The 72,089-nt window shown below is 40.4% G+C and overlaps 6 protein-coding genes and 2 long non-coding RNA genes across 9 annotated transcripts; 1 reads left to right on the forward strand and 7 right to left on the reverse strand.

Moving 5' to 3' along the window:
* Positions 1-2,821: 2,821 nt before the first annotated feature.
* Positions 2,822-3,297, reverse strand: LOC145450316 (gem-associated protein 7-like). Its single transcript, XM_080328829.1, has 2 exons — positions 3,162-3,297; positions 2,822-3,048 (listed from the first exon to the last, which is right to left on the reverse strand). Exons 1-2 carry the CDS (start codon positions 3,253-3,255, stop codon positions 2,876-2,878), a joined length of 267 nt encoding a protein of 88 aa, XP_080184955.1. The 5' UTR covers positions 3,256-3,297; the 3' UTR covers positions 2,822-2,875.
* On the reverse strand, positions 2,822-6,580 carry LOC145450314 (RNA-binding protein 39-like). 2 transcript variants are annotated; one of them, XM_080328827.1, is made up of 3 exons: positions 6,233-6,580; positions 5,285-5,356; positions 2,822-5,212 (listed from the first exon to the last, which is right to left on the reverse strand). In XM_080328827.1, the coding sequence occupies exon 3, from the start codon at positions 5,180-5,182 to the stop codon at positions 3,593-3,595; it is 1,590 nt and encodes a 529-aa protein (XP_080184953.1). In that variant the 5' UTR covers positions 5,183-5,212; positions 5,285-5,356; positions 6,233-6,580; the 3' UTR covers positions 2,822-3,592. The 2 variants fall into 2 exon arrangements, with proteins under 2 accessions (XP_080184953.1, XP_080184954.1); XM_080328828.1 differs by having other exon boundaries at positions 5,285-6,580.
* A 2,835-nt stretch (positions 6,581-9,415) lies between these two features.
* Positions 9,416-26,945, reverse strand: LOC145451164 (E3 ubiquitin-protein ligase TRIM9-like). The gene is made up of 11 exons (XM_080329662.1): positions 26,286-26,945; positions 23,479-24,300; positions 23,109-23,204; positions 22,924-23,046; positions 20,047-20,157; positions 19,822-19,975; positions 18,275-18,414; positions 15,506-15,644; positions 14,041-14,165; positions 12,903-13,084; positions 9,416-10,117 (listed from the first exon to the last, which is right to left on the reverse strand). The coding sequence occupies exons 1-11, from the start codon at positions 26,394-26,396 to the stop codon at positions 9,472-9,474; spliced, it is 2,649 nt and encodes an 882-aa protein (XP_080185788.1). The 5' UTR covers positions 26,397-26,945; the 3' UTR covers positions 9,416-9,471.
* Positions 26,946-28,372: 1,427 nt separating this feature from the next.
* Positions 28,373-34,770, reverse strand: LOC145451171 (regulator of microtubule dynamics protein 3-like). Its single transcript, XM_080329669.1, has 8 exons — positions 34,629-34,770; positions 34,361-34,504; positions 34,217-34,291; positions 33,321-33,483; positions 32,927-33,090; positions 32,337-32,488; positions 32,108-32,262; positions 28,373-28,916 (listed from the first exon to the last, which is right to left on the reverse strand). Exons 1-8 carry the CDS (start codon positions 34,727-34,729, stop codon positions 28,788-28,790), a joined length of 1,083 nt encoding a protein of 360 aa, XP_080185795.1. The 5' UTR covers positions 34,730-34,770; the 3' UTR covers positions 28,373-28,787.
* A 32-nt stretch (positions 34,771-34,802) lies between these two features.
* Positions 34,803-37,121, reverse strand: LOC145451169 (protein odr-4 homolog). Its single transcript, XM_080329667.1, has one exon. It carries the CDS (start codon positions 37,118-37,120, stop codon positions 35,813-35,815), a length of 1,308 nt encoding a protein of 435 aa, XP_080185793.1. The 5' UTR covers position 37,121; the 3' UTR covers positions 34,803-35,812.
* A 65-nt stretch (positions 37,122-37,186) lies between these two features.
* Positions 37,187-39,116, reverse strand: LOC145451177 (protein SYS1 homolog). Its single transcript, XM_080329678.1, has one exon. The coding sequence runs from the start codon at positions 38,627-38,629 to the stop codon at positions 38,066-38,068; it is 564 nt and encodes a 187-aa protein (XP_080185804.1). The 5' UTR covers positions 38,630-39,116; the 3' UTR covers positions 37,187-38,065.
* A 27,979-nt stretch (positions 39,117-67,095) lies between these two features.
* On the forward strand, positions 67,096-68,258 carry LOC145450898 (uncharacterized). The gene is made up of 2 exons (XR_013918628.1): positions 67,096-67,864; positions 68,073-68,258. It is a non-coding gene; the product is annotated as an uncharacterized LOC145450898 (long non-coding RNA).
* Positions 68,259-68,280: 22 nt separating this feature from the next.
* LOC145450897 (uncharacterized) lies at positions 68,281-69,781 on the reverse strand. Its single transcript, XR_013918627.1, has 2 exons — positions 69,682-69,781; positions 68,281-68,393 (listed from the first exon to the last, which is right to left on the reverse strand). It is a non-coding gene; the product is annotated as an uncharacterized LOC145450897 (long non-coding RNA).
* Positions 69,782-72,089: the final 2,308 nt, after the last annotated feature.

Genomic DNA, 72,089 nt, shown 5'->3' on the forward strand with positions numbered 1-72,089 from the left:
TCAATTATAAATTATTTGAAGCACATCAAATAGCATCCTCATTCACAAATATGTTTCCATGAAAAAACACTAGATTTGCCGAATTTCGAAAAAAATAAACTAGAACACTAGATCAATTCAAGATACACTAGATCTACTGTAAAAACACTAGGAGAGGCAACACTGTCTGCAATCATCCCCAAAATGCTCTCCAATCATGCGCAATGGTGTGCATTATTAAGTTTTCTAACCAATCAATCAAAACGGATAGAATTGATAGCCAGTGAGGCTTAATGTTCAGTACATACATTTATTAACTGTCTTTATCTGTCTAAATTAACATGAGTATATTATAACTCCGGGGGCCTCGGTTTCACCCAATTGAGTTGAGCTTGATACTGAACAGTAAACACTGAATCCACCCGCCGTTTTTCCCCGACTTGGATTGGGTGGTGAATTGAAAATGACTCGAGTTAAAACCAGAGGTGGTCAGTAACGAAGTACTTCTACTTTTTCGAAGTACTCAAGTAGTTTTCGTGTACTTCTGATACTTACTCAAGTAGATATTTTTTCGCTACTTCTACTTCGTAATATTTTGTGAACTACTTACTTACTTTCCTCTAGTTTCAGTTTGTCAAGTAGAAGTAGTTTAATCCCCCAATAAGAAAGATAACGCAAGGAATTTCGGGGCTGTTTTCACGTAGTAGCCTACTCACGTTTATTTTTCATAAAAGTCATGTAATATTACCCAGAATTTTCGTTGCGCTTCGCGCAAAGTAGATCTGGAGTGTCAAATATGTTCTAAGGAAAGGATTGCTGAATATAATTTAGCTACCGGGTTGCGTGGTTCCCTTCACACCGCATTGTCACCTATATCAAATATTTCATCACAGTAAGCATGGCCCCCTTAGCGTTAGAACCTACCGTTTCGCAATCTAGCAATTGCCTATTATACCTATAGCAGCCCATGACGTGTCCTTATCTGGAAAAGTGGACTTTGGCCTTTTTAATGTTAGACCTGTTTTAGCAGACCACCGTTGAACCTTTATGGACAAAAGATATGAACTATATTTTCATCTTTTTAGTAGTAGTATTTGTATTTTTCTTTCAATTACGAGTATTATACGTTGAGTTCTAATTATAGTTTCAGTTCTTTTGTCTGAGGCATTTTCACGATCTGTCATATTTTTAATTATCGTACACTAAAGCCGTATCCAACAGAACTTCTCCGTATTGCTCTTCGACTGAACTAGGGGCCTTAATTATAATATGTGGGAGGGCGCCATGTCATGATATTCTCTAAAACGTGGTGTTCGAGCAAACAAAGGATTAGTATCGCATTTCCATATCAATACTATCATTTACATCCCATGATGTGGACGACAGCTTATTCTGTTAAAAATTGACGCCTCCTGGGATGCACCAATCTCTCTATACCAGGGACGGGCAACATACGGCCCGCGGACAGTTTTCTGTCTTACATGATAATGTGGCCCGCGGCCCCAGTCTTTCGAGATTCCCGACTGCTTGCTTACATGCATCAAATTTTAGTGACTGTATGTTATTATACACATATATGCGCAGCGAGCGAGGGTGGAGCTTACGCGTAAGTTCGTCGACGCGAGAAGACTTTCATTATCTGCATTTACGATGTACTCAACCCTAATGTCATTTGTGGTAATCATGGTGCTTGTCGACTACAATGGACATTTACACCAGGCCGATATTTCTTATTTTTGATTCCGTAACCGTAGTCTTGTAGGACGGCACACTTCTAGCCTTTTGTAAGACACCGCTTATGCCAGGGGTCACCAACTCAAAACGGGTCGCGGGTCACTTTCAAATTCCGAGCTCGCGGGCCGCATGAATTCACTATCGAAATAAAATAGGCCGCACAGTTGAACATGCACGCTATCTCGTCGCCTACTAAACCTTAGTCCTAATGAATTGATATTTGATAAATTTGGGGTACCGGGATTATCGAACGCAGTAAAATCTTCATTAGGGATTGCACAGTATGTTGATTGGTCAGAGAGAAGCAGACATGGCGGCGCCGGTATGACAATGCTGTTCTCAAATCCACACTGTCTTCGTCATTATTTGCGAGAAATGGCTTTAGAATTACATTGCCATCGTTAAAATACATTCATTAAATACGATTTATTCCTTGTATATCTGGGTAAATGGGCGAATAATGTATCAATCCTGCAATCCGGCCCGCCAAGTACTTAATTTTCCTATTTCCGGCCCGCCGACTTGAGAAGTTGCCCGCCCCTGCTCTACACCTTCTGCGTAGTTCCATCTACAGCATTTGACAGTCCATGCGAACGGATTACGATCGTATTCACCACTACTTACTCGAGTAGATTAAAATTCTACTTCGTGTGGTTTTTCCTTGCTCACGACAGAAGTACTTCTACTCGTACTTCAGTAGCTTTTTTGACCATCTCTGGTTGAAACTATAGAAGTCATAGTGACTTCTATGCAACCCTGATCAATGCACCATAATGACACTTGAAGGAAAATTGGGTTGCACGATCATTTATTTGATGGTGTCAGTCATGAAATTTCTCCGCCGTTGGGACTTTGAAATAACGTTTATCGTGCTGCCTGTGAATTATAATAACCTAAAAAAGCCATAAGCGCCAACGTCGCCTACGTGACTAAAAATCTTTGCATTGATGCACTTGGATTATTGGCCAGTCATATGCTGCCAGAGCGAACCCCAGAGAATAGAGGACACCTCGCAAAATATTCTACCGACTAAAAATTCCTTCAGATATTGCAGCCTCCGCAGGAGCTAATATAACCTCATAAACAACTTCACCAATTACGGCAGCAGTGATAGAGTCGGGGAGTTCTGTAATGCAAGAAATAGTCGGAAGAACAAATAACTCTAGACATGGACAGAACAAGATACCACGTCCGCAGTCCGTAATATTACTTCATTCTGAACACCACTCGGCGTTTGCAGCTGTCCGACGTGAAACTGCAGAAGCTTGTTGTCACATGCCTTCAACACTCCGTCCATGGGCGCGGTTTGCACAAGTTCAAATGAGATTTGCTTGTCTATGGCAAAACATGGCAACATAATTACCAACAGCGTTGAAACCGATATTCATTTATTATTCAGTACACCAAAAATTTCTTGCCCAGAGCATGCCACAGGTTCTCTGTCATACCTGTCATAACCAGTAGAGATTTTAGAAATCTTTCGCGGAGATAAGCGCTGTCAATTTGCTCTTGCGAGTCCCCTCGGTCGGTTTTCATTGACATGTTAACAGGAAGAGTATATTCATAACTATATCGACAACCTGTGTTTCACAGATACGTCACAGAATTATTCTAAATCACAATATCATCTGTGCTTCCGACATTGAAATTAAAAAGTGACTGGACATCATAAGACTGTCATAGAACAACAATAGTTTCCGAACACATAAAAATGATACATTGAAAAATGGTCCGACCAAACCGCAAAGACAAGCTGTCGCGCATTTCCGTTAACTCGTTGCCACAGACAAACTTTTGAGCATGCGTTCATCCTGCAAAAGCAGAGATCATTAAAATCGAGACGGGAATCTCATAGAATATTCATTTATTCGAAACCACGTCAGGCTCTCGGTTGAAGTGGCGTGTTGGTAGTGGCTGCATCTGGAAAAAGAGCGTGGTAGTTAACCAAAGGAACGTAGGCGGCAGTGATCATTTTCCCGGCGAAGTATCTTCCGTGCAGGGCGGCCACAGACTTCACGGCAGAGTCCAGTGTCGCGCATTTCACGTACACATTCCCGTCTGAGTTTTTGTCCACATAAACGTGCATCACGGCACCGTATTTACTGCATTCCTCGATGACATCAGAGCGTATCTCCATATCCCATTCTGGATCAGTCTCAGACTGCGCGTCAAACATATTCGATAACTGAAAACAGGTGGTTGCAACTGATGGTGAAGCCACAGCTCCTGGATATCCATTCTCCCCGATATTCGCAGAACCTCTTAATCCCAAACCCATAGCTTGTCCGACTGTTAATGCTTGCTGCGTAGCAGACGGCACGTTCATTCCGGTCCCTTCAGCGAGTTTAGCCATCAGTTGGAGTCTACCTGTTGTGCCAAGATCAATCCCTGTGCGTTCTACCGCATCATTATCCAAGTACGATGGTCCTGCTTGACCAGCCGCTAGGGCCATCGCAGCTTGCTGCTCTGCTTTATCCGTGATATTAGTCACGTTCATTGGTTTACCCGCGATTTCAAAACCGTTAAGCTGGTCGAGAGCACGCTTAGCACATTCCGCTTCGAGAAAAGTTATGAAACCGTACCCTTGCGAAATTCCAGTGCTGGGGTCCTTCACGAGCTGAACTTGATCAATAGTGCCGAAAGGTGAGAATATTCCTTTCAGCATGTCCTCCGTAATATTCTGATGTAAAGACCCGACGTACAACTTCATAGGTCCTACATTCCCCTTTTGCACGGCCGGTTGTGCATTATTTTGCACGACTTTATTCTTCTCCGCCTGCGAAGGCTGCACGATGATAGGAACGCCGAGAATCTTCTGCCCGCTCAGCCCCAACGCGAGAGGCACCGATTCCATGTCTTTAAACTCAACGTAAGCGATGCCTTTCGATCGTTTCGAATGCTTGTCTGCGATTAATTTCACGTCCCGTACGGTTCCTACTGCGGAAAAGAAGTCTTCGAGATCTCTCGGGCGAATTCTCTGAGATAGCTGCATGCAGAAGACTGTTCTGGCGTCACGATCGTCTGGACTTGGTGATCTCTCTGGCACGTTCAAAGGCGGAAGCCCGGATAATCCAAGCGGGGGTGCGACAGCTATTCTAGCTGGTGGACTTTTTTGTTTCTCCTTTGAACGCGAACGACGTTTTCTCTCCTTAGATCGGCTTCTACGCTCCCTAGATCTTCGCCTCTCTCTTCTGTCTCTACTCCTAGAACGAGAACGATGTTTTCTGGACCTACTTCGTTTTCTCGATCGGCTACGTTTCCGAGAGTGACTGTGTCTCGGAGAACGGCTGCGTCGGGATCGGCTACGTTTCCGAGATCTGCTCCGTTTTCTTGACCTGCTGCGATCTCTTTTTCGGCCGTCACGTTTCCTACTGGACCTATGATCAGATTTATCACCGTTCTCCGCGTTGTCCTTTTTGAAGGGCGCTTCCAGCATTGCTTCGACATCGATATCGTCAGCCATGGTCATTGATCGCACAAATCAGTAATGGTATGTGGTCTATTCAAAATGAACTTATTATGATTTCAAGAAGACAAAAAAGTGTTACGGATTAATTGAAAGCTATGAAACCTTGTTTTACACGAAGACGTTGAATTTTAAAAAGAGTAGGATCCAGAGTCATTCTTGCCACATTACCCGGATCTGTGTAGTAGAAAAACAGCAGGATTAGACGAATCAGTCCATACTACAGTATGATGCTGCTTAAATCTACTTGCACCACAATACTACCACATGTCATTCGGAAATCGCACATCAAGTGATCAAACCCTATATCCCAGTGAGTAGGCCTGGAGTTAATTTCAAAGTACAAATTTTATGCTGATACCGAAAATATAATAAACAAATGGGTCAGGGGATTATAGAGCCACAGCCAGCTCAAAATCGCATGTAGCATTGTATTATAATTCATCATCAAAGTAACTTTCCTATGAAACGAACGTGCTGCAGCGTAACAATATGATTAACAATCATTCAACGACATGAATAGATCACGAACATCTTAAGAAAGGGACATTATTGCGGTACTAGTTGACAACTACTCCTCAAGTCCCAATGCATAACAAAATGATGTGAAGGGCCAATAAAGGTTCAAATTATAAGTAAAATTGATGATTATTCCATCCATGTTGTCAGTAGTACTTTCAATCTTCATAATAATGATGATTGATGAGAATGGGTTCTGTGAGATATGGAAATACGGCACTAATAATAACTATAATCAGAACATCAATACTGGTATTGTTAAAACTTCCTGATCATGTTATCAGACCAGAATACTTTAGAATTCTTCATAAAAAACAACTACACAGCTCAGCAGCTATATGTGTCACTAATGCCTGAATAGATCAATAAATCAAGCATTAAATGATTTTTTTTTACTTCTAATGAGTCACTTCACCAACCACCATTGCTATTCGACAGTGAATTGCTTCACATTCGCATAGTTTCAAGATTCTGACACCTAGGCTACAGCAATTCAAAACACTGGCGGCAGTGAGTCTCATTCGATGGACTTACCGTTGACAATATATCGCAGTCGTACACAGAGAGACAACTAGAAATTGTTGTGAAACCCTTTCATGGAGAAGGCCTGCAATACAGACTGTACAAGTGACCACAAAATGGAATATAAAGTGACAACGCTAAAGGCTTCGCGACATCATCGCTATTGCTAACACTTGATATGATAATAAACCTAGTAATCCCGCAACGGCAAGTGAAAACATGAACGTGTGATCGCCAACAACACTACGATACTAGTTTTGCAACGCTACTGTGCCAAACAACGGAGGAGAAGATCTTTATATATCTAATTGGCATAGCGTAACAAAGCGCTAAGACAGATATCCGGACGCCTGGAAAGCGCACACCACGCGTCATAGATACGACTGCGCCGAGACTAGCCTTGCTTTCTTCTTTTGCGCAAAGCAATAAAATCGACTCAGGCCAATCAAAACTGGGATAGCCTACTCATTTTTTCAAAAGGGGGATATTTTTATAAAATCATGAATTGCGATGGATGTGCGCAATCGGAGCATATTGCAACGATTCGGGCTTAATTATGTTCCTGGGAGTAGAAGTATAGCTAACCAAAGTATGAAAGGTTTAGCTGGCTGGCTACTTAACCTGGAATCCTATGTATCCTGGTGAGATCTTCTTAATCACAGATATTACACAAGATATACGAATATATTTCAGGCATTGATACCAGTAGGTTTAGTAAATGAGTCTAGCTGATTCTCTCGAATCATGGTTTTATAATAAACGCAAATTACTCTAGGATGTGATACATTCATGGTTGGATGATCATCACTGCAGTATAAACCAGTCTAATACTGATATAAGAAATCGTACGCTGAGAAACATGAGGAAAGACAGATTTTGTGAGCCATAGTTCTCAGATATCCGTAATCGTAGGCTAATAATGGTCAGATGACATATATATATATTTCCATTTCTACCCTCTTTTAATAGGATTTTTCCTCCTTTTTCAGGAAATCGTAAATGCCCTCCGAGGACGCCTAAATGTCCTCCTTTTTTGGAAAATTCGACCTCCTTCATAGCTTCGACAGCCAGGCCAATGGTCACGCACTTGGACACACACAATGGACACGCACAACTAAAAAAACGGCATAAATGATGTGAAATCTGCAACACGGGTGTTCGGGCATGTCTTTCGGGAAAGGGACTGGAAAAATTACCTTTTTTTAAAAATTTAGTCAACATCACAGCAGTATTATTATAAAGTGACTCATTCGGAAGTCCGGTCGGAAATATGAACTATTTTTCTTTGCAACACAACATGATTTTCCGTAAAAATCATAGAATCGGCATAGTTTCTAGTCCGGCAATAAAACTTTCGTAATTTTTAAAAAGTGTCGTCCTTTCCGGGACTCAAAATATAGTAAACTACATATCTATTCCTATAACATCATCATAGATTACTATATACGGGGTTATATAGTGATTAAAGTGATCAATAATATTGCGAAGTTGTTGAACTGTTGCTGAATTGTGTGATTTTCAAGCTTCCCGATCTACGCTACGCGGCTGTGTATATCGAATAATATTCCTGCATTTAACCGACTTTCATTTGTAAATTAGATATTCAACGAACACATTCATAAGCACCGCTATACTTCAATCTTTTTGAAGCTAACACTTTAATATAATACTTAATGGAGTTGGCCCACTGCCCTACTCATTCGTCAGCCAGCTATAAGAGAGTCGTCGAGCATGTCCCCATTACAGTCGAAATACAAGCAATTTTACCGAATGAATATTAGAATAGCGACCTGACATATCGACCTCGCTTTCCGTCACATACCTCATGTCGCGTATCCTTTCATATTATCTTCTTGTACTTTTCCTTCAGTGTGTCTATGCCTCCTCTTTACATCGACTAGGTTCTGGTGAATGTCCGATTTCAAAGAGTGATCCAGTCGTTTCGATACCTCATCCTATCTTTTCATTGCATATTAGTGTTGTGGTGTTTTGAAAAGGTGAACTTGTTAATAAACTGATATATTTCTTCTTCAAATAGACTCGGTAAAAAATCGGTACTATTTTTAAGTCTAGTTGAGTTGAATCAGTGATTACGTTGAGTCGCCGGTCAGTTCTGGGATTGATGCAACCGAGATAAATTCGTCACGCATTATAAATATGGTAACTCTTAACCATAATTATGGCCTGGGTTCAAGATGATAAGGAGTTAGGCTACTTTTTTGGCACATCGATTTCAACTATACCTCGTTCTGACATGTTTACACATTTCTATGATATTTCTGAATCCCATCTTCGATGTACAAGACAGTGTTTGATTGATGTCGTCGTACCTTTTTTCTAATTGCAATAGCACCAACGGGTTTCAGTCCAACTATAGGATCCATAAGCGTTGGAGGCTGTATTGAGGCTGCTGATCACTGAGGAAGCTGGGGAATCATTTAAACATACGGTCGGACAGGTGTAAATGACGAATGACCACGAGTAGTAAACAACAACAACAACATATCGAGGTCTTGTCGCTTGTGGTTAAGGCTGGGCAAAATCGAGTAGTACCTGAGGGATTCGATTTTGAATCATGTAATATGCTTCCAGTCGAGTATCACTTATTATGACGTCATAACCGATTTTAAGACATTTAAGTTCAAATATCTACCGTTTATGCCATCTCAAAAATAGAATGCCTGCCATCCATCTCAGAAGAGATACTTTGGTATTTTTCCCCAGTACCGATTTCATTCCACTTGGTGACAATGTTGTGGGATTATCATGACTTCGGATATGTGTTACGCCCAGTAATCTTCGTTGCTTTGCACTATATGTTTCGTATTCTACGATACCGCCAATCACGGTTTGAAGGCTTCAACAGTGAAAATTAATATCAAAACTATAATTCTCGTTGATAAATATACTTTCAGTGGTGAGAAGCGTATATGATTTCAGTAATCGAAAAAATCGTCTTTTACAACTCGACTCGAATCATTAAAATTTATACTTGATTACAATTCGAGTACTCGAATCACTGTGCCCAGCCCGACCTACTTGTGGTGTTTGACCAATAAAAATACTAACATAGCGAATAATACTGAAACGTCCTGGCCAAATAGCTGTATGCATGAGACTCAATATCTTAACCCCTGGCTCATGATCAATAACACACTGCCACTCACTCCGTGAAGCCTGATTTCAAATTGACAATAATTTTTAAAAAAGTTTATTTTCCACTGGGTGACATGATCAGTCATAGACCTCGTTCACGAATTAATTTGTTCCGGCCATACTCTTATCTCCGGCGCCTCGCCGACACATTCCGACGCCCCTTCTCGTCTGCCACCGGCCAAGTCTTCCATTCGCGGAGATACTTTGGGCTTGGGTTGTAGCGGCGGCTTGGAGGCTAATGACCCACGGGCTTGCCGATCGTCCATCACCATCGCGCTATGCCTTTTGTTCAACGTATGCGGAAGGTGTTGAACCGGCGGTTTGTTAACCACCAGTTTTGGTGGGAGAGAATGGTAGAGCCTCTCACCGGGCTGCGCCTTCAAATCGAAGCTGCTTTGACTTCGCATTTTCACAGTGCTTGGCCTTAAAAACTTTTCCTGACCAGGCCTACCTTCGTCCTGTTGCCTGCGTAGCGTATTTGCGGGTGAGTTCGACTCTGCAGGCTTGCCGTGAAACGCAGGCCTCAAGCCAGTCCATAAAGTGAGCTGAACGTTTTTGTTCAGGCTAACGGCAGGGTGGATTAATCGCGATTTGGCAGACGACGACTGTCTCGACGAATCAGAGGTGGCGATTGATACAGGCTCGCCACGTTGCTTTTGATTCACGAAGTAAGTGACTGTTTGGCTTTGGAAATTGAGCAGCACTCCGAGTCGCGAGCCAACTTGTACGCCGCTCTCTAACCTGAAATTAAACAGGCTGGTATAAGTTCGGAACACAGGTGGTCAAAGTTGTGATTGATGATGCTCAAGTATAACTCGAGATAATGCTTGAAATTCCTAATCAATTGCGAGTAGACGCTGTGACTCTCAGTTTACAACTATTTTTTTAAATAGAGGGAAAATGAAATATCTGTAAATTTCTGAAGAAATGAATGCCAAGAAGTAGATTACGACGGATCGACAATCTTTACGAATTTTATGTCTTAGATTGGTCGAGTGGTCACTGGTCATTCGAACCGATTCACGCACGAAATATTTTCTGAAGTCGAACCCGAACCGGGCTTAGCCGAACCCAAAAAGCCAGGTCCAACCTTCGCTTATGATCTCTGGAATCGCTTTAGATAGAATTACTAACGGCAGCAGCTACTTCTGACGAGGGAGTGGACATGTTCAGTATTTATTTCGACATAAAATTCTATTTTTTACTTGACCATCCAGAAACCCGGGCAATTTATACGGAAATTAGATTTAAATGAGTTTAATGGGAATAAATTCATTAGAAATCACCAGGAATTCTAATTTATTTTGCGGAATCACATATTCAAACATATTTATTCAATATCAATATTTACCATTAGGAAATAGCACCACGGACCACATTAGAAAAACTAGCGGACCACAGGTTGGGGTACCCAACCCTTGCAATAGTAGTGCAGTAGTAGAAATACAGTATTAGATTTGTATAGTAGACGAGACCTATCTACATGTAGTATATCAGAAATAGAAAACGAAAGGTTTGAATATTTTACAAATACGCAGCTTTGATATGCTGGTTATACTGAGAAGCGATTGTATCGAAACAGCAACCGGTAACGTTAATCCTAACCCCTTGACCTTATCTGGAAAATTGAAATATAAGGCAGACTGGATCACTTAATATAATGATGTGACGTACCGGATCCATGGTGACGTAGTGAACACAAGTACGTCACAATGTCCTATCACTCGCCCGAGATCTGACCGGCGGAGTGCTGGTGTTATATATTTAAAACAGTGAAGGCCCAATGTTTTGAACAATTTCTGCATGTTTCCATCATGCTTGAATAAATCTTGCGGTGATCGAGCTGTGTATAATAGGATTACACACCCCTTTCGGATCGAAATATGTCAAGGATCGAGGCTTAGGTGCGACCGCGCCCATTTTAAATGCAGCCAGATTGCTTCAAACTCAATATTGAATCGAGTCGTATAGTTTTCGTATTACGCGTAACTTCAACAATGGATGGCAACCGACAGTAATTATCGGTCAATGAGCAATGAACATGATGTGCCTTTGTTAAAAAATCGAATAATAAAGGCGTCCAATTGTAAGAATGCTACTACAGTTGCAATAGAAACTTGAGTGTGCTTCCAACTATTTAGCACGAACTGCAAGCGTCCGCGACAAGCTTGTGACAGGATGAATTGATATCACGCGGGGATAATGGGAAACCCATGCGGTAGAGAGGAGTATTGGGAAAATTTCCAACAGATAACAAATGAAGACAGCGTTTGATAATAAGCGATTAACATGAATTTGGTGTCGAAAGCGTTTCAAAACCTCCGCGGCCGCGACTAGACGTTTTGACGACATGGCGGGTTCGTGAGTTTGTTCATTGCCAATTTATTGTCATATTCACGATCACGGAAAAAGCCAAAGACAAAATATTATCGCGAATTTAGATTTTCACGTGACTTCTAAGTAAGTCGTTTCCATGAATGCCAGCGTTGCCAACTTTGTTTTACCATAAACTGACACACTAGCTGAGTGGAAGTGAAGATTACGGCAACATGACGTGTTCGAATAATTTCCCACTGAAACTTACATCCGCGGAAAGACTATACAACAACTTACATGCTGATTAAAGGGAACGTGCTTAAACACTATATTAGTAGCGTTAGCGTTAGTAGTTTCATGAGCAATCATTGGTCTCGACTCGACACAATGAGCCGATTACTCGAATTCGAACCGAGTATTACCCAGGGATATCCCTGGTATTACCTCTAGTGATTCGTGTCGAGTATAGTAAGATCCGAGATTTTCGGGTACTGACATTATTACCTTAGAAAACTTTGATCGGTGGTATCATAGCATGCAAAACATGTATAGCACAAAGCTATGCACGTTAGCATAGAAGCGTTACGGCATTTCTGTGAAACAGTGACGAGCATTGTGTCAAAGCGCAATGAAATTGATGAGGTCGAAAAATTCCAAATTATCTTTAATGTATGGTGTATACTGTATAGGCTACATCATATTATGTTTGTGGTCACAAAAAGGTGCGTATTCGGACTTTTCAAATAATCCAAGCTGTCATGCAGTCGTAATGCACGATATGCCTTGACTCAACTCGAAGCCTATAACACTAGATTTAGAATCGAATAACTCGGATTGTAGTACGGCCCGCCTTCGTGCAAGGATTTCGCCTTATCGCTATATCAATACGCCATTCAAAAGCCTAGAACGAAAGTGGGCCGTGCTACAATTCGGCAGATCACGAGTATTGGGCTGATGTGAATGACCGTAGTATAGTCGAAGCACCATGAATACCATAAACAACAGCGCACGTCACAAGCTTAGCGATAGATGTATAGTGGGAGCTTTCAAGCCGTGTGCAAAGAAATGTTTCGGCGGATATCACTATTAGGTGTGATAGCACAAGCACATATCAAGTTTAAATACGATAATACCGGATAGACGAGATTAGGTGCAAACAAAATAAAATCGCACTAAGCTAACGCGAAGCGGTATCAAGGAGAAAGCGTACCTGGACGAGTGGACGTTGTTGTGCAGAAACCACGTCCGATTGGCGTCTACGTACATCGACCACGCGTGCGCGTCCTTGCCCAGTATGAAATCAGTGTCGACTTTTGAAGTGGCGACGCCCACGGCGATGTCTGGGTCTGATCCTTCGTAGCGGTCAACGGAGTATTCCCAGTAATGGATACCCTATTGAGAATCGCGGAACGTGATAACCGAACGGCACAGTATAGGCTATGGTAGTCCGTTCTATAAGCGTTAGGGATCCGTGAAATCAAATCAACCACCACCATGTGTGGTGACCAAACCAAATGTAAATTGTTTTAAGTCAAAATTTTGTGTCTGTCATATGCAGAGTGCCATATAGATGTACTCGCCGAGTGGTGACCAAGATGTATGATATTTGGTGACTTCAATTTTATCTATCAATGATTTCATCATTTCAAAACAACAAAAGATTGCGATACAACACAAAAAGATAGAAAGGAGTCGAAACGATTTAGAGTATAGTCTTTCAATCAAACACCCACCTTGGCAGAGAGCATGTGTAAACAAAAATCACGTATACAGTTATATAGAGAATTCAAAGTAACAGAAAATAACGTAAAAAAGACACGCGATCAAAATGAAGCGGATCGTGTAGCTAACTAGGTGAATATATAAGTCAGATCGTGCTACAGTAATGTCAAGAGCAGACTCGTAGTATTCATATGCTCTGAACCATAGCTGCTATATTGTATAGAAATTCGCTTTTCTTGGACATCTGTCATTTTGCGAAATTAATCATTCTGCTTCATTCTTGTCACGTGGTTCCGCCGTTCATCCTTGTACTAGAGCTAGAATCTTTGTGCTCATTTTTTCTCATAAGCATAGGCATAGATATTAGATATATGTGCGGATTATTACTTGAAATTATGTTCCAGTAAAAATATGTAAGGGAGTCAGTGATAGGGATCGACCTATATTCCAATTTAAAACAGATAGCTGTGTCAATATCTTTGTACAGAGGTGAATGAATTGCTAATCATAGAAACATATGCTACATACTTTTACGAAATTGTGTTGCAGGCCGGATGTTCCAGACCTCTACGTCAACCTACCCGTACACATATACGCGGTACTCGCGTAGAATACAGTTCACAAACCTTGGAAAAGCAAGTGTTGGAGATGCATATTTTCAGGTCCGTGCTTTTGCAATCGATCGTGCAACAGTCCTGCGATAACTTGATATCCGGATGCGAAAGCGAAGGGTCCATCCGGAAGATGGCGACTGAAAGCAAGAAGACTAATGACGCTACAAATATGTGCAATTTTCGAAAGCATATGAGTATAATATATTTAGTTACCGTGGTTGAAGGGCTATATTTGACTACAGTTCATAAGAGATACATACATATTTCGAAACTATACGTTCTCCCCTTCATAATCAATGTTGTAAAAGCAAGTTGATATGACTGAAAAATATTCTGATAGAATTGGAACTAACCCCTTGACCTTGAGGAAGTTGTGCAAGTAGAAAAAGTTTAAGATGCTGTAATACGACTAATCGAGGTTTCAAGGTTGCAACGGTGGGAAGAAAGTGCTGGAACTATGATTGTCGTTGATATATATCTCTTGTTACAATTATTACTCGATTCAGTTTGAGTTCTTGAATCATTTTGCCCAGCCCTACTGATCACTAGGGCGGTTTTTCTTGACATGTCGAAAGTTGTCAAAATTTTGTCAAAATTGTAGCGTTAGGTCAAAATTTGTCAAAATTTTTCATGGAGTCAAAAATTTTTGACGCTTCATCATTTTTTATCGTCGATTTTGCACTGTCGGTGAACTTATAATTTGATATTTTAATTTTACCGCTGGTAGCCTATTTTATAGGCCTACCGTTGTAAACGGCTAATCGTTTGCTCATTGTGAATCATGAACGGTGAAATAAAACAAATAATAGGTAGACATGGTGTTATGGTCAACGTACCGCAGTATCCTAACTGAAGAAAGACTTCTTGTGCATTGCATCATTCTTATATTAAGAAGCGCATGATGAAAATTTGTGATGTAGACAAAATTGTCAGAGTGAACAACACGGTTTGTCACCAGGACCAGCAGTGTACGCACAACTTGAGTGTTGTCAGCCAACAACTGCTGCTGTTGAACGTCATTGGCAAGCTTCTTAGTAAGGACGTGCACTTTCTACCCAAGAACGTTGGAAAGTATCTCTCGTACTACAAAATATTTTAATTATTTCTACCATAATACATATTGTAACCACTGGAATTCTTCATAGGGCCAGATTTCGTAAAAATATTGTTTTTTCATGTAAAAAGTTGCTTGTTTCTAAGCTAAAAACGCTTTTTCAGACCAAACTACTTCGTTAGGACAGTCAGATCCAACCAGAAATGAAGATAAGTGGTACAATTTTAACAGTATGTGGGAAAACACCTAATTTGCATACGTTAGGTCAAGATTTGGTCAAAATTCAGTTTTTTTAGGTCAAAAAAAGTCAAAATTTGGATTTTTCAGGTCAAAATTTCATTTTTTTCAGGTAAAAAAAAACGCCCTACTGATCACCTATGTTACGTCAGGTGACTAGTCCAGCAATTACAGCACACCGCCTACCTTCCGATGTCTGCAGTTGAACAACGTCACTGCACGGACTCCTCCCGACCTTATTGTAAGCACTGACCCGCGCTCTGTACACGCTATCAAAATGTAAGCCGTCAATTGTACAGGCAGTTTGTTTGCCGTGATAGACGTCCTGTAAAAGAATAGTAATAATTGATTTATAGGCGTGACGTGTACAACTAGCGTAGGAGGCACGGAATTTACGACAAGCGATAACGACTTTGAGTAATGTGAACACAATGACGGAAAGGTGCTTAGCGGTTGCCAGTGATTTGAGAATGCGACACAATAATAAACGACAGTTATGCATGCGACATTTGAGCATGTGACTTTAATACCGGAAAATCAACCCTAACCCAAACTATATCTCACACGCTCAAGTGTCAGAGAAGCAGTCAGATATATTTATTGATCCGGCGAATCAAAAAGAAAATCATATTGTCGGATGAAAATAATAAGTAAAAAATTTTACAACATGATACGACATAATGCGATCGATATCACGCTAGGTAGGTCAACTAGTCTGATCCCAACGTACATTCAGAAAATACGGATGTTATTTACTAACTTGGTTGAATTTCGTAATTGAGACAATAAAAATTCGGAGTGGGATAAGGGGGGGGGGGGGGGGTCAGTAAAAGGAGAGATGTTGACGGAATAATTACATTTTAAAGGATTGGTAGGGAAGGTAGGCTACCGTAGTGATGTTGGTATGGACTTCCATATAACAGATATAGACAATTGACTTCTTTGTTGCTGGTGACAGGACGCATGTGGATGTTACAATTTTAGACGAAAATCTATTATTGTGGGAGTGAACATTTTGAGCTAGTGCAGAGAAATGGTCGCATGCTCATTGGTCATATGTCCACGGACCGCTGTAGCTATAATCTCAGATTCCCATACGAATTCAGTTGTTGTTATTTACAAGTGGTATTCCTGGTGCTTTTCGACTACAATGGTCATTTACAGTTTTACAGCAGGCCGATATTCTTTATTATGATTCCCTTGCAACCGGCTTCTAGCACCGCCAACTTCTAGACTTTGTTCAGACCCCTACCACAACCGCCTCTAAATAAACCTCTAGCCATTGGGAAGGGGTCTTGAAGTCTGTTATCATTTCCTGCGTTCTGATTAATAATGATTGGCTTAGACTGGCATTATTTTTCAGACGCAACTTTGTTGCGTCTCACTTTGCCGAATCTTCCTTTCCATTTCTATTTATAGTCTTGTTATTGTGCAGATCACGTAAAAGTCTTGAAGTTCAAAATTAATAATAGTGAAAGAAGGTTCCGCAACACACCACTACTCTCGGTCTGGGCAAGGAATATATGGAAGCTAATTGCCTTTGTATCGAATAAGTACCGACTTAAATTTCCAGAACCATGATAAAGTGCGTCATGTACAATCGTACACATATTAAATCGTTTATATGACGGTGTCTATAAATGTAACATAGATGTAGCGGTGTGTTCTCCGCACATTCTGCGCCCCACGCCACGACTATAGCTAAAGATATTAAGTCAGTAGTGACTGATATGCGAAACATACATATGCACAGTCGGACACACACTCACATACATGTGCTTTGCTAGATTTTATCAGTGTAGAAGGTTGTTGACGGATGACCCAATATGAGAGGTGGGAACGATTCATGTGGTAATATGTTAACGCAAGCATTTTCAATGCATATTGTGCTTGCGTTTGTACACCAGCCAAAGAAACCAAAACATGTTCGCAGAACTTTTTAAATACAATACAGATTTATAAGGAGAACAAGGAACCCAATAAAATGAAATCATAGCAGCAACCTCAGACACTGTTAGAATCATTGACTCCCGTATTTGCAAAGATATGATTCATGGTGGAATGAATCACGGTAGCGGCCAGGTCGTCTATATCCGCGTCTATTTCGTTATATTATGTCTGTCGCCTATGCCCAATGCGACTCCCTTAAATTCGTCAAATTAGGTCGCTGTGGAATAGATTGGATTCTCAGTAGCAGTAGCCGTTGACACTGGTTGTGAATATATTGTAACGTCACCACATCCACAGATACTATCCCTGACGTTGTGATCGTTCCACCGTTATACCATATCCAATTATCCATCTACATTAGAACGATTTCACGGATGGTTTGAATACAGTTCCGTATCAGTGATTTGACGCACCTAACGATTCAAAGGTGCCAATTAGCGAAGGCAAATATTACATATACAATTAATTACCGGTGTGCTGTGCTTCGAAACTCCTGTTACGAAACAACCAGGACCTTGTTTCAAAACGCATTATATCAGATATACAGGTGGTATATCGTAAGAATGTTTCCTTGATAAGATACACATATTCGCTATCCCATAAGCGGCCAATTTGTAATATTTCCAAAATAGGTTTAGAATGTGCGGCTACGATACAATACCAGGAATGGCATAGGAGTGTATAGTCCTTTCAACAAACCGCAATATTTCAAATTAAGATTCAAGACGATATATATCGACTATACGCACGAAGAGACAGTCAATATCTCGTGCATATCCGATGCATGATATCGCAACACCACCAACAACAACAATACGCTCTTAAATAATTCTTATACTTCAAGCAATAAGCATCGCATAACAACATAATCAGCGGTTACGGAGCACTACAATTACAGCGGTTACGCCCGGGTAATTGGGCAGATTGGATTAACAAACAAAGTACCTACGCGCACTAGACATTGCCCTTCGCTATAACTACGCGAAGATATAATAGCACGCGTACCCTGAATGGTCCTTTAGCCCCGTCGTCGAGTTCAAGGATGTACGCATCGATTCTGCTCAATACCGGCGCCGCCCATGATAATGTAACCGTGTTGTTAACCGCCGAACATTCGCTGATTTTAATAATCGGCTTCTCGGGAGCTGTAATACATGGAAACGAACGCTGTGTTATCGATAACGTGTGTAATGGAGGTGCTGCTATCGGTGTATAGTGGTTGACATTTGAACATGGATGACACGAGTTATGCTATACGGGAGGTGGCTGCCAATTTTATAGACGGTACGTCACGTCTAGGTGGATAAATACATGTTATTATGAGACTCAAAAGGTTGCCTCTGAGATCCCTTGACCAATGCGACAAAACGGGCAAGTCATATATTGTAGTCAGTTCAAAACACAAAAAGGTCGCTAACTAAATGGAATTTGAAAATATTGTGCTCGTGCTCGCGCATAATTGCAACATGATTTTCACGGCCAGGTGACGACTCTGTATTTTTCCCCTACACTGCAAAAATGAGACAGTCATTTTGATGTGCCAAGATTTTAACAATGACGGTGAATTCTCGTAGTTTTATATAGGAATACATATGCCAATATCCCTGAGTTTGATAGACTGTAAAATTTGAAAATTTTACGAAAACGATTGATCATGATCATGGATTAAATTTGAATATATTCTTACAGGACCACGCTAACTTTTTGAGGTTCCAAATCGTATTCACGAGTCCTATACACATGAAACTTGTATATTTTCGATTCTACTGATGCATGTCGTTTCAATACTATAACAGCAGTGAGATTTGTGGAAATTGAAGAATATTCCAGTATTCCAGAGCAGCAGCCATACACCTACTAATCAGGACACTTTGAAGTATGTGAAGTGCATAAGAGCTCTCCTGATCGCACAGCTAACAATCCCCAGACATGAAAGAGTTCTTTCTATGCATAGTAGGCTAGTCTTGTATAGCAGTACACAAGACACATTCGTCTGCATCTCTCAAGTCGACCCGGAGATTACTTGGGCACACGTACAACATTCATTATGGTGTCATTTCTACCCTATACTAGGGCCACCATATTTTAGAAATCTGAAAAGAGGACACTTTTTCAAAATTTTCAGCCTTTACAATACTGGAGTAAAATCCGCAAATTGGTAAATTTTTCTCGACCAAGTCGTTGGTTGACTAAAAAAAGGTCATCTTTCCGGCTCAGCTCCCGAAGTAGCCGGCGTGCTTCAGAGCTGATTTACTGTGTCTTAGTCGAGTTTTACCCTATATTTAACCCAAATTCTCACAAAGAGGGCAAAATCTCAACAAAGAGGACAATTTGGCGTCCACCGAGGACACTTTCAAAAAAGTCAAAAAAGAGGTCGTATGGTAACCCTACCTCATACTATACCTACGATGAAAGGAAACATACGCAAAAATATTAAGCTTCTACATTTTATATAACCAACTATGTTCTTCAATCGGTATTCTATTTATACTCTGTATTCCAGTGCATTGAACGGTACAGAACAAACAAACTTGAAATGATAGGACAGCTACCTCCGCGACGAGTGATATTGAACTCGGCAATCGCTTTCAGAACTTCGCCAGAATCAATATCAACGTTCATCGCGCCGTTTGACTTCGCGACCAGCTCGTCTTCGTTCCATTGTTTGTCAGTGGCGGAAACCCTTTGTATAAGACCAGGTGATACCTTCGAGGAAATGAAACGTTATTGTTTATGCAAGAGTCATAAGCGGAAAACGCGAGCGATTGTCTCGACACCTGTAGGAACGGGGTCGCGTCGCTGCCTTTCATGGTTTCAATGCAGTATTCCAGCAGTCCAGTGGTGCGCTTTAATTTCATGGTGGAGTATTGCAGTTGGTCGCGTACGATCTGGTAAACAATATCACCGCGTTATTACACATGTGAGCTGGACTAAGTGGACTTGTTCGGTTTTTATTTGATGAAAGATAACCGTTTGCAAATCTATTTACACGGTATGAAAGTGAAAACTTGTCTTTACACCGCAATAAGTAACCTAATCGCGAAGGTGTCATTTTCGAGCATAAAACAGTATGATAATACGCCCGATAGACAGGACATTTGTCGCTGACAGAATAGTGGCAAATCTTTTGCAGCATCGGTAAGTTTAATGGAACCAAATTTTCAGAAATTAATTTTTTGGACACACACTTTTTCAAGAGCTTCTTGGAGGTATAGAACTTCAATATACAATTGAATAGTCTATTTATATCGAAATGAATCCGAATATTTTCGGCTGGCACTCGCCAGGGGTCATCGTCGGCACTCGGCAACTAATAGAGAATTGGAAAGGACATTGTATATTTGTGTATCAACAATCGTATCACAAAATTTGACGTCACCGGCATTAAATTTCGAATGATCGGGGCGGAGAGAGCGCTTAAGCTCAATGTACTATTTTTTAGATGGTACACAAACTCTTTCTGTACAGGCACAGGTTGGTTGGCGTATTTTGAGAAAAGTCGACTCCAAGGCACCCAAATGAAAGTGTGATGGCTTTTTCGTATTCGTTTGGTGGTAATAAGACGGATCTAAACGACATTAAGCTAGCTATGGTCAAAGTATTCATAGTTGGTAGTCATGTCGAAATATTTAGCGATTTCCAATTAATCTCCGACTAGCCATTGGAGCTTATAGACTTGTGGTTTGGGTTGTCAATTGCAGCGGAAGATAGGTCGGAAATTCCTGTCTCTTGGGTCCTACATTCATGTCTCGTAGTAAATAAAGGTTTCTTACCGTTGTAAAAGAGTCTTACAATGTGTGACCTTTCAACGCGATGGGATTTATACTGTTACCTTTCAACGCGATGGGATTTATACCGTTATGGCACGAAGTCGTCATCAAAATACGAGTGACAAAGGGAAATATACATCTGCCATCACGATAGCTGACGGAGGTTCAATATCGTATCAAGTGGATGAATCGTGCATACACTCGCAAAAGAAACTCTTTCGAGTCAGGAGTTTAGTATCGTAAAGAAACAAAAGCTGCGTCAAACAATTAATCAGTAATCACCCTCGATGGGTCGAAATTGGGTTATGTTTTTCTTTGCGAAAACAATAATTCTAGTCAAACATTGTCAGACTCGAGCTCCATTGTTTTGTAACACCGATCTCGACCTCGTTACACGAAGAGTCGTTCAACCCACCAATCCCAACTGACCAAATTGATATTTGTACGTCATCGCGCCGCAAGACGACACGCATCCATACATTTGAGCGATCATATCGTCGCGTTTATACAACGGACGTATTAAAATCTACACACTTATACAAACATTTCAACTTTCGATTGTATTTTGACGCAACCATGAGTCCCCATCAGCACACAAATTTTTGGCTTGACTAGAATGTTAATAGAATGCGAATATAATATGCCTATTTATGGAGGTGTATATGAGCTTGGTGGTGTGCTGCAGTTTGACGTCATTTCAAACGCTTTTTGTATGCCCATTGCCCATGCCCAATTGTCAGTTGACCACAGGTTAACCATCATGGGCAAAGATTTCAATTATATCTTCTAACAAGTATAGGGCCGGGCAAAATCGAGTATACCTGAGTGATTCGATTGTGAATCGCGTACTATAGGTTTCGAGTCGAGTCGGGTATTCGAGTATCACTGGTTATGACGTCACAACAGTATGTATGACTTGAAAGGTTCAAATATATTCGTTTCCGCGACTACAAAGAATATAATGCCAGTTTAACAACACATTGAAGATGATTTGGTATTTTTTCGACCATGACGATTTCATTGCACTTTAAGTATAGATAACGACCTACGTAGGTTAGTTATCTATACCTTGAGACAATGCTGTTGATTGATTACTACGTCACAGATATATCATTTCCACCATCGTACGTAGCTTTGTACTACCGGTACACGTTTCGTATGCTGCGATACGCCTAATCGAGGTTTACGGACTTCCACAGTTGTAAATAGTATCGAAACCGCGATTCTTGTTGATAAGTGTATAAGCGTATAATTTCCAGCACTCGAAAAAGTCGTTTCTCACTATTGGACTCGAATCATTGTACCCAGACCAGGGGCTTCGCTGAGGTACACGATACGACACAATGACGTCACAATCTGGTATCGCAAAGTAGCCTCACAGCAGACTCATGAGACTCTAATGAGACTCTAATGCCGGTAATCTAATTCTAATCTAATTTGTGAAGTATTTCTTTTCTCCAATTCCAATTCTAATCTAATGTGTGAAATGTTTTTATGCCCAATTTTAAATCTAACCTGATTTTTAGTTTTCGTGTAAATGTTACAGGAGAACAGTATAGTGCGAAACGGGCCAATAAGCTTGCTGTAAAGACATTTGTTATTCTCATGCTCATAAGAACGAACTATGATTTGATATTAACGGAACTTGCTTCAATGTCCAAGGTATCGCGAATTTAGTGATTCTAATTCTAATCTTAATTGAAAAAAACTGTGTTGCTATGATTCAAATTTTATCAAATTTGGAAATAACTGTGTAGCTATTATTCTGATTGTTCTCTAATTCGAAAAAAAACATTTGTAGCTGTATTTCTAATTCTAATCTAATTTGGAAAAGCTGGAAATTTTCGAGTCGTCCAGGTCTGCCTCGAAGTGCGGTTCTCTCACCTTATATTTCCTTTCCTTTTCAGAGTTGATTGATTGTAATATATCCCGTTTTCTCTGTTCAACGGCTTCTATGATCGCGTCGCATTTCGCTATGGCTGCAGATTCGATGGAACGGGCATTGTTCTGCATAGAGATCACGCTGTAGTGTCACATTGTCATTATATTAAAAACAAACGTGTACGCACTTGTAGTTCCGTCTGAATCCCTCGCAATTGCACTATAAAGTTGGTCGCTAGTCTCGCTTTGGATGATAAACCGCTCATAACCCGACTTAAATTCGCCTGAAAATGAGCAGTTGTTTGTTAATATCTCGCGGAGAAATTACGTATTTTCTTCTTTTGAAATCGTGCCGAAAAATAAGTAGTTTTTCTTGTAGATTCAATAGATGAAGTCATGTTAACTCGTGGGTGATTTACTCGTGGTGAAATACTACATGTTGGCAAAATCTACTTGAAGTAGAAATGTAGAAGTATAAGTACTTCGTTACTGACCCCCTCTGGTATCGAGTAAACAACAAACATATTTACCAAAGCTTAAAATTAATGAACGGCTTACTTTATACGCCTCATACACGGAGCCAATAGGCTTAATGCAATGCCCGTCGTGTCTCCCGTCCGAAACGCACCGGTTACAAACCGGCACGCTACAGTCGTCGCAGAAAAGCGTCATGTTTTCCTCCGGATGGAACGCGCAAGTCGACAGCCTGATTCCTTTCTGTTCGCCGCTTATGACGTCACAATCGTCAATCTGATCGAACGCAGGCAGCTCGTGAACAGTCGGCGTTGTCGGGTGAGATCCGGATATCTTTCTAGTCCGGAATCTACCGGAGTTGTGTCTCTGGCGGATGTTTATGAGCAGGTGAGACGCGAGAGGTCCTCTGGGCGGGTGGTACTGGTGAAGGCATTCCTCGCAGTATCGAACTTGACACTGTTCACATCTGATCATGGCTTGTACGGAAGAGCCTACTTCACACATTTCGCAGTATTTGATATCGATGCCCGTGCGTTGATAGTCGTTGACTACTTCAACTGGTGGAAGTTCGAGGCTGTGCGGGCGACTTCGAGCCGGTGTTTTTCGACCTTCGCGAGTCGGCGGCTCGCCTAAATGAATGCGTCGTTTGCATACGGGACAAGTGAAAGATGGGTCGAACTGCGGCACACGGAAAGGTGACGTTCCTAACTCGTACCGTTGCCCGCGTTCGGAAACGTCGTTTACTCCGCCGTAAAACTGCATTCGGCCGGTGGTGCTGTCGCTGCTTGCGGTGGAGTAGCCGCTTTCGGGATCGCTGAGCTTAGGCCGGCCGTTCGTGCGAGGGTCTCTTTCGAAGGTACCATTTTCGATATGGCTTCCCGCTCTGATGTTTGCGTTTGCGGCAGTCTGCAAAGGCATTGAGTGTTGTGTTTGTAAATGTGATGATAGTCGAACTCATGCACTGCTCTAGTGTATTATTTTTATACGCGATAACCAGAGGTGGTCAGTAACGGGGTATTTCTACGTTTTTTGGTGTACTTAAGGAGATTTTGTCCACTTGCAATACTTATCCAATGGCTATGTTTTGAAAACTTCTAAAATGTTATGGGCAAACTTACTTATTTTTAACCTTTGGATATTAAAACTTTACGGGGAAAGTTGAATTTAGTCAAGTTTGCATCACTTTATGAGTTAAATTGTCGTTGGATTGCATTTAAAACAAAAATCAATTTAATACAAACATGTTTAAAACATGTTTTCACTGTTTTTTAGTCATGACGTCACGAATATCCAATTGTGATGTCATAATGGATTGACAGTGACAATTGAAAATATATCGTAAATATAGCTTTTTTGACGAAATATCTACGTACTATAGCTGTTGAACCGACAATTTTGAGGGTTCCAACCATCCCATCTCGTATACGTCGGCTGTATCGGGTGGTAGTTGTCCGTAGGCTCATACAAGATGTTCTTTGGTAAGTATTTACACAATTATGGTATAATTTTACAACTTAAAAAACACATTTTTTTTAAAAAGGCCTTTATTTAAAACACTGTTTAAAACATGTTTTAAACAATGTGTTTTGAACAACCATTTGTTTTAAATGCAACCCTTGTCATAACATTAGCTTGAAATAGCCAATCTGTAAAACTGCTAATAGTGGGCCTATGGCTATGCGATCCCTCGACCAGATTTTTATTTTGACAATATTAACTTGACGACCTTTAAGACGATTACCCCTGCCCTGACGAGTGTCAGCCGAAAATATTCGGGTTCATTTCAATATGAATATACTATTCAACGTTTCATTGTGTGCTTCCACTTGAAGTAGATTTGGCGTGTATTGCAAATCGCAACTTGTAATTGAGTAGTGTTACTTCTACTTCTACTTGAATAGCAACACTTACTACTTTGACCACCTCAAGTAAGAACTAAATAACAGAGATGACTGACCAGAGCGTCTTTGACCGAAGTATCACTAGTAGCTTTAGCGCTAACCTACTGTACATGGCCGTAATGTAGAACAACGTTTTTCAACGTTCAGGGTTTCATAGTTTTCCGACCCGCGTCTTGTGGAGTCATAACGGGACGATTTTTTATCCCGTCAATTAAACTTAATCCTATTACGTGGTGACGACATTAGATACGATGCAAATAACACTCCTCTCTTCCGCAAAGGGTTTGACGGATATCGTGACGTAGCGAATCGAGCCATTTGCCAGACGAAAGAAATGAAATCGGAAATTATCGCAAGGGGGATCTGGCCAATAATAAATTTAACTAGCTAGAGCAATTAAGAACTACTGAGAAACTTCATACAATACAAAAGTATAGAAATGCTGATTCGCCGGATAGTATGTAGGCCTACTGTATATGTGTGAATATTTAGCGCTGTTAGCATAGAAGTATTGCAATGTTTTGAATACATCTAAATATAGATATCATGTGAATCTACAGCACACTGATTTATCTAAATATTTGTGTACATTAATAGGTACCGTAAATTCGAGCCACGCATTTATTGATAACATGGAAAACTAGAAATCTTTTTGTAATGTCTCTGTAAATATCGACATGAACTAAAGGCGAAATCGGAATAAGTTATGCAAAAGCGAGCAATAATATTATTTAGACTGGAAGCTTGGTTCAGGTGTCACGATAAAAACGTTTCTGTTGGCGCAGTGTTTGAAGCATAGACAGTTTGAGCGACCTATATTGCTACGGGCTACGCGGTTTCCATGATTATAGTATAGCAATTTACATCGTGATAGTATGATTATAGGATATACGGATACTTCTGCACGCTCCATTGAACATCATTGGTAGCATCGTGTTACAACTTGCAGAACAACACACTAAGAGCAAAGATAACCAACTGTACACTTACATGGGATAGTATTCCTTCGAAGCATTGATGGCAAATTTTGTGTGAGCATGGCAATATCGCAGGTTGACTGATAAGGTTGCTGCATACCGGGCATTTCAATTCCTCTCCCATTTTGAATTCGACTCCTTCTTATTTCAAAAATGATCTTATAAACTACTACCATGCGGGTACGCTCGAAGTTTACCATCAACTGACGTTGTAGTTTCTGAAGTAATGAAACGATTATCAACTGTCCATATTTACACAATGACGATTTAGATTTCGACAATTAGACATGATATATATATCTTGCAATCACCGACGAAAACACGTTCGCAACGCAACCACGTCAAATGCTATCTTACCGACTACCTCAATTCAACATGACACGACCGCATTTGCTCTCGACTTATAAATAGAAAGCTGCCAACTGTTCGTACTTCCGTCAGGGGCTTTGTCGGATCGCAAATCTTTATGTTTTCCTGCTACTACAATGGACTCTGAAATGAATATCAATACGACCGTTGCGTTTCGAGTTACTATGGGTGCGCTATCGCAGAACTCTCGTTTTCCGTTACGGCAGGGTGAAGAGACAAGAGCCAGACATGCTCTCCAAAGCAAACAGCGTCGAGAGAAGTGGCTGTGAGATGTGACGCGATATCCAATGTTCGGCGGAACTTCATTAGCTTTTCCAATAGCTCCTGACAATTCCTTTCAAAACATATAATTATATCACTTAGATGCTTCAGGTCAATCTCAACCCCAGCGAGACAACGGTGATGAAAATGGCGACTCTTCGAAACGGACACGGCATGAGACCGCCAGCCGCATTTTCAAATCCAATGAAACTTTTTGGAAACATGCTAGTCAAAGGCGGGAAATATTAATCCGTCCAGTCAGTGCTAAATACGGAATTAGGTCAATCGTTTTTACTATCGCGCACTGAACTCATTGAATAGCCAGTTCCATACTACTACAATGGGGCGAAATTGGTATAAATATAGTCATTGCGAAGGGTCACTGCATTGTGATTATTTGACATCAATTAAGTATTAAGAACTAGTGAATGATTGCATTATTGGTTCTCACGTAATCAAAGATTGACATGTCAATCAGTGACCATGACCTGGCCAACCATATCATTCAACATCCACACCGACTTCACGAGTTTCTTGAATAGCTTATACTTGCGAGTTGTTGATTTCTAATACGGGATAGTGCTTATTCGTTTTACAAGCTATTTAATTAGACATGTCTATCAATCAATCGCGAAGTGACCATGAGATATAAGTACCGGATTACTTTGCAGAGCAGCTAAAGAGTTGCTGGTGCTACAAGAAGATTAAGCGAACCAACATAGAGAGAGAGAGAGAGAGAGAGAGTCTTTATTTTCATCGAACCAAAATACATAACAAACGGCAGTGATGGTGGTACAGAAAATATGCGTGCACAGTATTCGGTATTAGATAGGAATGATCGATAAGACCATGAAGGTCATCTAGTCTGATCACACCAGCATCAAACAGGTACACTTGACTCAGAACAGTCTGGACGACTTCAGAGTTCAGAGACTTTATAGCTCCAGCTGGCGAGCATAATATTTTCATAATTGAACTGCATGGTGATTCAACGATACCGATGTCATAACATTGAATCAAATTAAACTCGAATTGCGACGACTCTACGTAGCATAAGCATATCTATCTTTAAGCCAGGTTGGGTGGTGACTAGCCTTCACCAAATCGTTTCGACTCGTAACACTCATTTCACCGCATTGCAATTCTTGCAGTGTCTTGAAGCGAGGAAGTTTTGAGAAAAATGATGATTGATAGGATGTTAGATAAGCCTTTCAGACCCCTTTTCATCTTTCTATTCTTGCGCAATCTTCTAATATCTTGTGAAATGCTATATAGGCATTGGAACGCCTAGCGTTCACTTAGTCATAATGTATCCTTGATTAGACCACGGAGACACGTCACCGCTGAATAACTTCACCCCACAATTTGGTTACGACTGCGCCTACGCTTCCCACCGCAGATTCAAATCAAGCCAAGTTCGCCATCGAGGTAGTCCTCGGTAGCAAAATGAATCACACGGACAGCGTACTATTCGGTAGCAAAATTGAATATATTACGCAAATGCCAGTCGATAAATCAGATAAAACGGACGTACTTTCGTCAGTAGAGATCAATTGCCAGCACAAAACTTCCGCTTGGACTTATTTCACCCATTTCATTCATCCAATACAGTACAAAGTTTCTAAATCAAACATCTTCGTCACCAACAATAGTGCGAAATAAATTGCGTAAAAAAGTACATATCACTAGGCAATGTTGAGATGTCGGGAAGCAATCATTTCACGCCACATCACGGAAACAAAAAAAGTACCATCACCAGCATTACGATATGCATTCGCGGCAATTCAGCAAGTGCATAGAAGATCGCATATGACCACAGTGAGTGCCGAACTAAGCTTCATACGCAGCAAAAGGCATATATGTAAATTGAATGGATGTTCGCGATTTAAACTTTTGCCAGCAACGCCACCACTTCTTGGTGACTTTTTTCGTCGTCGCCGTTGACTATGGGCAGACTTTGCGCGGATACCAGCCACGCCCTGGCTCGGTCGTATTCGCTTTTTTCGTAATGACACTGAAAAACATAGGTTAACATTTTCATCAGCTGAACTCGAAGCGTCGAGAAATTTCAATTCCGCTATAAGACAGCAGAGTGTGTAAATGCTTTTACGAAGTCTATTATAAATTATTATCAATTCAATTCAATCATTAGGAACTCAAGGACAGATAAGTTACGAATATGTTCATCTGGACCTTCCATGTAGGTTCATACATTATCATTACATAAGGTACAGCGAGCCCATCAGTTGCAGATGTTGCAATAGTTGCATATCAATATGTCAGATGTGGTCAAGTCGTTAAAGTTGATACTCAAGTAGAAGAGACAACGCCTTAAATTCCTACTTAATTACAAGTCGAAACTGGGTCAAAACTGCTTCAAGCGGAAGTAGAAAATGTACAGCCTGAAAATTATCGAGTAGATTAAAAAAGTGGATTCGATCGAGGGTGCATGTGCTTTTAGCAGTTGGTCAAAGGTGGGTACTTTTGAAGTAGCATCATATATCTCCGTGCAGGGTTGTAATGACTCGAGTCCGACTGGAATCACGATATTATGGTGACTCGACTTGACTCGAGTCAATTTTTCTATCGACTCGACTTGCACTAAAGTCATTGTGCAGGACTCGAGACTAGGACGGCCAAGACAGAGATTTCATTGTAACTTCGAAGAAAAGTAAAGTCACCACATTATTGTATTTTGTCTATCAGTCCTGATACTTGGAAAACAGGAACAGAACCTGTTAAGACTGAGGAAAATGACGATATTATGAATGCGAGCCATTCTATATCACTCGAGCAGAGTTGAAAAAAGTGGGTTGGACTGGATTGAACTCAAAACTGAACACAATGACTTGGACTCGGACTCGAGTCAAAACACTATGACTCGGTGGTGAATTGAAAATGACTCGATTTGACTCGAATCAAAACTATAAAAGTGAGATGGACTTGTGACTCGGAACCTTGTGACTTGGTTACAACCCTGTCTCCGCGTGGCTAACACAATACGACTAACGACACCACGAATAGGTGCAATCTTCAAATGTATACTTAATTACCGTGACACTGGGGCTATTTCACACGGTATTTATGGCAATCTCACTTACTAAAGCGAAGAAAACTTATCCCAAAACAACCCTCTACATCTCAAAACCCAAAATGTAAGTATGTTGTTTGGTCTACAAAACTGTTCAAGTAGAAGTGGAAGTAGTGTAAAAACATAAGCACAAATGTAAGGGGTGCAAGTAGGCAAAATGTGCTTCAGTACTCCGAAAAAGTAGTACTGACCACTAGGGTGGGGTGAAAATAACTTTTTGTTTTAAATCGAAAAAAGGGGGTTCTTAAATCCCGACAAATGACCTAAAACTTCAAGAAAAATTGATTTTAGGGGATTGGCCGCATTTTCCAGCCGGCAACCCCCCAATTTCTGCGTGCGAGGGGGTAAAATTGCCCATCTCAACAACCACTGGTCGTAAAATCATGATATATAGCTCAAAAGCTGCTAAAACATCATGCTTCCATCTGTCTTAAGAAGAAAGTTTTCTCTATTGTGAACACACAAGGTGTTACAGCCAAAAACACTAAATTTTTGAAACGGGTAAATGGTGGGAGTAACTATGTTACATGTTAGTGTGATTTATACAAGAACAGCTATATAAATCAATCTTTGTTGCTTCCAATAATGAGCGAGAGTGTGATATGTTTTTAAAAAAATTGAATTGTCTCCACCCAGCTCTACAATTTACTGTGGAGAAAGAAACTGATTCAGCACTTCCATTTTTAGACGTGTTGGTTGAGAGATCTGGAAAAATGTTTTTGACGTCAGTGTATAGAAAACCGACGTTCACTGGCCATTATATCCGTTGGGATTCTTTCTGCCCGAAGCGGCGAAAACTCAACCTAATATCAACTCTGGTTCAACGGGCCTTGCGCATCTGTTCGCCAGAAAAATTGCCACGTGAATTGGATGAGATCCATTCTATCCTATCAAAAAATGGCTATCCTGAGCATATATTGAAATGCTCCTTCGCAAGAGTGTTAAAACGTTCGGATCAACCTCCCAATTATGGACCAGAAAAATGCCCGGCATTTTTACATCTGCCTTGGCTAGGCAATGTGTACAATCGGTTTGAAAAGTTGATCAAATCGGCGGTGCACCGTTGATATTATAGTGTAAATGCGCATGTGGTGTATACAACCAAACCACTTCTGCCAAACTTCCGAAAGGATGTACTTCCTGCTTTAAATGCAAGTAACGTCGTCTACGAATTTAAGTGCCACTGTGATAGTAGGTATGTGGGACGTACATCACAAAGATTGTTTGAGCGGATAACGCAACACGTTCCCAAATTGATTCGCTCAAAAACTTGTGCAAATGACCGTACGGAGTTCGCACGACAATGTAAATCAGCCGCCAAAACTGACTGTTACGACGATTACCAAGCATACGCTTCGGCAATTGGCCAACATTCAAGTGAGAACCCTTCTTGTGCTCAAAACTATAATGACCAAATGTTTACTGTCATTGCGCGAGGCAGATCCTTGTTTCATTTGAAAGCCCTAGAATCAACAATCGTCCAATTAACCAAGCCTATTTTATGTAGACAAAAAGATTTTCTGTATAACTTACAAATTTCCCATTAGTGCGTTCTAATTCGTGTTTGTTATTGTTTAGTTTCAAATTGATATGTTACTAGTACCGTACACTTCAAGTTTGTTATTGTTGCCATTGTTACATTGCGGACTTCATGGTATGTAATTTCTGATTGTTGCGTCATACTTCGCCTTTCTGGTTTTGCTTTTCATTCTGTTTAAATCCCTTCAGTGTGTCGTTAACTCTTCAAAAGAGGCACCCGAAAAGTCTTGAGTTGAATAAATATTTTACTACAATTGATGTTGTATTGAAAGCTATCTTCAAGTTCTGTACCACGAACCACCTTTTTAAATCAATCTCATTATGTAAAAGCTCAATGGCAAATGCTGTTACTCCATCTATTTTTAGAACAGGCCCGCTGGCGATGCATCTGGTCCTTGCGGGCTAGCTGGGGCCTGTGGTGACCACTGACCACTACATTATTACTTCAAGCACGGGTAACCCTATCAGTTGGAGATGTTACATATCAAGATGCATGAAACCTTTTGCGGGTCACTTTTTCATCTACTGCAGGATGTACCACGTTTAGGATTTCGAACAAATATAAAAAGCCCCACCTTGGCGATGTACAGTTGGTTTGCTTTATAAAACCCACGGTTGATTTCTTCCGCCTTTTCGAAATATTTCAGTGCATCTTCAACGGTGGATTGCGGCGGCGTGGCGAATAAGGTAGCCGCCAGCTTCCGCTCGACCCACGACAACATGTATACACCTTCGGAGAGTAAATGATGATTAAAGAACGTAGATTATTGCGAAAAAGATGTCAGATATAAAATAGACACGCACCGTAACACCATCTTCCCATCATAAAGTGCAGCGTCGCGTCGCTCGGACTCAGTTCGAGCGCTCTCAGTATGTGGTCCTTCAATTTGAAGCCATTGGTTATTTTTTCCTTTGTAGGCAGGTAGTCTGTCATGGTGCCCAACGCGACCGCATGCCTGTTAATAGAATTTTAGTGACTCAATGACGGTGACGTCCTAACCAAATAAAAGCCACAGTGAGCTGTCAATGGCTGCGCGAGAACAGGTCACTACCTTCGAATCACAAGTCATATTGAGCCATTTCACATTTTGATTTGAATCGAATCAAGACGCTCGATTTTTGGAGGTGACTCGAGTCCAGTTTAGTCGCATTTTTGAAGTACGGGGCCTGATTCAAGTCTTGCATTTTGCAAGATGATTGAAGGTAAAGATTGAGTCGCTATTTATTCTGAACCGATCAACGAATGCATGCAAAGAGAAGAGCGTTGTATCACTCAAACGTAGAGCTGCCAAACATTATAGGTAACAGCATAGTATAGTTTCAGTCTAAAATTATAATTCAGAATATAGGATAGAATACGAAACCTTGGAAAGATGAAACCAACGCATGCTCACCATTTATGAACGTCAGCAGACGGTTCGTAGATTTTCAAGGCACCTTCGGTGTATCGCAGGCTGGCAAGAGCGTGAGTCTTCTTCTCTTCGACGAGCTCTCTCATTTCGTGTATGGAGATGTGAGACCTGCCCAGTCGCCAGAGGAATTCCCAATCGTCTTTGTACTGAAAACAGTAGCGGCAACTAAAAGTGGCCGGTAACTTCAACAATACTTTTACTGTTTCAGATTACTCGAGCACTCCGAAGAAGTTTAATATTTCATTACTGCCACCGTCTCATAATCAAAGACGTGGACTTACATTTGAATGAGCCTTGAACCACACAACTACTAAGCTATAATGCTGGTTACGGATGGTTAACGGCATAAACCATGCGCAGTTACGTGATTCCTTACATTAATCTCATTGTCTTGTAACATCCGCATCGCATTTTCCTTGTCCTCGTCAGGACCGGCATAGAGTTCATCGATTTTTCCGTAAAAGAGACGCTTCTTTTCTTCATTAGATATCGCCTTCTGTATCCCGTTCGCTCCAGATTCCTGGACGGGAGACATTTGCCTGGAAAAACATAGCAATTATGGTGATACGAATCATTGCATTTGTGATGGAGTCCCGCCAGATTAACGTACTAGCAATGGGCAGAGGTTATTGAAGTAGTTAGTATTGCTACTCAAATGGAAGCAGAATTAACACAGTACATCTTTACTCAATTACATGAATATCCGACATTTAATTAAGTAAGTAGTTTCAAAGAGAAGTTGAAATAAATTCAATTTTAGAAAATTTATTCAGTTACCCTGACACAGGGGTTCGTTCGTCCAGTTGGCATGACAATTTCACTCATGAAATCGATGCAAGCTTATCCCCTAAAACAAATTTAACTTTACAAAATTCAAAGTGTGAAAGTGTATTTGCCGAAAAACTGTTACGTACGTAGAATTGGAAGTCTAATCAAAATCATGGAAGAAAATTTGGTCATCCTCTCTTTGTAGGGATTCATACCGCTTTAGGTAGGTCGCAGTATAGGCTTGCAAAGATTTTGAACAGTATTAATGAATAGAAGCTTGGGACACATCAACTTTCACACTATTAGAAATGGCTCATTATAGAACATTCCAAGCATCATATTCTACTTTGTTTCCTTGCCTTTACTTCAATATCCACATTTCAACCGAATCAGAGCAAACTTTTACATTGCTTGTAGCTAGCTACCGTAGCTCAGCGGTTTGATCTGAGGTTAGTTACTTAGAAGCCGACTCGTGCACACCATAACATCACAAACATCAATTACCATGGACCGTTATCATCCTCGTCATCGCTACAAGCAGTTTTGAAGCTCCACACCGACAAAGCTCCTCTTGACTTCCTTAAAACGAGTTTCAAGTTCATCGCACAATGGGAAAAGCCCTCCAGTTTGAAAATCGGGTAAACCTACCTATCCGACGGGATCGCTGCGATATCTTTCCTCAGACCGTCAAGATTGTCGTGTAGTGTTTTATTAAGCTCATCAATTTGCTTTTTCAGTTCCTTGATCTGATCAGTTAAATCCTCAATTTCACGACTCCTTGAGTTTTTGCCTCTGCAACAATACAAGTTATCGCTGAAAAAGAGATCTATAGCCTACATATTATAGCTACAATGCAAGCAACCCAACGATTCAGTTCCTAATTCAACCTTTATTAAATCTTTAAAAACTATCCTACCTCTTTCGTAATAAGCTTATAGCAAATGCAGTGAGATTGCCACCGACAAATATAGCGATTCCAATCCCAATATTCACGGCCGTGTTGTCCGAAAGTGACATTTTCGCAAGTCAAATCGTCGGCAATTATACTGGATCGAGCATTTCAATGGCTGATAAGCTGAATAGCCTAAAACTGAAAACACCAACTTTAATCAATTATCGCCTGAATAATCCGTGGTCATAAAACGATCACTTGCAATTCAAACCTTCGTTTTTTCATTGTGTAGAGGTGCAAGGCAACTGATATATACTGCTACTACAGCAAAGAATAGTGTCTATCACCAAACTTACGGTAGGAAATATAATTATTTAAATTGATATAAAAATCCATAGAGCGTGCCTTCGCCGTCCACATCATTGAACCATCGTTCACAAATCAAATCCACACATTTATCTTCGAATTCAACCAACTTCCACTCTTTCTTACATGTATCAAGAATAATAGAAAATTGCAGTATACTCATAACTAAAACATTTCCCACTCATGATGCGGCATTAAAATGAAAAATGTGATATCAGCAATGAACGATACTCAACTTTCTCTTGCTATGGGTAGCAATTTGCACCATTCAATCCTGTGGTTCTCAAACTTTTTTGGACACGCCTCCCTTTATGACGGTGAAAAATTTCGAGCCGCCCTCTTATCGTCATATCACAAAACGCAACGAGAATGCTGGCAATCCCAACGGACAGTTTGATGGCATGGGAGGTTATGACTGTTGATGGGAAAGTTCTCAAATATGAAAATTCGGACTATACACACAACAATAACTATGAATTCGAGGTAAATCGCGCCGAGCGCAAAATTTTTTCAAGTTGATCGCTGCTTTACGCCTTCCTTCTGATGCTTTCATGCCCCTGAAGGGGGGCGCGGCCCTCAGTTTGAGAACCACTGATTTAATCCATTGCAATGAGCACAGGCCCTGAAGACTCCGTAAGTGATAGCCCAAACTGATAGCAATAATTGATAGTTGGGATACCACCACTATAACAACAGAAACGGATTGACGGCACAAGACCTGTCCTATTTCTCCACACTCACAGCAAAATCAATAAATATAAACAGGTCTAATCCGGAACACCACATACACTTCATTCAATGCTTTAAACCATCCTATTGCACCCACCCTTGACCAAATTTTCTCATTTACCCGAGAATACATACAGCCCCATGACTACCGCCAGCATGGCGATTACCAAGATCACAACATAACTGTCAATAGATCCAGCCTTTTGATTATGTTCGACATTACTAGACATACCGGCCGCCGACAAAGTCTCAACTTTGGGCGTTTTGACGTCCGCGAAACATTCTCGCATTATTACATTGTCCTCTTCGACTGAAATTCCCATGAAATCACGAAATCTATCGATGCAATGAGAGATCGGTTCATCCCGAGTTACATACTCGGTAAACTGGACCCCAGAGACCTCAGTCGTGTCTTCGGCAAGAACTCTCATTGGAAGTTGGTGAAAGGAGGAGTGCTCCACTTCATCCAATCCTTCATTTAATACGAGACATCTTTGCTGTATCGATCTGATCGCATCGGACTTAAGTGCTTCTTGTGCTGCTTTTACAGTAGTTCCCGGACACACAAAAGCCTGAGCTATTATATTCCCTTCGACCTTCACTTGAAACGAGCCTTCCGCTCTATTTTCGGAGATGTTGGAGTCCCTAGCGTCTGATGATGGAAGATATAATTCACATTCATAAGTTTTCGCGGCTTGCTGTTTAGGTTGTTTCTTGGCTTTGGACGACCGCCCAGAGGCCCTGTCCAAAGTCTGAGAGCCAGGCCGGTCTTCACCATCTATAATAACACGGGCTTGAGATATCCGATTACATAATCGATAGAAAGCACTGAAATCCATCGTCTTACATGATCTGGCATTACATTGGCCAACATCCAAAGTAGTTTGTAACCTACTCCAGGCAACATCCTGATTCAATTTTTTTAAATCAATATTGGGGCCCACGTCTTTAAAATCTAATGCATCGAACTGCCTGATGCTCACAGCTTGAGCGTTATTTTGATTGAAGTGGACAAGAGTCCATAATGTGCTGTTACTTTCCGGTGTAAACCCCCAGCATTTATCCAAAACTGTTGACAGCACCTTATAGGTGCGTGATGCAAGGGCGCGGAGCTTGTTCGCAACATTCTTTGCGTCAGATTGTTTGGCACATACGAACACCCCCGTAATCGACACGCCGCCAGGGAGATTCAGTGCGATTTGGCTGGCGTATGCAGAAAACCATGCGTCATCAATATTATTAACGCCAAGCGCATTTTCAATACTGTTGTCTTGTTCTGGACATTCAATATATCTTGCAATGTAGTCTTTGTCTGCTCCAGATCTATTTCCTATAATTATCCCAGCGGATAAAGTCTTGGAGATTGTCAAATTTTGTATGTAACTTTCATTTGCTGCGCTATGAATTATCTGTTTTACCATCCTTATGCAATACCAAGTACCAAAACTACTAATACGGTGATAAATTGTGTGGCACTATAATCGAGCTCTGAAACGAAGTCGGTTCAACGATCACTATTACAATTTCTAATCGCAAAACATCGTAAATCTTATTATATTCAAGTCAAAGATATATAAAAGAATTGCAATTATAAAACCAGGGTTGGATCTCTAAAACTTGAGATAAGGGCATTACTGGATAGTCTCAACTCAGACTGTGTCTCTCACTGAGATTTGTACGCATTAATAAAGTATATTGATTCGAACGATACAATATACACAATCGTGACCATAAACGAAAAAGACATGGGTGGGTTGGGTTGTACATCTAGTCAACTAATTTGCCCACAACCGTGGATAAAAACATTGCGTAAGATATGCATGAAAGCCTATCGTACCATGGTGTTGTCAACAACTAATTTTCAGTTGAGAAAAAAATAACACTCTCAGACATTAACAATTGTCACAGTACATATTCACTATTCAGACACAGCATTTAGTGGCATAAAAGTCACTGGATGCAAAAATTACGAATATTGCGGTAGTCATTGAATAATTCAGTCAAGGAAATTGATATTGTGATACTAGTAATGAACTTATTTCAGCCATTTCAACAGAGTGAAGTTTCTCAGGTGGTACAACAAACAGTTCATGCAAGGTTATCACAAAATCTGGATGATATCTGAAGATCTGTTTCTATATGACCTTATTTTTTCGCAATAGGGTCAATTGTCAGACTTTGTATTGTAGGCCTACACTTAAAATGACAGTATCTTACTACTCACGCTCGACATAATCATCCGATGCTAATAATTCATGGTTAAACTAGATTGGCACCATTGATAGAGAGTTATGCTAGATAGAAAGTTGGGCTCGTGCCAACTACTATTGCAATGAAGACACTACAAACGCCACAGTTGGATCATATCACACATCTGCCCTAGAACCAAGCAACGGTATATCTTTTATAGCAGTTCTGAAACATAAATACTCGCCAACCACAACCATTAAAACTATACACACAATTTGTATAAGCCACCACGTGACACTAGTGGGAAAATAACCTGTATAGATCCAACAGGCGATAAAATGAAAAACGTGTAATGTGCACGTGTAGTCCAGGCATTGTTTCGCCCTTTGTACAATATACCATAATGATAGAGCTCCAAATAGAGAGTTCAGAATATGAGTAAACATAGTGATTTGATAATCTCTCGACCGGAAATGCACTGATTGCCAGTCAAATATATACCGCAAGTGTGGATGGTAGCCAGCCATGGCTAGGAACATCGCAGTCAACAAGCCCAAGGTCAGGTAATATATCGATTGCATGGCGGCGATTTGTGCAATGATTAGTCTCGGATCCCATATGAAGCGCCGGAAGCGACCTGTTGGTCTTGATTGTTCTTTTCTTTCAGTGCTCAACGGCTTGTAGACGTGAAGACCAAAACATTTGCCTACATTGGCAAGACCAGAACGGAGATTCTGCATCAGATTATCTTCTTCACTGAATCACAGTGACGATTGTCTTTCGAGATAGCAGGCCAAGTTAAGTTATCAAGTAATATGTCGATATGAGCGAAGACTGCAAGATGAAAAATAGACTATAATGAACTCTGCGGTCAGAGATTGATATTTCAGTTGATAGCACAAAATTGAAGAACTGCATCTGTTCAATAGTGACGCAAAGGCCCTCCCTAGTTCCAGACTTCCAGGACATGGTGTTCAGGATAAGTAGGCCCAAAATGTCAGAAAATTTTCAATACCTTGAATCTAAATAATGGATGCAATAGATCATAATAAATAACCATAATTCTCGAAGTGACATTGTGTTGAGCAGTATCCGCCAATAAACTTTTATCAATTCCAACTATTGGCACTATAGCAGGATAAAATAACCGATTTATTGTTTGACGAGTTAACTGAGACTACAGTGATTATTTTCAATTATAAGTAGAGTTCCACTTATTCAATAAATCTTTCAATAAATCTTTCAATCTCATCTCATCTCATCAACTCTCAGTTATGAGAGAATCAAGGTAAATGCCCATTGCCCATACTCTGGATATATATAACTGGAAAAATCAGATAAGAAAACAAATATCGCTCCATCAAATATGCCGGACCTGATGTGTGGAACAGTATCCCGCCGGCCATCCGACAGTCGACGAGTATGTCCACATTCAAGTCGAAATACAAGCAATTACTACTAAATAAATACAGTCCATCCTCAAGATTACCGGACCACGACTGACCTATCGATCTCGCTTCCAATGACATGCCGCCCTATTTCTTGTCGCTTTCTTTTTCTATACTGTATTCTTTACTTTCATTCAGTGTGCATGCCTCCTCTTTACTACGCCTAGGCCAAGGTGGGTGTCCGATTCCATTGACAAATCCAAGTCGCTTCGACATCTTCCTGTCTATTCATTGTATCGCATTTTTTGTGGTGTATTGAACTGATAAAATTGCTAATAAACCAATGATGATGATGATGATATATACTATACTTGCGGTTCTAGTGCGTAGTTCCACATACCTAATTTATTTCATATTGCGCGACATATATTAATTTATATTTAATTTACGGCACGCTCAAGGTAAAAAAATACCCAGCATCGACTGATCATATGACTGAAAAAATACCATTTTTTCCACTGAGTTATTGCGACAGCAGAACAGATGAATGACAGCAGAAACGAAACAACTGGGTGGATATAAATTGGTGTTATCAGCAATATCGACGATATCAGCGATGTCAGAGTTGCCAGAATATAATAATAATAATATTCGGCGGCAGACATAGGGTAGTCGGGATGTGTAATCGTGATCGATCACGAATATTACCCAAATTATCGTAATTGTATTCTATTTTGTTTGTCGCATGTAATCGATTGCTGTTGTAGAGTTCTAAACATGCCACTTCATTTTCATCGCTTGTCGTTTTTAATATGTTATCTTTTGTTCCATTCACTGCAGTGTCAAATTATAGATAACTAAGGTAAACCGTAGATGCGACACTCGCGAGCATCACGTAACGTCACGCTCCAATTATACTCTACGGCACTGTTGTTGTTTTGCTTGGCGCTTATGCAGCAGGAGGCAGATTTCAGCATTAGGATGGTAATATCTATCTATGGGGTATGTTTAGCGAGTAGCTGCTCCGTATGGTTACTAACCAAGGTTGTTGGATCCATGCTACACAATCTGTACTAGGAAAACGAGCAATCGAATACAACTTTGAAGCCATTAAATACGGCTGCCCGAAGTGTGTTTCTTGTTTCTCTATAGATAGAAGTTCCGAGGTGTCGTATTTGAAGTAATTATACTACTAATGACGTGTTGGTATAATATCAATCAGAATAAGAAACCGCAGTTCAGTTGACGCGGGCTCGGCCCCTTCAAATTCTGTAGATACCGTTATGCCGCTTAGCATGGAATCGCGCCTTGTAGTAATAGGAATTATTGTTACTTGACAGAGGATAAATTCTTTGAATCTACTTGTAACCGTTGTGACTTGGCCGATGAAGGTGCATTTGATTGAAAGTCACTGCTCACTGACCATGTTATCTGCTGTATAATGTCCAATGACATAGAGGACAATGATGGCAAAGAAGCAAGTGGTTGCTGGATATGAAATTTATACAAGGGTCACTATCATACCACCTACCAGCTATCTTCATTCAAGAAGTCAGTAATGGAATCACGCTATCCGAATACGACAACCGAAAGATTGATGGATTTTGGTACGAATTTCAGTCAAAGCTGGTGATCCCACCAAGCATTTTATGCATGGGACTATTTCTATGAAAATTTATCAAGGACCAAGTTTCTTCTCGACAAAATGAAACTAAATGACGATGCTGAGTCCAGTCGAAGAGGATGAAAGTAAAGGTTGTGAAATTTGTGTGACATAAGACCTACGTAACATCATTGATGATCCCTCTATTATTGCACAGCTTTGCCAAAGAGACTCTGTGAATGCCTGCATGATGGAGTGACTAGCGTAACTCCACAGTCAGATATCCAAATCACCGCTGGAATTTATCTCAGAAGCACAAAACTCCATAAAATCAGTGCAATGTCAATTTCATCGTTTAAGCTGTCAGTGAAATGATTTTTCACATTTGACATAATTTAACTGGATGATTTGTTACCGTAAGGCGGCTTCTATTTGTCACATTTTTGACACCCAGTATTTTCAAAACATGCAGTTCAACCAGCGGGATTCGCAGCCCATCTGCTTTCAGATGTAGGAGCACCTCTACGTACCAGATTGTCACCTACCCTCATTAAGCATTGAATTCTACAAGATAATAGTTACACACAAATATTTTCACTCTCATACTACAAGATCCTTGTCAACGGGCAAATCTATAGTTATCTGCATCTAATAGTAACCTGGCTCAAAATCTATTGTCCACTCAGGGTCTCTCATTTGTAATTTACTGTCACAACATATATCCGTGAACAGTCGTTATGATGGATGTAGAAAATCTTCATCTTGTCGTCATATCATTACTGTTAACCTACTTAACCCTTACATTATTCTAATCATATATGTTTACGACTAGTTATACAATCAGATGAGACAGTGTACAACATGTTTGATGTGGGTGTGATCCGACAAGTTGAATGCGAAGGTCTCATCACTCATTCCTATCCTAGTTTTGCGCATGTGTAGGCTATATCTTCCATGTCATTATTGATGCTGCCTTATTTGTTATGTATTTCGGTTTGATGGAAATATAGACACTCCCTTACTCTGTGACTTATGACCATCGATTCGGTTCTCTAATCCTTGTTAGGCTCTCCCAGGTGAGACAAATTTGGTAAAATCGCATTTTATTGCTTCCTTCTTCATGATGATATAGAAAATAAATCACGAAATATGGCACATAAAAACAGAAACACGTGGACTGTTGGTTATGTCACAGTCAGATATATTTTGGCAGATTCCAACAGGTGGATAGTGACGAAATACTTCTACTTTTTCAAAGTACTTAAGTAACCTACTTGCAAGACTTACTGGCATGGTTGTGATATTTGACTACTTCTAAACTCAGCCTTATTGGAAATCGCTACTTTTACTGCAAGCGTTTGAGATGAAATTAACATCATTTCTACTTCAGTATCCGGTTTGTTTGCCTCCAAAATATGAATATTTGGCCAAGCCTTCCTCTTCATAAATGAAATGAAGGAGCCACGTGGTTGGAAATTGCAATGCAGATTTTACAATTTCCAAACCGCGGTGTTCTCCTCCGAGGGGGCCACGTGTGTTGTTGAAAGTGCCCATGCAATGTACTGAGGACTTTTGCTCACAACGCACCAAATTTTCCTCCTTAAAGTTTCTTTTTCTTTGACTGGACTCATTAGCTTCATTGTGCCGAGCAAAACGTTTGATAAATTTGATCCTTGATAAACTTTCATAAAAATAGTCCCATGCGTGAAATGCTTCTGCGTTATCACCTGCTTCGACTGAAATTCACATCGACTGCCATCAATCTTCTGCTTGCCGCGTTAGGACAGCGTGATTCCATTACAGACTTATTGAATGAAGATAGATGGTAGGCAGTAGTATTGTGGCCATTCTGAGCAATGCACTAGGTTCCAGAGTCTTATCACCAGTTGCCAATTGCTTCCTTGTCGTCACTCTCCTGTCCTCCATATCATTGTACATTATTCAGCAGATCTTGAATAAGATCAGCAGTGAGTAGTCTCAATCAAATCTGCCTGTCTAGGCCAAGTCGCAACAGTTGCAATTAGATTCAAACAAATAATCGTCTGTCAAGTAATTAAATTCCTATTGTTATTAGATACGGCGTGATTCCATGTTAAGCAACATACCGGCATCTACAGAATTTGAAGGGATCGAGACCGCGTCAGCTGAAAAAAATTAATGCGAATAGATTATTACACGTCCGAGTCATCACTTTCAATGCGACACCTTACACGAAGGAACTTCAATCTTGAGATACTGGAAATCCGCTTCGGGCAGCCGTATTCATTGACTTTAAAATTGTATTCGATTACTCGTTTTCCTAGCACAGATTGTGTAGCATGGATCCAATAAGCTCGGTTAGTAACCATACGGAGCAGCTACTCGCTAAACATACCCCATGGATAGATATTACCATCCTAATGCTGAAATCTGCCTCCTGCTGCGTAAGCGCCAAGCAAAACAACAACAGTGCCGTAGAGTATAATTGGAGCGTGACGTTACGTGATGCTCGCGAGTGTCGCATCTACGGTTTACCTTAGTTATCTATAGTCAAATGCACAACGTTCTAGGCCAGGGGCGGGCAACTTCTCCAGTCTACGGGCCGGATATAGGAAAATTAAGTACTTGGCGGGCCGGATTGCTGAATCGATAGATTTTACACCCATTTATTCAATTATACAAGGAATAAATCGATCGTATTTAAAGAATGTATTTTAACGACAGCAATGTCATTTAAAGCGATTTCTCGCTGATAATGGCGATGACAATGTGGAGTTGAGAACTGCATTGTCATACAGCAGTAGTTATCAAACTTTTTAAACACGCCCCCTTTTTGACAGTGAACCCCCCCCCCTCGTTATAATGATATCACAAAATATTTAAGAGATAAATCAGAATGCTAGCCATCCCAACGGATAGTTTGATAGCATTAAAGCTTATGACTACTGATGAGAGAGTTCTCAAATATGAAATTCGTTCAGTAGACAGAGTAATCACCATAAGCTGTAGGTAAATCGCGCCGAGCGCGAAATTTTTTTTAGTTAACTGTGACTTCGCGCCACCTTCAGATAGGCTACTTTCCCGTCTCCCAGCTTGAGAACCGCTGTCATACATGTACCGCCATGTCTGCTTCTCTCTGATCAATCAACACAAGGTGCAATCCTAAATTATGATTTTAAGACGTTCGATAAGCCCGGTACATCAAATTTACTAGGTGGCGAGATAGCGTAGTTGCATAATCCCCAGCTACAAAACCAATGTGTACATTGTGTAGTGGGTTCGAGTCCGACTCCAGAATTCCTAACTATAAGTGTTGGAGCTTTATTCAGGCTCCTTCTTGCCATCTCATCGGCATAATTGTAAAGCTGTATCTCACAAAAGCCTGGACGTGTGCCGTGCTACCAGCAGTTGGCCGTTACGGAATGAAAAATAAGAAATATCGGCCTGGTGTAAATGACCATTGTGGACGACCAACAAGTAGTATAGTAGATCGGTCGCATGACGCCATTGGTTCTTATGGGCCCGCTGGTGATGTGCCTGGAAACTCGTGTTGGTGATGGTACCCTTTTGACCCCCCTTCCGCTCGTGATGTGCCATGTGTTCTTATGGGATCTCTGGTGATGGTACCCTTTCGGGTATAGGCTGCTCGGTGATGTGCCATGAAAACTCGTGTTGGGTGTACCTTCAGACCACCTTCAACCACCTATCGCTCATGTATTTTCACGGTTCGGTCTCTGGTGATGTGCCATTGTTTCTTACGGGATCTCTGGATACGCACCCAAACACAGGCTCCTCAGGCCTCTGTGACGGCACCCTTTCAGGTATAGGCTGTATGCGATGATGTGTCTGATAACGTTACGGGTATAGGGATCTCTGTGGTGAAGTGGTGTTGAATATCAAGTATAGTAAACAGCGACTCCATTACTTAACCCCCCCCCCCCCTATTATATATGACCGATTCGAGTTAATCCCAACGTTTGCGGTGAATGCGACTTCGATATATCGTTATTCTTATGGGCGCGGCGATGATTCGTACTTTCGTTGATAGAATGCTAGCGGCATGTCGTACTTTCACCAAAAAGGGTGTGAAATAGTTTGCTAAATCTAGGAATCAGTCGCTTGGTAATTAGTTTACCACGGAGCCGGCGTAGACGGTGACTCGAATACCAACAATAGCCGCGTTCACAAACTAACACTCCAAAAAGGTGTGAAATATTCTCTACAAGCGCTCACAAGATAACACATAAGAATAGCCATCTCTCGTGGTTTGATGTTACAAAGGTAGGAATTACGCACAAGTAATATTTTGATAATTAGTTTGCCACAGAGCCGGCGTAGACGTCGATTCGAATATCAACAATAGCCGCGTTCACAAACCAACACTTCAAAAAACGTGTGAAATAGGTTACAAATCCCACGATCGCTCACAAGATAACACCAAAGACATAGCCATTTCTCGCGTCTTGTCATTACATACATCCCAATCGCTACAGTGTAATATGTCGGTGGTTGTTACTATCAAGTAATAAGTAATGAATAACAGTACCAGCGCAGACCGTGATTCGAAAACCAACAATTTGACACTTGCACGCGATCGCTATATGTTTTGACACTTTGGAACAGTCGTTGACTTTGCGTGATAAGAATCATGCGAATATTCAAGCAATGCATCAATTTGACAACTTGAAATGAAACTTGCTACACAGCTCAAGTTGATTCGTATCTGAATGTGTTAATTCGGTACAATTCTAATTAATTTGAGAAATCTTTTTAACGTGATCTTTTGATTCGACCGTAACCTGAATATTACTGACGCCGACTTTCAGTCACATTGAATTATTCACACATTCGCGCCGCTGTTTTCACACCTATAGAATCAATACCAACTATAACTCTACAAGAATCAAGAATCACAAGTATGTGCATTATACAGTTATTGTCTTTGTCAACTTGAAATCCAACTCTTAATACAAACACGCGGCTTATCACTTGTCAACTCTATCATGAAAATCCTCGAACCTGTATTATTAAGAATGTTATAGTACGGCGTCGGAATCCGTTCGCGGGATGTACTAAAGGTAAATTCAGATAATCCAAAATGAAATATTAGGACTTTGACATAATCTGAATTGAAATAGATTGACAAACATAACTACCAACTTTCACCCAGTCACATTTCGAAATTATACGCATATTGATTTGAAACAAGTAATGAAATATTACAACTATATTCGCAATCGGACTTTCCGTTTGGCAAAGATAGTTTCAGAAATACTATCACTATGACATCTCAACATTTTAACATCTTGCCATACACAAAAGAGTAAAATACAAAAACCTTGTCAAGTCAATCCGTTTGTAGATGTACTAAAGGTAAATCCAGATAATCCAAAATGAAATATTTGGACTTTGACATAGTCTGAATTGAAATAGATTGACAAACATGACTAACAACTTTCAACCCAGTCATATTTAGAGATTATACGCACATTGATTCGAAACAAGTAATGAAACATTACAACTCTATTCGCGACCTGTCTTTACGTTTGTCAAAGAGAGTTTCAGAAATATTATCACTATGACATCTCAACATTTTAACATCTTGCCATCAACAAAAGAGTAAAATACAAAAACCTTGTCAAGTCAATCCGTTTGTAACTCACCGAACCAAAGCAAAAAGTGTCCATACGAAAAGTAGACAAGACTATCCAAGTAATCACTACAACCCACAAACATATCAAGTTCGGTTTTAGGCATATACCACCAACTCGTCTTTTTTTGTTCAACTGTAAAAGTCGTTACTATGCCGCAAGACAAAGAAATTACTATGCGGTATATTTTGTAAGACAAAAGTAATTACTTCTCGGTGTCGGCGACTTGAGATTAACATAATATATTTGAGTATACGACATTTGAAAGTATGACCATCGTAGTTTCTTACAATCGAACGCAGGTGTTATATCGAAAATTATCGTGATGTAAACATAAGGATTGTCACATCGATTTAACATATGAGATTTTGTAATGGTCTATCATGACTTGATTATTAAATTATTCGCGTTAATTAGACCCGGCGTTGTGGTAAAGGTTATTATGACAGCAACAAACTTTTCAGTACCGTTGTTATTAACATATTGAGTTGTAAAACTATGCGTGTCTGAAATGTTCTTGAATGGAAAATTATTCCGCCTTGGTACATATCACCCTGCGTATCGCGGATATCAGAAAATATTTTACAAATGTAATTGTCTCCACTAACCAAGACTAAAGATGAAACAACAATTTCCTTTGTTAAACAATAACCGGTACAATACTTTATCATCGTAATCAGCAGTGAGAATTGAAACACTTTCGCACATTATCCGGTGTCAAGATATCACACTAGGTGAATTGACATACCGCCGATTGATTAATGCCTAATCCATTCGCGCCATTTCACATACTTTGATCATTACAAAAGTAAATTGGAATATGTTTGCTAGATGCATTCAATTCAGTTAGAAATGTCTGGTACACAACAATCGTAATATCAAGGAAGTACTTGCTACGCTGTAATTCACTTAACGTGTTTTGTATTGTTGTTCATTTGTAGTATTGATTGTTTTTGAACCCCCAAATAATAATTCCCGACATGAAACCAAACCGCAGAAAGTCGTTACCATCACAACGAAACAATTTGTACGATGTTTGCCAAATGTATCCTATAGTTAGGTGTACTAGAATTATTTGTCTAACACATACACCGACAATGCAACCGAAATTTTTTCCGTTATCATTCGCTAAAGTAAATGTCATCACAATACTCATCAAGCTGTCATCTGTAAATCAATATTACATCCAACTTGTAACTGTATCGTTTAACTACCGGGTTGCATCAGTTTGCTATTTTTGTCATTTAGTGACTGCGGAACATACCAAACGATACACATTCACTTACGAAATACTGTGTTGATCGTAATTTCCATCATCGTAATAATCGAAGTACATTTGTTTCGAGTTCATAACAACCGACTACTTCTCTATGACATGACGAATTTTTGAAAAGTTATGCTTAGAAGATTGGTGCATCTCGCGAAAAATAATATACCACTCATATTGATACTGTTACTCCATTGACCGGTATTTTCAAACGAGTCGATTTTCAACCGAGCAAAATTTATTACTTGAGTTGTCCCGCTTACTATATTTAAATGTAAACTCACCCGTCTTTCAACAACAAACAATGATAAAAAGTACACAAGCAAACACAACAAGTTTTACTTTTGTTGGAAACTAATTATTATTCCACACATCTCATTTCATACTAAGTGTATATGAAAGATATTCACGGCACACGAAAATATTCGATATTCCATGCTACGAACATACGCAATGATTGGTGACGCTTTCGCACTATTTCGATTTAGTGTAGCAAAAACAACAACAACAATTTTCACTCTCTTGACTTATGAAAACAACAGACGAACCTTCATTCAACATTTTGTTTTTGTCAACTAGTTACTTTTTCAAGAGACCCCCCACAACTCTTACAAAAGTACGAAAGATATTTACACAAAGTAATCAACTTTACTCGATATTCTCACATTGCGAAACTAAAGAATGGTTGGTTTGACTCTACAAACTGTTTCGTTACCTCAAGAACTTTATTGTCTGAATGGTTGTTCATGTGTCTTAAGAACCAAATAGTTCAACACAGCACTAGTACCGACAGTAACATCAGAGTTGTTTACACAAAAGTTTGTATGTGCGCAGTATGCGAATACCACGTGTAAGTCCAGCGCAATTGCAGTATCCAGCCGAGATTAGTTAACACCAATTTATGACAACGGAGCCACGTAAACTTTCGTGAATGTAAGGCATACTCACTTCTCGAGATTCTGTCAATGTCATAGCAATAAACCAGCTACTCCAACAACAGAGTACATACGTTTTCTAGTAACGACTCTCGAATCTTACACACAGATCAATCTACTTTGCTAACGAAAAGTGCTGGAGCATCACATGATTATCCTCACAGCAACCAGTAGATGGAGCTGTATTAAAATGTTCCTAACCCTCTGCACACCAGTGACAAATTGTTTTGTGAATCGAGTTGTTGTTCCGCGTCAAGTCTCCATGTTGAAGCGTACATTAACCAGCGCAATCCAATTAAAACCATGAATCTATTTTCATTTCCTCACAAACTGTCACATACAGAAAAATAAATTTTATTCCACCAAAACATACTTGTAACCAATCGCTTTCATTAAACACACAACACCATAAAAGTATTTACTTTCTACAACATAGACATTCCGATGTAGTCAAGAAATATTTTTATTAATCAAAATCATCGACTTCTGTTTACGGCGTTAGTGTGTGCATGTCATACATGTGGGGTCCGTATTAAAATGGACACGACACGACTGAATGTAAGGAGATAGAAGTCTATCGCATAGATTTACATGTGGTCTTCGCTACGGTTTCAAAAAACTAATCATCTCTTTTGCATTGATCGAGACCGAACAAGTTAGTTAATGGCCATGATTGTGTTTGTCATATGCGAATGATAGGGTTACTGTCAAATCTACATACAACAACCTTCTGACACTCATAATAGCAATTTCATTCTCTTCCTTCGTAATTGTAGACTCACGACAAGTATATTGTACAACTCGACAGCTACGTTTAACAAGACCAACGACACTGAACCCACGACGTTTACCTACGTACAATTACCACTTTCACTTGGCAGTCCATCGTTTACCTGACTAAACATATTATTTTCCTTTGGAGATCTGACGTCTACCCAGAGTAAGAAACCATTTTCATTGGGAAATCTATTTTTTTTCCCTGGGTAACAAACCTTTTTCACTTGGAAATATATTTTTTCTCTGGGTAACAAACCTTTTTCACTTGGAAATATATTTTTTCTCTGGGTAACAAACCTTTTTCACTTGGAAATATATTTTTTCTTTGAGCAACAAACCTTTTTCACTTGGAAATATATTTTTATCCTACAGCAACAAACCATTTTCACTTGGTAGTCCACCGTTTACCTGAGTAAAAATATCATTTTCCTTTGGAGATCTGGCGTTTACCCACACTAACAAACCATTTTCACTTGGAAAAATACTTTTACCTAGAGTAACTAATCATTTTCTTTTGGAAATATATTTTCTCCCTGGGTAACAAATCCTTTTCGCTTGGAAAACTGTCATTCACCTGAGTACCAATACCGTTTTCACTTGGAAATCTATCTTTTCCCTAGGTAATAATACCATTTTCGTTTTGAAAACTGACACACACACCGGACAATTTGATATTTTTGTATATTGTTACAACAGACGGTGACAAAATATACACCAACAACGACTCCATACATTTGTGTAATTAAATATTCAGTTGCTCTGATGCATCCCATCAAAATCATTGGTTACTCACATACAATAACAATGTGCTGTTGTACATCGACATGTATGTTTTCGGAATTGGTGAATAAAGGGGTTTCCGATATGTCCGTGATGTCCGGGTTCGTGCTTTGGATTTTCCAGAGTCAAAATATCTGAATAAAACACCTCCTCGACTTTGGTAACTGGTTGATACACGGATAATGGTGTTCGGAAAACGGATGAATTTATGTTCCCCATCGCGCTGACAACATCGGGTTACTTGTGAGTTTCCTCGGGTCTGTTTGCTATATTGTGTCTTTACTGGTCAATACATATCGCTCCAGTCAGCTGAAACCGGATCAATAATATGAGAAAGTGTGGGGGCCGGATCCGGATATTCACTCATGACCCTACGACCGATATTCGAGTAAACATGTTACAGACCGTGTTTTGTCTCCATGAAAAATACCAATGCATACACCATCACATCAAGTACGTCACGATTGTTCACAAGTATTCGCGTAAACGAGGTGTACATACAATGTGTCGGTGTACAAACATCATGGGACAAAAATTCACGTTCTCAAGTCTCATCATGCGCCGACTCTGTACATTCAATGTGGGCATAGATGACACACGACATGATACAATGGACAGTGCATTATGCATACCGATATATTCTCAGTCAAATATGCGAACCATACACAACCATATACCCTGATTTTCGCTGAATATCTACAACACCAACAAATCTGTACATTTCTTTTCCCTCGACCTCGACGATAGAGTTGTCATCCCAATGTACCAATCGAGTGTATGGTTCATCAGGTGTAAAATCCAAATCAAATGTCACCAAGGTATCGTTTTTCATTTTCAATATTTCCACCGCTGCATCTTGTCTGTGTCGTAAAACCACGGTGTGGGGCCAGAGGAATCTATGGAACGTTACGCGTAGTCCCATAATTACTCGTGGATATTGCCAGGTAACGACAACGTTTTCTCAGTGGTCTGCGTGGGTGCACCGTTTCAATACGTAGCTGGATCAACTAGACCAAAAGTTTCCAACCGCGTTTTATAAAGACATGTAGAATTACGAGACAGCACCCTCTTGCGGAGTGGTTAACACGAAATCAGTCTTCAACCCGCAGAGACACACCTTGGATTACATTATCAAATCGTAATCGAGATTCACACACACACAGAGTCCCCGTTTACGATTGCAATCCGGAGTCACTGCTCACGATGTTTAGCTGGAGTCGTTATGTGGGAGTAGCGACATCCGACATACTCATCGCGTGAAAAATTGATAACGATGGTGATCGCCAAATACATTAAACCAGGTGAAACACTGCGGTCTCAGCAAAAAAAAGTTCACAGGTTATGACCAACAATACGTGGGGATTGAGCGAGTTACGCAAACCGATTATGTCGAGGTCTGGATCACGATGCAAGTCTACCTGAGAATCCAAACAATCTTGCAAAATCAAGGTGTGAACCCGTGAAATGATTGTACTCGTGTGAGATTCATTTTTCACAAGTTGGGTGGAGGCGGTTGATACTAAGATCGTTTTACGTCAAAATATGGCTGCTTGTCTGTCCCCAAGTCATCTATGCCCACATTGAATGTACAGAGTCGGCGCATGATGAGACTTGAGAACGTGAATTTTTGTCCCATGATGTTTGTACACCGACACATTGTATGTACACCTCGTTTACGCGAATACTTGTGAACAATCGTGACGTACTTGATGTGATGGTGTATGCATTGGTATTTTTCATGGAGACAAAACACGGTCTGTAACATGTTTACTCGAATATCGGTCGTAGGGTCATGAGTGAATATCCGGATCCGGCCCCCACACTTTCTCATATTATTGATCCGGTTTCAGCTGACTGGAGCGATATGTATTGACCAGTAAAGACACAATATAGCAAACAGACCCGAGGAAACTCACAAGTAACCCGATGTTGTCAGCGCGATGGGGAACATAAATTCATCCGTTTTCCGAACACCATTATCCGTGTATCAACCAGTTACCAAAGTCGAGGAGGTGTTTTATTCAGATATTTTGACTCTGGAAAATCCAAAGCACGAACCCGGACATCACGGACATATCGGAAACCCCTTTATTCACCAATTCCGAAAACATACATGTCGATGTACAACAGCACATTGTTATTGTATGTGAGTAACCAATGATTTTGATGGGATGCATCAGAGCAACTGAATATTTAATTACACAAATGTATGGAGTCGTTGTTGGTGTATATTTTGTCACCGTCTGTTGTAACAATATACAAAAATATCAAATTGTCCGGTGTGTGTGTCAGTTTTCAAAACGAAAAGGGTATTATTACCTAGGGAAAAGATAGATTTCCAAGTGAAAACGGTATTGGTACTCAGGTGAATGACAGTTTTCCAAGCGAAAAGGATTTGTTACCCAGGGAGAAAATATATTTCCAAAAGAAAATGATTAGTTACTCTAGGTAAAAGTATTTTTCCAAGTGAAAATGGTTTGTTAGTGTGGGTAAACGCCAGATCTCCAAAGGAAAATGATATTTTTACTCAGGTAAACGGTGGACTACCAAGTGAAAATGGTTTGTTGCTGTAGGATAAAAATATATTTCCAAGTGAAAAAGGTTTGTTGCTCAAAGAAAAAATATATTTCCAAGTGAAAAAGGTTTGTTACCCAGAGAAAAAATATATTTCCAAGTGAAAAAGGTTTGTTACCCAGAGAAAAAATATATTTCCAAGTGAAAAAGGTTTGTTACCCAGGGAAAAAAAATAGATTTCCCAATGAAAATGGTTTCTTACTCTGGGTAGACGTCAGATCTCCAAAGGAAAATAATATGTTTAGTCAGGTAAACGATGGACTGCCAAGTGAAAGTGGTAATTTTACGTAGGTAAACGTCGTGGGTTCAGTGTCGTTGGTCTTGTTAAACGTAGCTGTCGAGTTGTACAATATACTTGTCGTGAGTCTACAATTACGAAGGAAGAGAATGAAATTGCTATTATGAGTGTCAGAAGGTTGTTGTATGTAGATTTGACAGTAACCCTATCATTCGCATATGACAAACACAATCATGGCCATTAACTAACTTGTTCGGTCTCGATCAATGCAAAAGAGATGATTAGTTTTTTGAAACCGTAGCGAAGACCACATGTAAATCTATGCGATAGACTTCTATCTCCTTACATTCAGTCGTGTCGTGTCCATTTTAATACGGACCCCACATGTATGACATGCACACACTAACGCCGTAAACAGAAGTCGATGATTTTGATTAATAAAAATATTTCTTGACTACATCGGAATGTCTATGTTGTAGAAAGTAAATACTTTTATGGTGTTGTGTGTTTAATGAAAGCGATTGGTTACAAGTATGTTTTGGTGGAATAAAATTTATTTTTCTGTATGTGACAGTTTGTGAGGAAATGAAAATAGATTCATGGTTTTAATTGGATTGCGCTGGTTAATGTACGCTTCAACATGGAGACTTGACGCGGAACAACAACTCGATTCACAAAACAATTTGTCACTGGTGTGCAGAGGGTTAGGAACATTTTAATACAGCTCCATCTACTGGTTGCTGTGAGGATAATCATGTGATGCTCCAGCACTTTTCGTTAGCAAAGTAGATTGATCTGTGTGTAAGATTCGAGAGTCGTTACTAGAAAACGTATGTACTCTGTTGTTGGAGTAGCTGGTTTATTGCTATGACATTGACAGAATCTCGAGAAGTGAGTATGCCTTACATTCACGAAAGTTTACGTGGCTCCGTTGTCATAAATTGGTGTTAACTAATCTCGGCTGGATACTGCAATTGCGCTGGACTTACACGTGGTATTCGCATACTGCGCACATACAAACTTTTGTGTAAACAACTCTGATGTTACTGTCGGTACTAGTGCTGTGTTGAACTATTTGGTTCTTAAGACACATGAACAACCATTCAGACAATAAAGTTCTTGAGGTAACGAAACAGTTTGTAGAGTCAAACCAACCATTCTTTAGTTTCGCAATGTGAGAATATCGAGTAAAGTTGATTACTTTGTGTAAATATCTTTCGTACTTTTGTAAGAGTTGTGGGGGGTCTCTTGAAAAAGTAACTAGTTGACAAAAACAAAATGTTGAATGAAGGTTCGTCTGTTGTTTTCATAAGTCAAGAGAGTGAAAATTGTTGTTGTTGTTTTTGCTACACTAAATCGAAATAGTGCGAAAGCGTCACCAATCATTGCGTATGTTCGTAGCATGGAATATCGAATATTTTCGTGTGCCGTGAATATCTTTCATATACACTTAGTATGAAATGAGATGTGTGGAATAATAATTAGTTTCCAACAAAAGTAAAACTTGTTGTGTTTGCTTGTGTACTTTTTATCATTGTTTGTTGTTGAAAGACGGGTGAGTTTACATTTAAATATAGTAAGCGGGACAACTCAAGTAATAAATTTTGCTCGGTTGAAAATCGACTCGTTTGAAAATACCGGTCAATGGAGTAACAGTATCAATATGAGTGGTATATTATTTTTCGCGAGATGCACCAATCTTCTAAGCATAACTTTTCAAAAATTCGTCATGTCATAGAGAAGTAGTCGGTTGTTATGAACTCGAAACAAATGTACTTCGATTATTACGATGATGGAAATTACGATCAACACAGTATTTCGTAAGTGAATGTGTATCGTTTGGTATGTTCCGCAGTCACTAAATGACAAAAATAGCAAACTGATGCAACCCGGTAGTTAAACGATACAGTTACAAGTTGGATGTAATATTGATTTACAGATGACAGCTTGATGAGTATTGTGATGACATTTACTTTAGCGAATGATAACGGAAAAAATTTCGGTTGCATTGTCGGTGTATGTGTTAGACAAATAATTCTAGTACACCTAACTATAGGATACATTTGGCAAACATCGTACAAATTGTTTCGTTGTGATGGTAACGACTTTCTGCGGTTTGGTTTCATGTCGGGAATTATTATTTGGGGGTTCAAAAACAATCAATACTACAAATGAACAACAATACAAAACACGTTAAGTGAATTACAGCGTAGCAAGTACTTCCTTGATATTACGATTGTTGTGTACCAGACATTTCTAACTGAATTGAATGCATCTAGCAAACATATTCCAATTTACTTTTGTAATGATCAAAGTATGTGAAATGGCGCGAATGGATTAGGCATTAATCAATCGGCGGTATGTCAATTCACCTAGTGTGATATCTTGACACCGGATAATGTGCGAAAGTGTTTCAATTCTCACTGCTGATTACGATGATAAAGTATTGTACCGGTTATTGTTTAACAAAGGAAATTGTTGTTTCATCTTTAGTCTTGGTTAGTGGAGACAATTACATTTGTAAAATATTTTCTGATATCCGCGATACGCAGGGTGATATGTACCAAGGCGGAATAATTTTCCATTCAAGAACATTTCAGACACGCATAGTTTTACAACTCAATATGTTAATAACAACGGTACTGAAAAGTTTGTTGCTGTCATAATAACCTTTACCACAACGCCGGGTCTAATTAACGCGAATAATTTAATAATCAAGTCATGATAGACCATTACAAAATCTCATATGTTAAATCGATGTGACAATCCTTATGTTTACATCACGATAATTTTCGATATAACACCTGCGTTCGATTGTAAGAAACTACGATGGTCATACTTTCAAATGTCGTATACTCAAATATATTATGTTAATCTCAAGTCGCCGACACCGAGAAGTAATTACTTTTGTCTTACAAAATATACCGCATAGTAATTTCTTTGTCTTGCGGCATAGTAACGACTTTTACAGTTGAACAAAAAAAGACGAGTTGGTGGTATATGCCTAAAACCGAACTTGATATGTTTGTGGGTTGTAGTGATTACTTGGATAGTCTTGTCTACTTTTCGTATGGACACTTTTTGCTTTGGTTCGGTGAGTTACAAACGGATTGACTTGACAAGGTTTTTGTATTTTACTCTTTTGTTGATGGCAAGATGTTAAAATGTTGAGATGTCATAGTGATAATATTTCTGAAACTCTCTTTGACAAACGTAAAGACAGGTCGCGAATAGAGTTGTAATGTTTCATTACTTGTTTCGAATCAATGTGCGTATAATCTCTAAATATGACTGGGTTGAAAGTTGTTAGTCATGTTTGTCAATCTATTTCAATTCAGACTATGTCAAAGTCCAAATATTTCATTTTGGATTATCTGGATTTACCTTTAGTACATCTACAAACGGATTGACTTGACAAGGTTTTTGTATTTTACTCTTTTGTGTATGGCAAGATGTTAAAATGTTGAGATGTCATAGTGATAGTATTTCTGAAACTATCTTTGCCAAACGGAAAGTCCGATTGCGAATATAGTTGTAATATTTCATTACTTGTTTCAAATCAATATGCGTATAATTTCGAAATGTGACTGGGTGAAAGTTGGTAGTTATGTTTGTCAATCTATTTCAATTCAGATTATGTCAAAGTCCTAATATTTCATTTTGGATTATCTGAATTTACCTTTAGTACATCCCGCGAACGGATTCCGACGCCGTACTATAACATTCTTAATAATACAGGTTCGAGGATTTTCATGATAGAGTTGACAAGTGATAAGCCGCGTGTTTGTATTAAGAGTTGGATTTCAAGTTGACAAAGACAATAACTGTATAATGCACATACTTGTGATTCTTGATTCTTGTAGAGTTATAGTTGGTATTGATTCTATAGGTGTGAAAACAGCGGCGCGAATGTGTGAATAATTCAATGTGACTGAAAGTCGGCGTCAGTAATATTCAGGTTACGGTCGAATCAAAAGATCACGTTAAAAAGATTTCTCAAATTAATTAGAATTGTACCGAATTAACACATTCAGATACGAATCAACTTGAGCTGTGTAGCAAGTTTCATTTCAAGTTGTCAAATTGATGCATTGCTTGAATATTCGCATGATTCTTATCACGCAAAGTCAACGACTGTTCCAAAGTGTCAAAACATATAGCGATCGCGTGCAAGTGTCAAATTGTTGGTTTTCGAATCACGGTCTGCGCTGGTACTGTTATTCATTACTTATTACTTGATAGTAACAACCACCGACATATTACACTGTAGCGATTGGGATGTATGTAATGACAAGACGCGAGAAATGGCTATGTCTTTGGTGTTATCTTGTGAGCGATCGTGGGATTTGTAACCTATTTCACACGTTTTTTGAAGTGTTGGTTTGTGAACGCGGCTATTGTTGATATTCGAATCGACGTCTACGCCGGCTCTGTGGCAAACTAATTATCAAAATATTACTTGTGCGTAATTCCTACCTTTGTAACATCAAACCACGAGAGATGGCTATTCTTATGTGTTATCTTGTGAGCGCTTGTAGAGAATATTTCACACCTTTTTGGAGTGTTAGTTTGTGAACGCGGCTATTGTTGGTATTCGAGTCACCGTCTACGCCGGCTCCGTGGTAAACTAATTACCAAGCGACTGATTCCTAGATTTAGCAAACTATTTCACACCCTTTTTGGTGAAAGTACGACATGCCGCTAGCATTCTATCAACGAAAGTACGAATCATCGCCGCGCCCATAAGAATAACGATATATCGAAGTCGCATTCACCGCAAACGTTGGGATTAACTCGAATCGGTCATATATAATAATTTGGGATATACATACTAAGTAATGGCGTCGCTGTTTACTATACTTGATATTCAACACCACTTCACCAGAGATCCCTATACCCGTAACGTTATCAGACACATCATCGCTACAGCCTATACCTGAAAGGGTGCCGTCACCAGAGATCCCATAAGAAACAATGGCACATCACCAGAGATCCCGTAAGAAACAATGGCACATCACCAGAGACCCCGTGAAAATACATGGCACATCATGAGCGATAGGTGGTCTGAAAGGGTACCATCACCAACACGAGTTTTCATGGCACATCACCGACGCAGCCTATACCCGAAAGGGTACCATCACCAGAGATCCCATAAGAACACATGGCACATCACGAGCGGAAGGGGGGTCAAAAGGGTACCATCACCAACACGAGTTTCCAGGCACATCACCAGCGGGCCCATAAGAACCAATGGCGTCATGCGACCGATCTACTATACTACTCCAACACCATGATTACCACAAACAACATCAGGGATGAGTACATAGTCAATGCTGACAATGCAAGCCTTTTCGCTTCGACGAACTTACCCGTAAGCTCCACTCTTGCACGCTGCGCAGTGCGCACCCGCACACCATGATATAATAACACATATAGTCACTAAAATTTGACGTAGTAAGCAAGTTGTGGGGAATTTCGGCAGACTGATGGGCTGCGAGCCACATTATCATGGAAGACGGGAATCTGTCCGCGGGCCGGACAAAATGCCGTCGCGGGCCGTATGTTGCCCGCCCCTGTTCTAGGCCAAGGTGAACGGCAGCAGTCGTTTTAACAATCCTATCTTTTCATTTTATCGCAATTCTGTGCGCATTATGCTTCGCTTAACCCAGTGGTTCTCAACATCGGTGATCTTTTATATATATATATAAAAGACCTCGCCCTCCGCCGCATGCCACCTCATTTTGTCACTTGTGTATTATATTCTCTGCATTACTTTTCATTCAGTGTGCATGCCTCTTATTTACTTCGCCTAGGCTAAGGTGGGTGTCTGATCTTAAAGGCTACTCCAAGTTGTTTCGACACCTTCCTATCTTTTCATTGTATCGCAGTCTTGTGATGTTTTAAAACGATGAAAATATTAATAAACCTGATTGATTGATTGACTTATATATATATATCGACTTTTTGAATAAATAAAGGGGGCAAGAGAAAACAAACGAAACGAAAGAACATCAAAAGATTCAGTTTTACACTCGTGTTCAGCTCCTCCTGCGTAGGCGCCTAGGCGGTCGCTTTAGTCAGTTGCCGAGTGCAGACGTAGCCTATATTTCTCGATCTGCTAGCTGATTGCCTGTAATGATTACCTACAGCTCGGGCGTGCTGCGTAGTATAGGCAGTAAAGAGAATAGACCAAGTCGCAAAGTGCGACGAAGACTTTACTACTTTAAGCTACTGCGTACACACCGAATGGTACAATATCAACAGAAAGACTGGAATCTGCCGGCCGGCGCCGGGGACCCGAAGCCTCAACCAAGACCCTTGGGGATTAGCCTAAAAGCAAAAGTTAAACTCGGTGATCTTGCGGCACCCTATAACAAAGGGATAAATACTTCGCGGTACCCACTTACCCAGCACCAGATCAAATCCATGATGGTATCGGCGTTTCAAAGATCATAAATTTTAAATAGCACCGAATACGTTGTGGAATAGAGCACATGCCAATACATCGTACGGAATTTATCTTAATTTCTGCTTGCGTAAATATAGCTTACGATTGGATAGTATATTCATATTAAAATGAAATCGAACATTTTGTCTGACACTCGTCAGAGGGGTAATCGTCTACATGGGGGGGGGGCAAACCACGGCCCGCGGGCCGCATGCTGCCCGCAACACCGTTCTGTGCGGCCCGCGAGAGTCTAAATAAACTTTTTTTAAATATTGATAGAATGCGTACTAAAAATAGATATAATGCAGGGACCTGATTAAACTATTTCTTAGTATATTTCACCAAGATAATTCTAAGACAGTGGTTCTCAAACTGGGGTGCGTGTAAGCATCAGAAGTGGGGCGCGAAGCTGAGCTCAAATGAAAATTTTTTTCAACATATTACCAACAATTCCATAACTGTTGCTCTGTATTTAGTCTGAATTTCACATTAAAAAATCTCTCATCCATAGCCGTATCCTTCCATGCCACCAAACTATCCGTTAGGTTGCTAGCAACCTGGTTGCGTTTTGTGGTATGACGATAAGAGAACGCGAAATCTTTCACAATCATAAGGGGGGAGGGGCGGGTCTTAAAAAGTTTGAGAACCACTGTTCTAAGGTAAATAGGCTACTTCCTATAACATTTTTGATGTTTAATTTCGGGCGGGACAGCCCAATCTCAAGGCCCGCACAGTTTAAAACAGTGGTTCCCAACCTTTTTCGGCAGCAGGGCCAAATTTAGATTTTCAGAGTACGGTCGGGGCCGCACGAATACCAGGGCAATGAAAGGAACCCAAAATAGTCACCAAAATATGAAGATTGGCATTGTTGCGATCATTCAGTTGACGCCATTGGCCGTTGTGTTGCCGCGCTCCCGTCGTTCAGAACAATCAACCATTAGTGGCTGTTTCGGAGTAGTTTTATTGCTCTGGCGAAATTTCAATTCGTATTTTTGGAATCAGTGCGACACTTGCTTTCGATAAACACTGACATATCAAATTATTCGGATGCTTGGGTCGCGAGCTATAGGACTACCAATTTTGCTGCTTTTTGCCGACTAAGCAGTACGCATCTCGGCGTATTCAATCGTGAGTCACTTGTTGCACATCTATCCGTGAATTTAGCTAGACGGCTGTTTACCACTATTTATCATCTAAATCGGGTGTCCGTTTTTGGCAGCTTCTCTCGACTAATCGCGCCAAGCGCGAAAAATTTCTGTAATTCATGATTGAATCGGTCAATATAATCCGGAATTGCATGTATATTGGTATCAATTGTTATCCTATCTCTGCTCACGTAATCAGATTGACCGGTTGAGCCGAGTGAGTTGAGTTTGAAAAGGTAGGATCCCTCAATAATGATTAAACATCTTCGGGCGTATACCCGTTGGCAGGAACGAAACAGCACTTTGTCAGGCCCCCCAAAACACTTAGGCCTTGAGCTCCCATAGGGTGATAAACCGACCCCCATCCAGTTTTTCGCTTCTGCCACGAAATCAGGATAACCGTTTAGTGAGCCAGCGCTAAGCGCGAAAATTTTCGATAATTCAAAATAAAATAGGTCGATAAGATCGGGAATTGCATATATATTGCTATCAATTACTTGTCCTCTCTGCTCACGTACTCAGATTTACCGGTAGAGCTGAGTGAGGCGTCTTAGAAACTGTAGGGCACGTAAATAATAATTGAACATATTCGGACGGGCGGACCCGTTGGTACGACTTCGTTACATGATGTTATTTCGTGACCTCCAGTCTGCTATATCAAAAAATATAGAATCGCCCAAACGTACTAAACTAAAATATGCACCCGATTTCAAATTGGTAGTTCTTCACTGGCATATAATTCTTCCCTGCGTGATAATAGCCAATTTGTCTCTTGAGGTTCAGATTGCCAAGACAGGAACATTCGGCGCCAGTCATTTAGGCACCTATGGTCAATAATACCTTATGTATTTTGTATGTACATAACGAAGTTTTCGGTCAGCGTAAGGGCCGTCCTTTTCGGCCAAGGTTTTCTCGCTGTCGATCGTTCTGGCACACTTCTTGGAGTCGCATGTTACATGGCCTATAACTTTATATGTCTTCGTGCGTCGTGGCGCGGTAATGGCGAACGCCGATATGCCCACTTCTATAAATCTTGCGTATTTTATCTTGGCGAAAGGGTACCCAATAATTAAGGTACTTCGAAACTTGAAATCGCGCATTGCGCGAAAATATTTTGAAAAAGGTCCATAAAATTTCATAGAATACTCTATAATTTATGGTTTATGCTAAATCACTAAATAATTTTGGGGCCCCTTCGATCTCGCTCCCCCCAATTGGGGGGCTTGGGGTGTGGCAGTTACGGTCCTCGCAATACCTAGGTACTGCTCGTTCAACTGGAAAGTTAGGGCACATTGCATTGAAACAGCACTGACGTAATCTTAGCAGTCTACTCACAACTTTCCTGCTCTCCTAATTGAAAACTCCAGACTCCAAGCCAAGCAAGAGTATTTTATAAATATTTTTTTTTTCATAAATCGATCTCTCAATAGTTTTGCGGGGCCGCAAGAAGGGTAGCTGGGGGCCGCGGTTGGGAATCACTGGTTTAAAAGGTTTCAATTGCTAAACATCACAGAAATCCTAAACGAGATTGACATAATTCGGATCACGAGGGGGATTTCAGATTAGCCCCTCCAGTTTTAATTATTTCCTTGATGTGCTTATTAAAACCAATTCGCGCGTGTCTTAGGTAGATTCGTTCTCTTTATGCGTAGACTTGTGGCATTTATATTTTATCTACACATAGTAGAAGCGTGTTTGAAGATAACATAGTTATGATTCTGTGAGCAGTGCGTGTCCTGGAACTGAACCATAAGTGAAATTAGTAAATCTATGAACAGATCGCTGCTCACAGATTTAAATTTTAATCCTGTTCTAAGAATCGGAACAACCGACTTTCATCTCTTATAGATTTGACAAATTGGTTATTGAAGTCGACCAGCCTATGAAATCTCGCCACTATCTTTCCGACCCGTCTACGATATCATCAAAGCAATGAGTGTTTTGTTTTAAATAAGCACATATATAATCTCCATGTCCTCACTATATAATCAAATACCGATATTGCGTTTTGGTTTATAATCCCATTTTATATAGTGCGGCCCGCGAACTCCAAAGTTTGCCCACCCCTGGTCTATAACTATTAGACTAATTAGAGAAAGGGACGTTGTATATTAGGGTTACCATACGTCCTCTTTTTTGAGAATTTTGAAAGTTTCCTCGGAGGAGGACCAAACGTCCTCTTTTTTGAGATTTTGTCCTCTTTTTGGAGAATTTTCGTTATATATGAGGTAAAATCTACGTTAATACAGTAATCAGCACTGAAGTTACGCTCCGCGCAATAATCAGCACTGAAGTTACGCTCCGCCGGGTATTTCGGGAGCTGTGCCGGAAAGTTGACCTGTTTTTTTCTTCGTCAACCACCTGATATTGTGAAAGAAAAAGCTGTAATTTGGCACTGTGCGACTGTGCGTGAATGTGACCACAATGTGGGAAAAATTTACCATTTTTTGAGAATTTTCCTTCGGTTTTGCAAGTCGGAAAATTTTGAAAAGTGCCCAATTTTTTCAAAGAAAAAGTATTGCTAAAATGTTTCAAAATTTTCAATGTTTAGAGCAAATTATTTTCGTTTTTACCCTTTTAATATTATTCAATTTCTTTCCTCAGCTGTGTAGGAAAATAAGTCAGAGAAAAAACGAATATAAAAGTAAGTAGGCCTATAACACTAAGAGGAAGGGAAACGTCTTGCGTTGTTGACAGTGTGATCTTGAGTTCAGAAGGTTTGAGATTTAGAGTGACTATGGTCCTTACACCACCCTATACCTATTCATCATTACATCATCGCATTGTACCTTGTGTATCCCATTGTACATTGTATGGCTAGAACAGATGAAAACGTAAATGCATACGGTTATTATGATTCAAGGCGTGGTGTGGAAGTAACGAGTCGAGCTCCGCCTCCGAAGATGTCTGAACCCAGCACTCGTTATCATAAATAGACATGATAAATCAATTGGTGCGTTCCTATCGCCATATCTTTGTATTTCGCCATCAATGCAGATACGTTCATACTCTGATTTTCCACATTCCATACAACGTCTTTATAATCATTTATGTTTAAGGTTTGTAAGGAATAATTTATTTTGCTTGTGGGGTAGGAAATGCGATTATTTAATATAATAATATTAATAATAGTCAGATTATATTTCTATCAGTGTTGGGATGACTCGAGTCATGACTTGACTCGAGTCAGACTCGAGTCACTTTTTTGCATGACTTGACTTGACTCGAGTCACTTTGCTGAAATGACTTGACTTGACTTGACTCGGCGTATCAGAAATGTGGATTGACTCGTGACTCGGAGCAAAATTCACGAGTCAATTTCAAGTCATCAAGTAATCGGTGTCGATAAGAATCACTGTATCTTGGATATGTTCGGATTGTTCGTGAAACGCTTGTGTAACCCGTGAGGGCGACCAATCATTCAATGACCGTGGGTTTCACCGAGCCTGTTCTCTCACAAATAAAGCGACCGCAAACGAAGTGATCGAAGCTCAAGTTGTCGTAACTCTAGTAGTAAAGTAATAGATTAACATTATGTCTATTTCTGCTCTCTGTTCTTACCTTAACCAAATCTCTTGTTACATTGAAATTGAAGTCGAATATAGTTTATATAGTCCTAAACCATTGGCGCAGACTCGAATGGTAGCCTGGCATATCTATTGGTGAATGGGTAATGTATTGCATCTTGCTACGCTATTACGTATATGTGAGCGATACCGCGCCTGCTTGTGTGTATATTTAACTCGATGTCCGTTCATCGGTTAGGAATCAATGACCACTCAAACTATATTTCAGACAGCTAGCAAATTGCAATAACGTAATCATGCCTCATACATACTTAGAAAAGGCAACTTGACTTGAAATGTGACTTGACTCGTGACTTGACTTGACTTGACTCGACTTGACTCGAGTCACTTCCAAAAATCGAGTGACTTGACTTGACTCGAGTCACCTTTGAAAATTGATTGACTTGACTTGACTCGAGTCAAAATGTGCAATGACTCGAAATGACTCGTGACTCGAAGGTAGTGACTTGATCCCAACACTGATTTCTATCCGATCAAGACACTCATAATGTACAATGTAGGCATACGATGTAATTGAACGGAACGGAGGATGCCGAAACGGCCGGCTGGCATCCACCTCACAATTTGTCGATGTTAATCTTTATTCGGCTGTCCATTAGACTTTCTTCCTTGCACTTTCTGTTATGTTCTTGATCTTGTTCGAACAATAACTCATACGACGAGGTTGCAATATGAAATCAGTATATTATACAGCAGAATAACTTCAAGACAGGCCCCACGATCCAGAGTGCAGTTGAACGAAAGACCAGTAGACAACAGAACACAGTTATAAGTACAAAGCACGACACACGAGGAAATAATGATTGGCGGTAATTACTAATCCTAGACAAATAAGAGACAAACGATACCAACGTAAAATGCGCGAACATAACAGTCCTCCCCTGTAAGTTGAAAGGGTACAAGGTACTTTACGTTGGCCGATAGAAACTAGTTTGCTTCCTTATTCTAACCGGATAACGTCTGCCCGACGTTCGAGCAGGACTAGTTGCAGGACGTTGTGCCCTATTCCTGACCAATGGTTGCTCAGCTTGTGACCGTTGAGGCTGAGCAACTTCCTGTGTGGCTGTATTATTATGAGTGGAAATCAGCCGTGGTTGGAGTTGGTTTTTGTGCCTCCGCAATACCCATGATCTGTTTTGACAATGTACACCACGCGTCCCATTATTTCCGTCACCACGCCAGCAACCCACTTTGGTCCGCGTCGGTAACTGCGAGCGTAAACCGAGGAACCAATCTCGAGATGAGTGACTGATTGTCTAGGCGTAACGGGTTTCGATTTATCGAAGGGCGAGCACAAACTTACCAAATTGCGCGGCTGCCGACCATGTAAATTCTCAGCACGCGTTTTCCAGTCTATGCCCGGGTGCGGTGCACATCGGTACGTAGCGAGAAGTGTTTGGAGCGCGAAGTTGAAATCTTTTCCCCCGTCGCAATTTTTTATCAATCCAGCTTTTAAAGTCTGGACGAAACGCTCCGCTTCCCCGTTCGAGGCAGGGTGAAAAGACGGTGATACGATATGGCTGATTGCCAAATTCGAACAAAACGTATCGAATTACTTCGATGTGAATTGAGGCCATCCGTGACGATTGTTACGGGCAAGCCTTCAATAGAGAAGACTTCCCTCAAAGCGTTGACTACAGACGAGGTTGTGGTAGATGCGACATTCATTACTTTAACGAAAGGATATTTCGAATGCGCATCGACGATGACGAAAAACATCTTATTTCTTATTGGACCTGCGAAGTCCAAGTGAATTTGTTCAAAGCTTTCAGACGTTTTGGGCCATTCGCGATACTGACGATCAGGCGCTTTCATTACTTTACGGCAAGCGTCGCAACTCTTCACGAGATTTTCAATGTCGCGATTAATGGAAGGCCATGCGATGTAACGACGAGTCATCTGCTTCATTTTCGCGATGCCCCAATGTCCTTCGTGCAACGATGATAAGGCTCGCGAGCGAAGTGACTGCGGAATTACTACGCGTTGAAAACCATCAATATTGAGCATGACTATGTCTTCGTGCAGAGAGAGCGAATGTTTGCGAGTCGAAAACCAAGAAAAATCATCAACGTGCGTCTTTGGATTCCAATTACCATGAGTGACAGATAATTTTACTAGTTGCATGGTTTTGTCCTTCAGCGTCGCGTCGCGAATTTCATTGCGAGTTAACGGCAAGCCATCGAATGCCATATTAATAGCGTGAACGGTCTCCGCGTTTCCACGAATTTCCAGTTCCTCAAACTCAGGGTCTGGACCCTTTGGTAAGCGAGATAAACCGTCGGCGTTTCCGTGCTGATTAGTCGGTTTATAGCGAATATCGTATTGGTAAGCCATGGGCGTTAGTGCCCATCGCTGTAAGCGTTGCGCTGTAATCACGGGAATTTTCTTGTCCGGCGAAAAAATAGCTAAAAGCGGTTTGTGGTCGCTTCAAATCTGCTACAACTTCAGGTCTCACAAAAACAGAATGGCTGTTTTCAAGACGCGGTCGCGGATTTCCCGAAATGCAGCTATACAGAATTCGCTATGGAATACTAAAAGTCTTCCCAATTTCTACATAAATAGTTATATTCATGAAAGGTCATTTCGTTGCTGTTTATCGCTAGCCTACAGTTAATATATGCACGATAAGTAGCCTACTAAATTTCACCTAAAAGTTGGGGGAGGGGACTCGCTGGCGTAGCAGCATGTGCTGCCGCCCCTGGCTCTCGCTTAAAATGCCGCCCGCTCCCCTAAGTAGACCGCAGCAGATTTCGACATAGAGTCATGTTGAAGCAATCTTGTCAATAAAAATAATTACAAATAATATGCCGCGTGTCAGCCTCACCATCTCAACGTTATTAAAGGTCAACTATATCGACCAAAACAACTTTGGCTCATTTTGTAGAGTTTTTTATGCTGATTCCAATAATATACATCCTAACTTCTAAAATTACGTATTTTTTGAGATATCGCAGTGCAAACTGCCGACCTCTGAGAAACGGCTGTAAAATCAGCAACCGTGTCGATGACGTACTACCATGAGAATGGGATGTCTAAGTCAATCGTTGGTTGTTGTCTTCGCCTAAATTACTTGATGCTGCGTTGTTTTGATTCGTCATGCCCGACTGGACTATTCAATCTTCATTTTATGGTACTTTAGGTTCTTATAATTTGCGATGGCTTGTGTAGAGGAAGTACAGAAGCCAACGTGCATGGCAAGCAGTTCTGTTTCCATCTCATGTATTGATACCATGGAAACGCCACCTCGGTAAGGACGAGGACGGCTAGCTGCCCCGCACTTCAATGAAAACAGATGCAGAATGCAGAAGAAAAGCAAGTCCGGAAAGACCCTTTTGCAGCCCAATATAAGGAAGGCTGCTGTGCTCACCGATGTACAGTGTTTTTCAATAAGCTGCTGTAGTCGGAGTAGGAGCACTTTGCCATCACACTTTCTCTACCGCAAAGGATGCTGTACAATGGTGAAGAACGACTTCTGGAGGCACATCTGTCATTCAATCATTGACCAGTTGACCACGAGGTGTGGCCAGAACCGCCTCCCCTTGCTGCTGCACGTGCAAGATTGCAACGAGATCAAGCCATACATCACGATGATGCCGTGTCACGGTAGGCAATTATTATTTCAACCTCACTTTTTCCAACAAATTCAGAGTTTTGTAACTTCAAACAACCACCCCTGATCTTACATAAAAAAAACTCTTGTCCTGCTGCTGGCTTTCACATAGACATTGAACAGGTGTTACAATAAAAATAAAGTAAATGGAGTGTTGGTGAGTGTATATGATTGAATTTCTGCTGTAAATTATTATTTCAGAAACATTGACAATCCTGGCCGAGGGCATCATGCTGGAGCATAACATAAAAAAAGAAAATTCGCCGAAGAATCCTGGGAATATCACTTATTCACAGAGATTTATTGAGATAATTTCCTTCTATGATATTATAATTTTTGCGATTCTGTATTTATTAGAACCCAATAAAAGCTTTCGACTTTTCTGTATGTATTAGAATCCAGTAAAAGCTTTTGAGTAAAGCCATTTTATTACATACAAAGATAAAGTGGAAGTAGCAGTCTGTGAGAACTGATCAGCGACGTCGGAATACTTCGGATCCAGTGCAGTCAGGTCTAGCGTCTCTGAAAAGTCAATATGTATTAGTTATATGCATCGGTCTTCAAGCTTAGATCGTCAGCATACCGCACAATCTTACATGCATGCGTTACACTAATTGTTTTAGACTAGGGTTGCCATACGTCCGGAATTTCCCGGACATGTCCGGAATTTCAGTGAAAAAACTGCGTCCGGGAGGAAATTCTAAAATATGCCTAAATGTCCGGAATTTTTTAAGACTTGAAGTAGGCTCAAAAGTTTTTCGCAAATCAACATATAAACAATATTCTTTTCAAGCTGATTTATGTTATTCGAAATTTTTCTTCGCGCTGCGCGCGAGGTAATGCAACGTATATTGATATTAGTATGAGCACCAGGCACCGCCCACGCAAAAATGCAATCAATAATAAATATAAATACCCATCATTTACTGAAATCAGTCTAATTTTAATCGAAATCATAAGATATCGGCATATTCTTTGAGTTCGTTACGGACGATTGGATGCTTCAGTCGCAGACAGTGGTTACAAATCTTGGGGTCGTTTGCCTTTATCAGAGAATCGCGAAGATGTTGGATGCAATCAGCTTCGAAAATAGGCCGTGAGCAAGTTTGAGCAAGCTGATTCTTTTTATCAGCAGATTATCAAGTTTTGAGCTGGGCCACGGAACATTTTCAAGTTGCAAATGAGGTCGCGACCATAAAAGGACGGAAATCACCAGATTTGCACCCCGATGGTGCATTTCATAGTAGCCTAATATATGAAAGAATCAATATGATTGACAAAATTCATTCATAAAATTTACAACCAGATGCATATAGGCTAGTAAGTGCCCAAGAAGTTACATCGATTAACCTATGGTGGGCCCAAGATCAGTGCTTTTTTGGGCGGAATTGGGCTGGAAAAATGTTGTTTCGGACCAGGTTAAAGCCCACAACTAGATAGCCTAGCGAACAGTATAGCAGGACTGTCAAACACAATCTCGACAGGCCAGACACAGCCCGCCAGACAATTTCATCCGACCAATGAAGAATTCTATTGCAGACCTACAGATTGCTCAATTCATGACCGATGTTCCACTCCATTCTTGAATACGGTCGATGGGCAATGCTTTGCTAGTGTGACGTCATATTGACAGATAATGTGGTATATCTAATTTTCAATTCCGCTAGTGGGCGCTAAAGAGTGTCCGGAATTTGATTCACAAAAATATGGTAACTCTATTTTAGACGCGCAAGTCCAATCATTTGACCAAACGGTACGGTACTTTCGTCGTCCAGTAATGCCTGATTGTATATACCATTCAATGGCTTACCTATATACGGGAATTCCTCAATAGCGTCGGAATCAGATTTACTAGACACCGTGTAGCTATCAGTTCAGTCCACAGCTTCAGAGGTTGACATTATCCCACTATAGAGTATGACTGGAGTGACGACTCGATTGTTCTCCCATTGTTAGCCGGCAGAATGGTCACGGTCAGATGGATCCACCCAAAACAGGATAGCCCAGTGCTTGTTTCAATGGCGTTCAAGGCGATTCGTCGTGTATTTCTTCAAGTTGCGTCGGAATTAGTTTGACAGTTCAACATTTAGGTACCGGTGGCGAGTCGTTATGACTAGTGAATAATACTGTGTAGCCCATGTTACATTTCTCACGAGATTGATGTGATATTGTCGCTTTGATCCTTTGTAGAGTTTGCTACGTATAGGAATATAATGACAGAAGGTATAGAATATCTGGTTCGTGTGCATTGGCTATTGTGAGATGAATTCATAGAAAGAAAGACTACAAAGTGAACAAGTGGAAAGATCTTGAACTATACCGATATGCAATTCACAATATCGTTGATTCAAAATATGTCCTATATTAACTGCAGAAACTCGAGTATGAATATAACAAATAATATTGCAACTGTCTTGTAGTCTTATATAATGCCTGTCCGATAACCGCAGAAAGTTGAGTATGACTAGCAGGATTGTAACTGCCGCACCCCAAACCCCCCCCCCAATAATGGGGGGGGCGAGCTCGAAGGGGGCTCAAAATTATTTCGCGAATTAGCATAAATTATTGAGTATTTTTCAAATATTTATGCAACTTTTTCAAAAAATTTTCGCGCTGCGTGTGATTTCAAGTTGCCAACTTTCTTATTTATTTGGTAGCCTACTCTTCCCCAAGACAAAATACGCAAGATTTATCGAAATGGACATATCGGCGAGACATTTAAAGTTTTTGAACATGTAACATGCAACTCCAAGAAGTGTCCCAGAACGATCGGCAGTTAGAAAACCTGGGCCAAAAAGGACTGCCCGCTTACGCTGACCGAAAACTTTGTTATATATGCAAAATGCATATAGGTTTAATTTTCCATAGGCGCCTAAATGACTGGCGCCTAATGTTCCTGTCTTGGCAATCTGAACCTCAGAAGACAAATACCATTCCGCAGGGAAAAATTGTATGCCCGTAAAGAAATACCAAGTTGAAATCGCGTGCGTCGTTAGTCTAGTACATTTGGGCGATTCTGTATTTTTTGATATAACAGAGAGGAGATCACGAAATGACATCATGAAACGAAGTCATACCAACGGGGCCACCCGCCCGAATATGTTTAATTATTATTTACGGGCCCTACAGTTTCCAAGCCACCTCATTCAGCTCTACCATTAAATCTGACAACGTGGACAGAGAGAACAAGAAATTGATAGCAATATATATGCAATTCCCAATATTATTGACCGATTTTATCATGAATCATCGAATATTTTCGAGCTGGCTTACTAAACTGTGGCCCTTATTTAGTGACAAAAGCGAACAACGTGATGGGGGGGGGCGGTTTATCACCCTATGGGAGCCCAAGACCCAAGTTTTATTGGGGGGCCTGGCCAAGTGCTGTTTCGTTCCTGCGAACGGGTATACGCCCAAAGATGTTCAATTATTATTGAGGGGTCCTACCATTTCAAACACACCTCACTCAGGGTCTACCGTTAAATCCACGTGGGCAGAGAGAGGATAAAAATTGATAACAAAATATATTCAATTCCCGATCATATTGACCGATGAAATCATGAATTTTGAAATTTTTTGCGCTTAGCGCGTGTGGACGTTCAAAGCTGCCCCACTAAACGGACGGTGAACACAGATTATGAGTAGCAGTACACAGCGTATAGCCAATGGGGGGTCTGGGTGGCGAAGCCACCTAGAAGTTCGGTTTATCACCCTATGAGGGGCCCATGACCAACGTTTTTTTTGGGGGGGGCTGACGAAGTGCTGTTACGGCTCTGATGACTAGAGCAAGAGCCTTGTGTAATGTTAATGTTCTGCTTGAGCTCGACTCACAATAGCCAGAGCTTGCTCCTTGAAAGTGTGCAAAATCCCACTTGAAGGGAACATGTTGTCATTGCCAAGAACACAGGAAGACGTCGGCCGGTCGACATTAGTAGTAAGCCAATGCACCACGTCAAGGTTTCGACCAACGTATTGGTTTCCTTTTTTAGGTAGGGAACCTCAATGTGGATAGGCAGCATTTGCCACAGAGAGAAAAACTACCATACTAAAAGAGCATATTGTTCATTTTTTTTCAAGCCATCTCGCAAACTTTTGGAGGACTATTTTTGCTTCTCATGCAATGCAAACTTTGCAAAATTATGAGACAAGATGTTATTCAAGTGTCTCATTGCCTTGTCCATGACATCCTCAACCTCATTTAGGTCTGAGCCAGATTGA

This window comes from Botryllus schlosseri, chromosome 11 (assembly GCF_051294905.1).
Source record: "Botryllus schlosseri isolate E-star chromosome 11, Bs_hap1, whole genome shotgun sequence".
Taxonomy (NCBI): domain Eukaryota; kingdom Metazoa; phylum Chordata; class Ascidiacea; order Stolidobranchia; family Styelidae; genus Botryllus; species Botryllus schlosseri.

Bases quoted from the DNA above. Each gene is read 5' to 3' on its own strand.
- LOC145450316 (XM_080328829.1), bottom strand. From the start codon at position 3,255: ATGTCAATGAAAACCGACCGAGGGGACTCGCAAGAGCAAATTGACAGC. The intron at 3,049-3,161 runs GTATGACAGAGA...GTTTTGCCATAG, and splicing joins ATCTCTACTGGTTATGACAG to ACAAGCAAATCTCATTTGAA.
- LOC145450314 (XM_080328827.1), bottom strand. From the start codon at position 5,182: ATGACCATGGCTGACGATATCGATGTCGAAGCAATGCTGGAAGCGCCC.
- LOC145451164 (XM_080329662.1), bottom strand. From the start codon at position 26,396: ATGGGAGAGGAATTGAAATGCCCGGTATGCAGCAACCTTATCAGTCAA. The intron at 23,205-23,478 runs GTAAGCCGTTCA...GCTCATTTTCAG, and splicing joins CCGTGTATGAGGCGTATAAA to GCGAATTTAAGTCGGGTTAT. The intron at 20,158-22,923 runs GTGAGAGAACCG...ATTGTTTACCAG, and splicing joins AAAAGGAAAGGAAATATAAG to ATCGTACGCGACCAACTGCA.
- LOC145451171 (XM_080329669.1), bottom strand. From the start codon at position 34,729: ATGTCACTTTCGGACAACACGGCCGTGAATATTGGGATTGGAATCGCT. The intron at 33,484-34,216 runs GTAATTGATGTT...ATGTTTTTCCAG, and splicing joins GAGGATGATAACGGTCCATG to GCAAATGTCTCCCGTCCAGG. The intron at 33,091-33,320 runs GTAAGGAATCAC...TACTGTTTTCAG, and splicing joins TACAAGACAATGAGATTAAT to TACAAAGACGATTGGGAATT.
- LOC145451169 (XM_080329667.1), bottom strand. From the start codon at position 37,120: ATGGTAAAACAGATAATTCATAGCGCAGCAAATGAAAGTTACATACAA.
- LOC145451177 (XM_080329678.1), bottom strand. From the start codon at position 38,629: ATGCAGAATCTCCGTTCTGGTCTTGCCAATGTAGGCAAATGTTTTGGT.